Raw genomic sequence first — 65588 nt, 5'->3', positions numbered from 1 at the left:
ATTCCAGACGTAGCGTTTTTCCATCCACCAGATATCATACATAATCATCATCAGCATACCAACAGATCATAAAGCTGAAGGCACAAGAAGGAAACCTATTACCAGACCCTCAATATTACAGGAAGTTAGTGGGAAAACTCAATTTCCTTACCAACACCAGGCTGGATATAGCTTATAGTGTATAATTCCTTAGCCAATTTATGCAGGCACCAAGAGATACTCACTTAACAGCTGCATTTCACCTTCTTAGATACTTAAAGAAGGAACCTACTCTAGGTGTGTTCTTCTCAAACAATCCTGACTGTACAATCAAGGCATTTTGTGATTCAGATTGGGCAGCATGCCCAGATTCCAGGAGATCTGTCACTGGTTACATAGTTTTGGTGGGAGACAGCCCTATTAGCTGGAAGTCCAAGAAGCAAGAAACTGTCTCCTTGTCCTCAGCTGAGGCTGAGTATAGATCCCTCAGAAAGGTAGTTGGTGAATTGGTTTGGTTGAACAGGTTATTTGCTGAACTCACTGTTATCCAGTCATGTCCTATGCAGGTGTTTTGTGATAGTCAGTCGGCTATACACATTGCTCACAATCCAGTGTTTCATGAAAGGACAAAGCACATTGAAGTTGATTGCCATTTTGTTAGGAACAAATTGCAAGAAGGCCTAATTTCTCTACATCATGTACCTACTCACCATCAGTTGGCTGACATTCTCACAAAGGCTCTCACAGGGGTCAAGCACTCAGCTGTCCTCAGCAAGTTAGCAGTGAAGACCTCACTTCCAACTTGAGGGGGGGTATTGAGTATATTATTATTGATTTATGTAATGCAATGCATTCAATAGTTTAGTTAGTTAGTGTATGTATAGTTAGTCATAGTCAATGTATTAGCTTTAGTCATAGTTAATGTATATACATACACACATACGTGTACTGTTCAGCTTAATAGATGAAATAATATTCATTGGAAATATCTCTGCCTCTCCACTCTTTCTTCTCTTCTCTGTTCTCTCAGAACATTCTAGAGAACTCCATGGGAGCTTCATCCATTCAAGCTCTCACATGCAATTTTGATAAATTCATTTTGAGAAAAAGAAGGAAAAAATTCGCATTAAGTTTAACTGCTAAGTGTGAACATAAGAATTGAAAGATAATTACGATCAAAAGTTTTCATATTACTTTATATGAAAGAAACTTGACTCCAAAATACAAAAGTCATTAACTACGAAATCAATTGGCATGTTATCACTAATTTTCTTACCTTTCTTTCTCTCCTTCTTCCGTGTTTTCTCTATTTTTCCTCTTTCTTTTTCTTCTTATTCTTTTCCTTTCTTTCCTTTCTTTTTTTGTTTTTGTGTAAGTTGGCATTCCCTCCTTCTTCTTTTTATGTATTTTTTTTCCTTTTTAATTTTTTTCTTTCTCTCTTCCCCATCAAGACCATTCAATCAACCAGACAAATGTTTATATTTTTTCCTAATTCTCTGTATGAAAGTTATCTTCTTTCTCTATTTATATAAATCTTCTCACCATTGTGAAATGTTATCACCCTTTTTCTATAAATTCAATGAAGAGATCGCAGTGTTTTAAAAAAAAATTCACTGCTGTAACAACATATGCATAAAAACGATTAAAAAAATTTCTAAAGGAAAAACCAAAAACCTATAATAGATGAATAAAATCTTGAATCTCAAATTTTCCAAAACCTGCACCAACTTCCTGGCATCTCCTCCTTTATTTTTAGGTGGAAGATTGAACTCTAACATTAAATCGTTACCCTGATTTCTCTTCCAAATCGAATATTCTGAGTTCAGATAAACTTTTCTTTGTAGGGTGTATATGTGGTCTGTGTATTAATTAAGCAATATAAATTAAGAGTAAAATGGGTGAAAGATTGACAGAGAAGAGGAAGAGTTGTAGCGGTTTACTACTTTAAATGCTTCAATTATATTCACTTTTAATTTGTAACCTTCTATGTGTTGGCATCCTTTCACTTGCAACAGTAATTGTTATTGATTGTTGTGGCAACCGTTTCACAATTTTTGGAAGAACATGGCTTTTGAGAACATAAATAGCAATTAAATGAAAGTATTGTATTAGAACACAAACGAATAGAGAAAGTAGGAAAAAGAAGCCAAAAAAAATAGGAAAAAAGATAAATAGCATTCCTCATCTATGGAATATGCCACATCAGCTTTCCTATTGCCAACTTTATATATATATAGATAGATCTTTCGTATTTAATCTGTTTTAATAAAGAATAACACATTTCATATATTGAAACGCGCACTACAAGAAATTCGCTATTTTTCGACTACCAAAATAGTCGGAAAGTAGTCGAAAAAGTACCTATTCCGACTACTTTCCGACTGATTAGAGTAGTCGGAAAAAGATTGGTCGGAAAATATTTTTCGACTACTGTAGTCGGGAATTTCCGACTACAATAGTCGGAAAATATTTTCCGCCAAAAATTAGAAAATTCAGCTATTTTCCGACTGAAGTAGTCGAAAAATAATGAAAAACTGTTATTTATTTTAAAAAATATTTCTGACTACTGTAGTGGGGACATTATACAAATAATAATTACCTATTAGTTATTTTATTACATTTTCCGAATACAGTAGTCGAAATATGTATTATTCTGGCCTCATTTTCCGACTATTGTAGTCGGAAAATCATTATGCTGGGCACACTTTTCTACTACAGTAGTCGGAAAACTGGGTTGAAATTTGACAGAATACTGCCATTTTATTAGCACATCACCTGTCAAATGCAAAATATTATTAACAACCAATTCAACAAGTCAATTCCAACTAAACAACCAACTCAACAAATCAATTTCAACTACACAACCAATTCCAACTAAACAATCTAATAATCAAACCAACCAATTCCAACATCAACAAACAAACATTCAAATCCCATAATATCAAACCAAAACATTACTTAACGTCTAAATATTTAATATAAAGTCTGAGTAGCTAATACATATCGACACTAATATAATAAAGTCTAAACATATATATACCACATCATTCAAATTTACCATAAAGCCTAAATATAAAATTTAAACATCCAAGAATAGTGATCAACCTTAAATCACTACTACACATCAGAATCAGACTCTTCATCATCATAAAAGTGGGGCATGTGTTTTTTCATGTATTTATCCATTCTAGCAATGTGAGCTTCGGCCGTCTCACATCGTTTCGACAACAACTCAATATTCTTTTGCATTGCTCCCATTTCTTCCTGATTAGGAGCATCCGAAACTAATGGCGATGGACGAAAAGAGGAAGGCCGTTGTACTCCAAGCCCGTAAACTCTTCCTTTGGATACACCACCTACTACATCCGTCCATATTGAAGTCATAACATCGGGTGGCGGTTGGATTGGGGTACCATCATCAGAATCAGGCTGCATCTGACACCATTCATCAAGCTTCTATGAAATCCATCCTGAAGTAAAAGTAATAAGGATTATATAAATAAATCAATATCAAAGTGAAAATAGTGAGTTATTAGCACAAAAATTATCCCTTATCTTTGGGAGTAAATCTAATTTTGTCACTGAAGATTTAAAAGGCGAGAAGAGAAGGCTAAATAAAGAACTGCAAGAACTGAAATCTCTGAAAATGGCAGCACCCTTTCGTGTTCAATTATCGGCTGCCACCCTTAGCATGTGCCCGTCGTGCGAGAGAACCTACGGCGGCGGCGGCGGCGACAACTCAGCCACCAAAATCTCCTTTCTCAAATCCGGAGATCAAAACCCTAACTTTTATGGTTCCTTCGCAAATTCATCTGCAGTTTTGCTAAGCTAAAAGGATCTTAGTTAACATGANTAAAACTTTCTAAGATTAATATCATCCATATCTGGCTCAGCAAATATACCTAGCTGTAACTTTCATTTCTCTACTACCAACCACATGGTAGGAGCCATAAGTCTGGCCTTTTTTTCATCATTGCCAGTGGAAGCAGTAGTTCGGACTTCACATAGTAACAACCTTTCAATTCTAATATTCTACATCACCACATGTACTTGAAAACCAATATGCATCTAATGAAACAGGGAAGAAAAAACATGCAGCTTCAAAATCACAGAGCAACTCTGAATACCACGAACATTTAGGCCGAAAATCTGGTTGAATCAGGGTATAAGCTACTATAGTGAGTAGTGAGTCAAACTCATAAAGCATCTACAAATGACAGAGGAATTCATGGTCTAATTACTATGATAATTCCATTTGAAGGTTAGCAACAAGGGTTTTTATCTTAATTTAATAGGTGTAAGGGACAATTGGGTGACTTGAATAAAACATAAAATATTGCTATTAATGAAGGGATGATAGTGAATACTTAAGGAAGAGCACATAGGGAGCTCCATGGTAATACAAATTGAAAAAGGAACAGACAACTCCGCGAGAAAACCTTTGTTGTTTATTTGGGCGGCAGAAAGTGGACATTTTCCTAAACCCTTTTTAAATCCTTAGGTGTCTTTATTCCACAAAATCTATCCCCTCCTAATCAATTCAACTGATATAAAAACTACGGACCAAGTCAGCCCCAATTTAAAATTTATAGTCGAATCCATTTCCAGCTACACTATAACAAGTATGCTAGAAAAAAGACCCTCCTTTCGAACTATGAGAAAAGGAGAAGAAGCAATAGTTACAATCAGCTCGGACTATTGTCATGACTGTCAAGTAGAAGAAGTATCTACTGCAGACTTTGTGGTTTATGAGATCAAATTGGTTGATTTCAACAAGGTTTATTTTACAAGGAAGTAATCAATCAGATCCTTCTATTTTCAGAGTGATCAATTAATGGTTCTTTTAAAAACCAGTTTCTTGATTCATACAGGAGAAACCATTTTGTAAGATGGATACAAAAGAGAAAATTGAAGCATGTGATAAAACTAAGAACGAAGGAAATGTACTATTCAATGATGGCAAGTTTCAATGTGCCTCAAGGAAGTATGAGGACAAAATTAGATCTACTCCCGAAGATAAGGGACAATTTTGGCTAAAAACTCTGAAAATAGTCTTAAAGTTATGATCTTACATATTGTTCCGATGCACGTGTCTCAACCCATCCTTCCCTTGAACCGTCTTTCTTCTTTTTCTTATGTGTCTCAGCAAAGACCTCAGCATCAGACACTGGTCCCCTTTTAAGTTTTCCTGCAAATAAAATGTAATTTTTCTAGTGATGTCCAAGTAAATGCCACATCAATAACATTGTGTCTCAAGTGAAGAGTGCATAATGCGACAAGAGTCAAGAGAAAGTGTATATTCCATTTGCTCATTTTGTCACTAGTAAAATGCTTCCATGCTTCTCCATCTGACGGGTGACATAGAACACCGGTTGGCCTTCTATGTTCATAGTTCCATCTCATATGAGGAGCGGAGCTCATTAATGCATACAACCTCTTTAACCTTGGTATAAGGGGTAAGTAATGCATCGCCTTCACAGGAACCTTCTTCTTATTAGCATTTGTAACCTCCTTATAACGAGGTTGGTTACAAAACTTACAATTTTCTAATGCTGCATCATCCTTATAAAATAACATGCATCCTTTCTCATAACAGTCAATCCTCTCTGATGAAAGTCCTAACTTGGACACCAATTTCTTTGCAGTATAGAAATCTTTTGGTAAGTCAATTTTATTCGGATTTAGTTAATTCATAAGCCCAATGATAGAATCCATGCCCGCTTGAGAAATAGAACTATCAGATTTGATAGTTAGTAGTCTAACTGCAACAGACAACTTGGAATGCATTGAGCCTTCATAAAATGGACGGCTAGCTTCCTCTAGTTGTTCATAAAAGCGCTTAGCCTCATCATTTGGTTCGGATTGAGCCCCTAGGAACATCTCAAAAGCATCTCTCATCATTTCATTGAATCGAGAATTTTCAAAATTATTCTCTACTCTGGGACTACCCTCACCACCAAAAGAATTAAGAAAATCATGATTCTCTCCATGAACAGTCCACACATAATAATTTTTTATAAATCCATTCTTGTAAAGATGAAGTTCAACTACATCTGGTCTCACTAACTTGACACACTTGCATTTAACACAAGGGCACCTAATTGTACCTTCAATAAGAAAATCATTTAGCGATTTCGCCTTAGCAATAAACCCCGCAACTCCTTCTATAAATTCCTTCCTCAATCCCGCACGATTAGGATGAGTCCTATTATACATCCATCTACGATGTTCAAATTCCATCTACATCAAGAGAAAAAACTATTTAGATATTCTTCTAAAGGTTTCTACTTTCAATAATTGTAATACCTTCAACATTTTAACTATGAATGACTCTACAAATGTAAAATTTCACAACAAAAATTAGATTGATTACATTCAAAAGCATATATACTAGTTTACAGCGGAATAAAAATTCAACACGAGAAGTCTCACATGTCCAATTGACTAGTTAAATTTACAACAACAATAATATCCGGAGAAAGTGCACTTAGTACTATGCTAAATACTTTAATGATTACATAGTATTATTTCATTATCTCATTCAAACTTAAAGTGAAATGAATAACATGTAAATATAAATTAATAGTTAACTCCTAGCATCAAAGTGAAACTAAAATTTCAAATTTACACAAATGAAACCCAACCATTTAGTTATTGGCAAACAAGGTAACATGAAGATGAGGCAAGTCCTATGATTTATATAAAGATATATTTTTCATAAACATATATTCTAAAAAAATATATATAGATATACCTGTCGCAGCAAGGACGAAACTAAAAAACAAAAGTGGAAATGGATGATAAGCCGGTAGTGCCAACCTTCCTTTAGTTATCAACCTTTGTACTCTTTAGTCTTCTACAAAATCAAGATGACTTGTATGAGTGAACATAGAATAACAAGTGACACCAAATAAATATGTAGGTAAAAAATGCAGATAAAGGTGCCAATTGCCAGGTTAAAAACACACAATGCATATACTTTCAATGTAACATTTTAAATGGATATGCTAAAAAGCTTAGACTAAAAAGGAAATGTGAGGACTCATTGTAAATTACTGAAAACCCAGTTAAGAAAGAAAACAGAGATTTTCATAACATATAGCCTTACCTCAGTTATCACAAACTATTTGCGGTGAACATTAACTTTTTCTCTGTTATATGAATATGCTTTTTCTTAGTCTATTTACTCTGTTTCATTGGAATTACTCTCACATGGTACCAGTTTTGTATGGTTAAATGTTCCTTATCTTTATCCTGATATCTCGTTATACAATTTAGTTGTTGTGGTTTTTCATATATGCATCAGCATGCATGTGTGCTTTCCATCCTAAGACCCTCCCATCATTTTCAATTTTTCTACTTTTGGATGAACATAATTTTTTTGGTTTCTGTCTTGCATGAGTGCTACAAGTAATTTTTCCTTTACCAAGGTTTTGAATGTATATTGTTTAACTCACTTTTTAAGCCCTTGCCTAAATTGTAACTGTCTAAAATACACTTCCAACTCAAACAGCGCCTTACAGCTATGTATTAGGAATACTTTATTTATTAAGGAAGAATAAGCTGAATTAGGAACGACAAAACGCTAAGTTTCAGTAATGTTCAGATTGGAAGCTAGAAAAGTAGGTTAAAACCATATCATTTAACAGTCAGAAGTCCACAATACAGAACCAAAAGAATCCTCTTTTGTACAGTAAGAGAAATTCAAACAACAGTTGTTGATGAATTGTGAACCATATTTCCAGAAAGTCATTAAGTTTAATATCAACATGAAGAGACTAAGAAATAACGACAAAGTTTTGACAAAAAACAGAATATTTTATTTTCTTGTTTTGGTTTGTCTTCAAAACTCTCTGGATGCATAATCAAATTCTCTCATAATAATCAAACAAAGTTCTCATAAATCCAACTGTTTCCAGAGTTTCAAGCAGCTGCAATGTGCAAATTTCAGAAATAGCAATTTGTGAAGCCATGTATAAAAAAAGTACTTAATAACACAAATAAATGGTCCTGTTTAAATATCAGTTTTCACTAGAGAATTCTTTTTTAATGTGTTGACATTTTAAGTTCTAAAGAAAATAACTGAGGCACCTCGAATATTTGCACTTATGAACTGCACTTACTAAACAATAAGGTTTCACTACTTATTTGAAGAAATTTGAGCTATCAAGTTAACAATTTAGTTTTGGTTTCTGTCTTGCATGAGTGCTACAAGTAATTTTTCCTTTACCAAGTTTTTGAATGTATGTTGTTTAACTCACTTTTTAAGCCCTTGTCTAAATTGTAACTGTCTAAAATACACTTCCAACTCAAACAGTGCCTTACGCGCTCTTCACCTTCCCTCTAAGTCAATCAAGTTATTCCCCCCTTTATTTTTTTACATTGTTTTTCAAAAAATCTCAACACAACAATGGTGTTGAAGGAGTATACATCCCCTGAATCTGATCAACCTTCAACGAGTCAGTAATAAAAATTCTCTATTCTGGGATAGTCACTTTAAATTTTTAGCTAAAACTAAGGATACTCACACACAACAACAGATATGACATGAACCTTAGGTAGCAGTGTCACACCTCCTTTTTTACACACCTACTCCGAAGGATAATGTATAAGGGAGTTTTTCCATTTAAAGTGACATTATTCGAAATGGGATTATTTATTTATTTTAGAGTCGCCACTTGGGATAGGATTGGCTTCTGGTATCCCAAGTCACCGATTTAACTTGAATCCCAAATCGAGGAAAATTGGACTTCCCAACTGGAGTCTGCGAACCAGAAATTCTGAATAAGGAATTCTGTTGACCCGAGGGAAGGTGTTAGGCACCCCCGGATCCCGTGGTTCTAGCACGGTCGCTTAAATTATTATAAATGGCTAAAACCTGATTTTTATATATGTTCCAACCTATGATGCAATTTTAAGATTATTTACCGCTTTTAGTTAACTTTTAAAAGAAAGTGAATGTCATTTAAAAACGTGTTTTTGGATCACGTCACATGAAATGCACCCGGATCCTCGACACATTCTTATTCAACGTTTTGGGATTTGGATTTGGGTTGCATGAAATGCACACCCGTGTTTAAGAAGGTAAAATTATTAAAAGCGCGCCTAAAGCGACTAACGGGTTATTATCTTTGCGGAGGGCCGTAAAATTCGCTAAACGGCACGCCCCGAATTCTAAGTATTTTTAATTAAGCATTTAGTGAGGGCCCCGCAATTTATGCATTTTGTTCGGCGAGGCTCATCTCACTTTATTATTTAAAGGCCATCCTAGAGCAAACTATAATTTTCTATTGAATTTGTCTCTAAAGAGCCCAAATTAATTAATATTATCAATTGCTATTATTTAAAGTAAACAAGGAATTTGGGCTTCGAGTTCAAGTCCACACTTGAACAAGAGGCGCACCGCTTAATTCAAGCATGCTACTTATGGGAAAACCCAAAAACCTATGTTGCAACATTAACCTCATATTTAATATTCATTCAGGCCCCCAATACCAAATTTTGAACTTGGCCCAGGGGGAAAGAAAACCCATTCAACTTTACGAGAAACTGGCCAGTCTTGGGCCTTCGCCTAGGCCCAAACGATTATTTAATTTCACCCAATACTCCTAAAACTCGAGGAATTAAACATGAAGCAATTAACACCTATGTTGAGGCCTTGAACAACATGCTACTGATTTTTCAATTTCACTTAAGACTCATAAATTTCAAGGACCTACGTCGAGGCCTGGGACTCAGATGCATATCTTCTGCTTTTAAAACTAAATCGTTGACGTTAACATTAAAACATACATACTGATTTGCAAACTCAAGCAAACTAGCATTAGAAATTAAACTATACTACACTAAGGCTACCGATTTCAAGTTTATGTCACTTTTGATTTTAGAGTAAACTAGCATTAGAAATTAAACTATACTACACTAAGGCTATTGACTTTAGATGAATCAACACAAATCCCGAGTTCAACAGTTTAANGCCTGTGACTTAAACTTGAAATGAATTCCCTTGTTCTCCAGGTGGGCGCCTGTGACTTAAACTTGAGGGGAAGGTGTTAGGCATCCCCGGATCCCGTGGTTCTAGCACGGTCGCTTAAATTATTATAAATGGCTAAAACCTGATTTTTATATATGTTCCAACCTATGATGCAATTTTAAGATTATTTACCGCTTTTAGTTAACTTTTAAAAGAAAGTGAACGTCGTTTAAAAACGTGTTTTTGGATCACGTCACATGAAATGCACCCGGATCCTCGACACATTCTTATTCAACGTTTTGGGATTTGGATTTGGGTTGCATGAAATGCACAGCCGTGTTTAAGAAGGTAAAATTATTAAAAGCGCGCCTAAAGCGACTAACAGATTATTATCTTTGCGGAGGGCCGTGAAATTTGCTAAACGGCACGCCCCGAATTCTAAGTATTTTTAATTAAGCATTTAATGAGGGCCCCGCAATTTATGCATTTTGTTCGGCGAGGCTCATCTCACTTTATTATTTAAAGGCCATCCTAGAGCAAACTATAATTTTCTATTGAATTTGTCTCTAAAGAGCTCTAATTAATTAATATTATCAATTGCTATTATTTAAAGTAAATAAGGAATTTGGGCTTCGAGTTCAAGTCCACACTTGAACAAGAGGCGCACCTTTTAATTCAAGCATGTTACTTAACGAGAAAACCCAAAAACCTATGTTGCAACATTAACCTCATATTTAATATTCATTCAGGCCCCCAATACCAAATTTTGAACTTGGCCCAGGGGGAAAGAAAACCCATTCAACTTTACGAGAAACTGGCCAGTCTTGGGCCTTCGCCTAGGCCCAAACGAGTTGTAAGCCGGAACTGGATCTGGGGTTGTGCATCAGTTAATCTGAAGCTCAATTTAATTACAAATAGGTTGTTAAGCCTTAATCCTTCAATCATCTACTGATTATTTAATTTTACTCAATACTCCTAAAACTCGAGGAATTAAACATGAAGCAATCAACACCTATGTTGAGGCCTTGAACAACATGCTACTGATTTTTCGAGTTCACTTAAGACTCATAAATTTCAAGGACCTACGTCGAGGCCTGGGACTCAGACGCATATCTTCTGCTTTTAAAACTAAATCGTTGACGTTAACATTAAAACATACATACTGATTTGCAAACTCAAACAAACTAGCATTAGAAATTAAACTATACTACACTAAGGCTACCGATTTCAAGTTTATGTCACTTTTGATTTTAGAGTAAACTAGCATTAGAAATTAAACTATACTACACTAAGGCTATTGACTTTAGATGAATCAACACAAATCCTGAGTTCAACAGTTTAATGCAGTCCAAAGTTATTTACATTGAGTAATTAACCAAATCAAATAGTCTACTCGAAGTTTAAACAAACAGATCTACAACAAAAATTGCGCGGCAAACTTCATTTCAGGTCTCAAATTGATTTCTACATTGTTCCAAGCTTAAGAAGTGTACCTGAAAGTTACAGCGAAGGAGAAGAAGTCAGTAGCAGCACACAAACAAACAACAACAAGCTCAACAAGGATCTTAGATAAGCTAGGAATTCAACTTTAAAAACTGGATCTCAAAATTGTTGTGAAGAAACTTCAAGGGAACAGTAATATTTGAATTTTTGTACTCTTTTTTTTTGGTTTTTCTGGAAATTTTTGGATCTAGAATGAACTTTCTTTCTTTGAACTCTCAGATTTAATATTTGAATTTGAAATCCGATTTTTTCCAGCTTCCTAAACTTGCAGAAGGTGTTTTGGGGGGGAATTTTAGAGGCTGGAAATTTTTGGGAATTTTTCATATTGTTCAAAAACTTGTAAATCAAGGCACTAGGCCTGCCTTTTATAGGCAAGGAAGGGGCAGGAACGTTCTAGAGGTTTTCACTCATTTTCTCCCCTTTTTATTTTCAGAAATTGTACATTAATCCCTAAATTTGTGGCTTGTTGCCCAAGTTACTGCATTAAGAATGCAGAAACTTACACTAAGACCCCTTCTAGAAGGATCTAGGGTGTTCTAGCTTTGTTTTCCTACCTATGGAATACCTATTCTACCCTCATTTTGGTTCTAAAATTACAGACCCTTAACAAATTGACCCATTTCAGGTGCCTAAACTACCCTTGGTTGCCCCTGAAATTACTAGCCAACCCAAACCCCTTTTGTCCTAGTTAAAGTCTAACTATAGTTAATTAAAGAGTAATTTATTCAGCTATATCCAAAAAATTCCTAAAATTGAATCAATAATCCTGTAACCTATGTTGAACCTGATTTAAATCTAACTAATATGAATTCTAAGGCTAAATTCATCATTGAAAAGCAGTAAACTATCAATTGAAACAATTCAAAACAAAGTAAAATGTCATATGGAAACAGTAATACTCAAACAAACCTACGATTAATCAAATTAAACTAAACCTATTTTTAATCCTAAATTAAACCTCAACAATTCAAATTAATCCACTCAGCAACACTGGTCATGAATTAGCATCAATACGAATCAGAGAAAACAAAAAATCAGAAGCTTAAACTAATCTAAAAATACAAAACCTAGAATACTAGTTACTGCCAACAAAAAATAAAAAATAAAGCATGGAATTAATCAGAAAACTAATTTTAAAATGAATAAAAGAAGGAAGAAAAGAAAACTCGCCTATGTAAGGCTTGAAAAAGGGCTGGACTCCGATTCGAGCCTCAGAATAATGTTAAGCGTTTGTTCTTCACCAAGAACAAACGAAAACCATTATTTCGTGACTCGAATCCAATACTGGACCCAAGAAATTGGGAAGAATTCGAGCCATTTGAACTTCTAAGGTTCTGTCATTCTTAGATTTGAAATTCGAGAAAATCGGGGATGATTTGAAAGAAAATAATTAGGGGTTTGGGAAGAGGGAAGTGAGGAGAGCATGGGATGTGATTCTGGGGAGGTTTGGGGGTGGCGCCGCCGTGTGCGGCGGTGACGGCGTTTAGGGTTTTGGATATTCGAGGGGTTTGGGTGATATTTGAGAGGAACTGGAGGCAAATATGGAAAGGGGAGGAGGAGAGGAACACGGGGTATAAATTTGGGGTCATTTGGAGAATCGCCGCCGGCGGAGGCGATTTCCAGCCGGCGGCGGACGGCAGAGGGCGGCGGTGAACGGTGGTGTTGGGGTGTCCGGTAAGAGATGGGAGAGATGAGAGGGTAGGGGGTCCTGAGGGGGGTAGGATCGTTTGGACATATATATACTTATACACCCCAGCTTCTCAGCCGTTCGATCAAGCAAACCTCGGCGGCTGAGATTCGTTGCAAGCAAAACGGGGTCGTTTAGGTTGTGGGGGTGCTGGACCGGACATGGGTAATTTTGGGCTGGACCATTTGGTGAGATTGGGCTGGGACTGGGTTTCCCAATGGGCTAGTCACATTAATTTGAATAGCAGCCTGTTTTTCTCTTTTTATTATTTTCGTTTTTCAATTAATTCCTTTTCTCTCTTTTTTTTTTAATTTTTTGTTTAATCAATAATAAAGACCTGATTTAATTCTACAACTAAACTAATTAATTTTCAAGAATTAATTCCTAATTTTGAACAAACTAAAACCAATTTGAAAAGTAGGAAAAAAGCAAAAGGAACTATTTTTGTTATTTTCTTCTTATTTTTTCAATGTTAATTAACTAGTAAACCTAAAAATATAGAATTGAGTCCTAAATGCAAATGTGTTATTTTTTTGTATTTTTTATGAATTATGCCAACTAAAAATGCACACAAAAGCAAACAAACACAAAAATCATGCAATTAATTCCCTAAAATCCAAATAATAAAAGAAAAGTCCTAATTCTAAGAATTCTATAGGAATAATTCATGCAAGGCAAAAATCACGTGCTCACAAGCAGTGCAGAACAGAATTGTTAAAACGATGTTTCATACAAGTCAGAAAACAGGAAAAAAAAAACGATGAGTCAATCAGTGTTAAAAGGAAGGAAAGATTTAACCCATAAGCCAAGAGAAAAAAGACTTTAGACTGGTATGAAACCCATCAATCAATGGATAAACTGGACCCATCAAAAACACTTTCAACTTCAACGAGTATTACACAAAATCAGATTTCAGGCCTCATTCCCTCCGCTGATATAAACTGGTATGAAACTAAAAAGGTAAATCATGTCAAGAAACCAGTAGTGCTTAATTAAGACCTCGGCATACTTTGACAAAGAATTGTGAAGAGAATGAAAAGCTCTGATTAAAATCGAAACCCTAGTGATGCCATTGATTTTGCACACAAAAATCGAAACCCTAGTCTTGGCCAAAGATTAGACGGGAAAGAGAAAGAGTACCTGATTAAGTCCTCGTCGCCGATTTTGCCGGCGCCGTTGAGAGAGAGGCGAGGAGATATAGAGAAAGAGACACAGAGTAAGAGAGAGATTATGGGAAAAAAGAATTAGAAAATCAGGGTAAGCGGAAAATAACTTAACGTTTCCGACTACTGTAGTCGGAAACTATATATTATTTAATTTTTTTAATTAAAAAAATTTTGACTACAACTATCGGGACCACTTGGTCAAAAGTGTTTTTGACTTTACTATCTAATGTTTCGACTACGGTAGTCGGAAACTTTTTAGCGCGCAATTTCCCGTAAAATTTTATGATTATTTTAGTCGAACACGTATTCGAAATAATTCTTAAAAATAAATTAAAAAATAAATATGATATTTCTCACTATAGTAGTCGGAAAATTCCGACTGACATTTTGTAGTCGGAATTTGTAGTCGGAAAAAAGGTATTTTCTGGTAGTGGCGGTCAGATGGAGTTGATTAGATTCACAGCCGAAATGGGGCCATTCCCGGAGTCAAAGAGTTATCCCCGCTGTATCAAGTTGGCTAACATACGGTAATGTTCACCGTCAACAGCAGCGTGAAGAACAGTGCAACCATCATTTCTCTTAGCGAAGCAATCACTCCCAAAATCCTCAAGAAGTCTAAAAACTTCATCCTTCCCATATTCAGCTGCTTTGTACAATGGCGTTTCCCTAGCTTCATCCTTCAAATGTGCTAAATCAATGTCTTGCATTAGCATAATTTCTGCCACCTCCTTCTCTCCATATCTGTTCGAAGTTATAATTAAGTAAATAAAAGTGAACGAATTTAGATAAGATAGTCACACACAAAACAGAGTAGGTAGAGAATTATGAGTTTTTTTTTAACGGCAGTCCGTGCACTAAGCTCCCGCTATGTGGGGTCTACAGAAGGGCCGAACCACAAGGGTCTATTGTACGCAACCGTATCCTGCATTTCTGGAAGAGGCTGTTTCCACGTCTTGAACTCATGACCTCCTAGTCACATGGCAGCAAATTTACCAGATACGTCAAGGCTCCCCTTCAGAATTATGAGTTTATATCTTACCTTTAAAAGAATCAGGTTCGTACATGCAATGGCAAAGCCAGAAATTGTTTTGTTAAGGGTATTCAAGATTTAATACACGTGTATAAAACGTAATTTTTTATTTATATATGCAGTACAATTTTTTATATATACATTATAATTTTTTGATGAAGGATATTCAACTGACCACCCTTCATCATATGTGGCTACGCCACTACGTACAAAAAGATCGTGTTAAGAAATAACTGTTGGGTTTTGGATGTATTTAATTAATATATTAAATACTTAAAAGAGGGTGAATGGGAAATGGAGGGAAATAAAATTTTTGAGTGAAATTTTAAGTTACCCCCCCCCCCCCGGCAAATAGGCATTGTCCCATATTGGAAGAGGAAGAGGTTTTTTATGGGTATATAAGCAATTGCTCTTCTTCTAGCTCTTAAAAAGTTGAGAAGAAGGCAAGCCTCGCGCCGTCGTCCTCGTCGCTCGCTCGGCTCGGCTTCGGCTTCGGCTTCGGATTCAGATTCAGATTCGGATTTGATCAAATGATCGATTGATTGATTAACTTTTTGGACCAAATTTATTTGTTAATAGTAAAATATTAACAGAAATGTTATTAAATATTTGTTTTAATAACAGAATATTAATATCAAATATTAATATTAAATTCAATCCATTTTTCTGTTTTGGTAACAGAAAAGTAACTACCCTCTTCAATTTTTCCTCTTTATTTTCCCTCTTTATTGTTGAGTAAATGGCCATTTATGTAATGGCATTTATGCTATGGGCGTTTTGCATAAACAGCCATTCTGGAGAGTTGCACCTCTTCAGATTTCAGCCCAACTTTGGCTATAAATACAACACTATTCTGCTCAGAATTTTACTAAGATTTTCTGAGTTTCTTCTCCTTCTTCTGCATACTTTTAGCATCAAACAAAGCAAAAAGTAAGTGTGATTTGCTACCGAATTTTGTGTTCGCTGAAACGCTGGGGTTTGAAATACCACTACACCAGTGTATAATTTGTTCTATCCTGGGAGGAAATAATCCATAACCTTGGGTACTAGGAGGGGATTAAATTCCTTAAGGAAACACTGTGAATATAGTGGGCTCGAATTGGTTTTCTGACATTTCTGTTTATGTTTATTTCTATTTATATTCATTTATTTCCAGAATTATTTTACAAATACAGTATAACAACAAGCTTAAGGAATTTAATATATTTTCTGTATTTGTACTTACTGTTTCTGGAAGAGTAAAACCTTTGTGGTTTTGTACTCTATTAAAATCTACGTGATTTTAACGTTTGTGTCATTCTTTTACAGAAATGACCAGTGAAAATGAGAACCAAGCTGTTCCAATGGTGACTGCCAATGCCTCAACAAGCCGAACGACACCGGCAGCATTGGCACCGGCAGAAAAACCCGAAAAATTTTCCGGGATTGATTTCAAGCGCTGGCAGCAAAAAAAATGTTCTTCTATTTGACTACTCTAAGTCTCCAGAAGTTCATCAAGGAAGATGTTCCTGTGCTGTTCGATGAAACTCCAGAAACTGAACGCTTTCTCGTGATTGAGGCGTGGAAGCATTCAGATTTTTTGTGCAAGAATTATATTCTAAGCGGGCTGGAGGATGCTTTGTATAACGTCTACAGTGGCGTGGAAACGTCAAAGGAACTGTGGACTGCGCTTGAAAAGAAATACAAAACCGAAGATGCCGGGTTGAAAAAGTTTGTTGCTGCAAAGTTTTTGGACAACAAAATGATAGATAGCAAGTCTGTTATTACCCAAGTCCAGGAATTGCAAGTGATTATTCACGATCTCCTTGCTGAAGGTATAAATCAAATTAATATTGATGTTGAAAGTAATAATCTTAGTATTTTTACTAACAGAAATTTCATTGAAGGTCTTGTCATCAATGAAGCATTTCAAGTAGCAGCAATGATTGAGAAGTTGCCTCCTTTGTGGAAGGACTTCAAAAACTACTTGAAACACAAACGCAAGGAGATGTCCCTTGAAGATCTCATTGTTCGGTTGAGAATCGAAGAGGACAAGAAAGCTGCTGAAAAGAGAGCCCGTGGAAACTCAACAATAATGGGAGCAAATATTGTTGAAGAGAACAAAAAGAGGAAGAAGGCTTCTGGACCGAAATACAACCCAAGCAAGAAGCGGTTCAGTGGAAACTGCTACAATTGTGGAAAAACCGGACACAAATCTACTGAGTGTCGTGCTCCGAAGAAAGACAAGAAGAAGGGTCAAGCAAACATGGTTAAAAAGCATGATGATGTCGATGATTTATCTGCATGCTTTCCGAATGCAACTTGGTGGCAATCCTAAAGAGTGGTGGATTGATTCTGGAGCCACTCGCCATGTTTGTGCTGTTAGAGAAGCTTTTGCTTCTTATGCTCCTGTTGGACCCGATGAGACGATTTCTATGGGAAATGCTTCAAAGGCGAAGATTAAAGGACGTGGGAAGATATTTTTCAAAATGACTTCCGGCAAAGTGGTGACTTTGAACAACGTCCTTCATGTTCCCGAGATTAGAAAGAATTTAGTCTCTGCTGGACTTCTTGTTAAGAATGGTTTTAAATGTGTTTTTGTTTCCGATAAGGTTGTAATAAGTAAGAATGAAATGTTTGTAGGAAAAGGTTACCTCACTGAGGGCCTCTTCAAGCTGAATATAATGGTTGTTGAAAATAATAATAAAATTTCAGCTTCATCTTACTTACTTGAGTCAAATGAATTATGGCATATACGTTTGGGTCATGTCAATTATAAAACCTTACGGAAAATGATTAATTTGGAAGTATTGCCCAAGTTTGAATGTGACAAATTAAAATGTCAAGTATGTGTGGAATCTAAGTATGTTAAACATCCTTATAAGTCGGTTGAAAGGAATTCAAATCCTTTAGACTTAATTCACACAGATATTTGTGACATGAAGTCAATACCATCTCGCGGTGGAAAAAAGTATTTCATAACTTTTATTGACGATAGTACTCGATATTGCTATGTTTACTTACTTAATAGCAAAGATGAAGCAATAGACGCATTCAAGCAATACAAAAATGAAGTTGAAACGCAACTTAATAAGAAAATCAAAATGATAAGAAGTGATAGGGGTGGTGAATATGAATCTCCTTTTGAACAAATATGTTTAGAATATGGAATTATTCATCAAACAACGGCCCCTTACACGCCCCAATCCAATGGGATTGCAGAAAGAAAGAATCGTTCATTAAAGGAGATGATGAACGCATTATTGATAAGTTCTGGTTTGCCACAGAACTTGTGGGGGGGAAGCCGTTCTTACGGCTAGCCGAATACTAAATCGAGTACCCCATAGCAAAACACAATCCATTCCATATGAAAAATGGAAAGGAAGGAAGCCCAACTTGAATTATTTTAAAGTGTGGGGGTGTAAGTGCAAGTTCCTAAACCCAAAAGGGTAAAAATAGGACCTAAAACCGTTGATTGTGTTTTCATAGGATATGCGACTAATCTCGGGAAGAAACAAAAGAAAGTACACTTAACCAGGAGGATCCAAGACGTAGTAAACGTCAAAGAACGTCTACTTCATTTGGACCAGATTTTGGAAATGAATCATATTGAACAACCATACATGGGAATTGGTTGATCTTCCTCCTGGAAATAAACCGTTGGGTTCTAAATGGATATTTAAGAGGAAAATGAAAGATGATGGCACTATTGACAAGTATAAGGCAAGACTTGTGGTCAAAGGGTATAGACAACGAGAAGGTCTTGACTATTTTGATACATACTCTCCAGTTACAAGAATTACATCCATACGAACGTTAGTAGCGTTAGCTGCAGTTTATGGTCTTGAAATTCATCAAATGGATGTTAAGACGGCCTTCTTAAATGGAGAGTTGGAGGAAGAAATCTACATGGAACAACCTGAAGGGTTTGTGGTTCCAGGTAAAGAAAAGAAGGTCTGTGGACTTGTTAAGTCCCTTTACGGATTAAAACAAGCACCCAAACAATGACATGCTAAATTTGACCAAACAATGTTGTCAAATGGATTATAATAATGTGATAAATGTGTGTACATTAAAAAGTTCCCACATAGTCATCGTTTGCTTATATGTGGATCATATGCTCATAATGAGTAATGACATTGCCAACATAAATGCTACTAAGCGTATGCTAACTAGCAAGTTTGATATGAAAGACTTGGGAGTTGCTGATTTAATTCTGGGAATTAAGATCCATAAGACTTCTCAAGGTCTAGCATTGTCACAATCTCATTATATTAAGACAGTACTTGAAAAATTCAAGCACTTGGACTTTAAAGTTGCAAAGACTCCAATTGATGTGAATCTTGCATTAGCAAAGAACAAAGGCCAGAGCATATCACAATTGGATTATGCTCGTGTGTTGGGTTGCTTAATGTACATCATGAATTGTACACGACCAGATATAGCTTGTGCTATAAGTAAATTGAGTCGATATACGAGCAATCCAGCCAATCTCATTGGATGGCCATGAAACGAGTTTTGGGGTATTTAGTACATACCCAGGACTTTGCTTTGCACTACAATAAATATCCTGCGGTCATTGAGGGATACTGTGATGCGAATTGGATCACCGGATCAACTGATTCCAAATCCACAAGTGGATATGTATTCACTATTGATGGAGGAGCGGTATCTTGGAAGTCATCCAAACAAACTTATATTGCCCGCTCTACAATGGAGGCTGAGTTCATAGACTTGGATAAAGCCGGTGAAGAAGCTGAATGGCTCCGGAATTTCTTGAAATATATTCCATTTTGTCCCAAACCGTTGGCACCAATATGCATACATTGTGATAGTCAAGCGGCAATTGGAAGGGCTGGGAGCGTTATGTATAACGATAAGTCTCGCCATATATGACGAAGACATAAAACTGTTAGACAATTACTCTCTAGAGGAATTATCACGATTGACTATGTAAAGTCAAGTGATAATGTGTCGGATCCACTTACGAAAGGCCTAACTAGAGAGGTAGTTGAGAAGTCATCAAGAGGAATGGGACTGTGGCCGAGAACAAGTCATAGTGGAGGTAACTCTACCTAGAAGAGTGGAGATCCCAAGATCTAGGTTCAAAGAGATCAAACAAAGTCATTTATGACGGTTCAACATTGTCAACTAAACTTTTGGTCCATTCTCGTGATGGGACAATGTTCAGTACCAAGGATAAAGCATTAAGGCTTTTTAATGATTTCTAAATTTGATACGGGGTATATCAAATAGTGTATCTACGGGATGACACGTTTAGGAATCACCTACGTAAGTGTGAAGTGTTAGCCGCTTCAAGGAGAACATTGTAAGGCCAGTTCTCTACGCACTTGTGAAACCAGGCGGTGTTCATGGCTGAAACGAACACAACAATGAGAACCAAAGACGGTTAAGGGTTGGTTGTGTGACTTGTGGTTGTCTAGGTATACACTAAAGTTCGACGGTTCAAAGATATCAAATCTACAGATTGATCGAGTATATCCGACAAAAGTTCACTACGGAAAGTTCAAAGAGAAACCTACTTATCCAGATGCGATTAATCCTTACTTGCGAATCACACAATTTTTCATGCATACTTCCGTGATATAGCCATTCCCCATTCATGTGGGGGATTGTTGGGTTTTGGATGTATTTAGGGAAATGGAGGGAAATGAAATTTTTGAGTGAAATTTTAAGTTCCCTCTCCCTTGGCAAATGGGCATTGTCCCATATTGGAAGAGGAAGAGGTTTTTTATGGGTATATAAGCAATTGCTCTTCTTCTAGCTCTTAAAGAGTTGAGAAGAAGGCAAGCCTCGCGCCGTCGTCGTCGTCGTCGTCGCTCGCTCGGCTCGGCTTCGGCTTCGGCTTCGGCTACGGCTACGGCTTCGGCTTCGGATTCGGATTTGGATTTGGATTTGGATTTGGTCAAATGATCGATTGATTGATTAACTTTTTGGACCAAATTTATTATTAAATATTTGTTTTAATAACAGAATATTAATATTAAATATTAATATTAAATCCAATTCGTTTTTCTGTTTTGGTAACAGAAAAGTAACTACCCTCTTCAATTTTCCCTCTTTATTGTTGAGTAAATGGCCATTTATGTAATGGCATTTATGCTGTGGGCGTTTTGCATAAACAGCCATTCTGAAGAGTTGCACCTCTTCAGATTTCAGCCCAACTTTGGCTATAAATACAACACTATTCTGCTCAGAATTTCACTACGATTTTCTGAGTTTCTTCTCCTTCTTCTGCATACTTTTAGCATCAAACAAAGCAAAAAGTAAGTGTGATTTGCTACTGAATTTTGTGTTCGCTGAAACGATGGGGTTTGAAGTACCACTACACCAGTGTGTAATTCGTTCTATCCTGGGAGGAAATAATCCATACCCTTGGGTACTAGGAGGGGATTAAATTCCTTAAGGAAACACTGTGAATACAGTGGACTCGAATTGATTTTCTGACATTTCTATTTATGTTCATTTCTGTTTATATTCATTTATATTTCCAGAATTATTTTACAAATATAGTATAACAACAATATTTGAAGAAGCAAAAGTTTATTATCTTTAACTGTTTAAATTATCAAAACAATTTGATGGTTACACATTTCAATAATACCTCGCTGCTTCGTGCAATGATGTACATCCTTTGACATTCTTCTTTCTAAGTGCTTCTCTACCAAGAAGACCTTCTTCAATAAGTGCTCTAAAAGCAGCCACATTTCCTTCTATGGCCAGAAAATGAAGCATAGTGTCACAACGTTGGTTTAGTGATATGAAACCTTCTTCTCTCACCAATGCAAGAGACTCTTCTATATCATTATCTGATGAAAGTATATAAGCTTTTGAGAAAAATATTTGTTCTGTGCTCATAACTGCCATATTAGGATATATAGTAGTACTTTCCTAATTTTTTATTTCTACTATATAAAAGTAGTTTTTTTCTGTTTCTAGTGGTTTAGCTAGGTTTTCTGTTCTAAAAAAATGTTGGTTTCTTTTAAATATAGTTGTTTGGAGGTACGAATATTCCTAGCTAGGCTCCTTATAACAAGAAAAGAATAAAGTGTCAATTACTACAGTTTTTGTAATAATGATAAAAGCAACGGTTCATCACTTTAAGTTATGTCTCTCCAAATCAGGGGCGGACCTACCTATGAGGCAGAGGGATCACCAGAACTCGTTATATATATTTTGTATATGTCAATGTATTAATTTTTAGATACGTGCGTTGTACGTTTATTCCATATTAATTCGCACAAAAGTTATAAAAATATCAGTGTGGGATGAGTTGCAGAAACTAAAGAGGGAAAATGCAAGCTCAAAATTATTAAATGGTGAGCCTATGTGCTCAATTTTTATTATCAATATTGCAAGCACAATCATATAGAAAAATTAATATTGAATGAATTTGAAAAGTAATGTTCGAACGACTTAAATTATGCCGTTTTTATAATATATCAAGTTTTCAACTTGATAATATTATTTAATTTTTATATGCCAACAATACAGTTAAATGTGAAGCCTTCTTTTTAAGAGCTAGATTGTTGCTCCTCCTTTTTATTCCCGCATACTTATCAAGAAATTGTTATTAAATGAAAATAATATTTGTAGAAACTATATAAAATTCCAGCAACGTATGCCTTCCTTAGGATAACGAGTAAATCATTGTGTACGCCTACACTTAATAATAGGTAGTAGTTATTTGTGATGGACATAATAGTTGCTGAAAGATATTTAATTGATGTATATAAATCGTGTACATATAACCTTTGGTTACGGAAGAATTCAAAACAATAATATAGAATCTTCGAAGAGTTTAAAGAGAGATCACAAATCATAATAAATAACACACACAAAAAAAAAAGATATTCTAATATTATAGGAAAAATAAGAAAATTTCACAGCTTGCAAATGTGACGTTGAAAAGAAAAGAAATGACATCTTTTTTCCAATGTCTCACCATCCATCACTTTATTATACAACACCCAGAATAATGTGAAGAGTGAAACCGAAATTAGGAATGGCAAGCGGTGCGGGTGTTTGACTCAAAAGATATTGGAACCTTTTTGAATAAATTAATTAAAGATAATAAAGGGGTAAATTTTAGCTAAGTATAATAAACTCTAGAACAACAGGTATACAAGATGAACACAATGGGTAATATTTCTTGATCTTCTGAAAGTGAGTGATCGGATGTTAAAAATGCTAATCTTTTCTGTAGAAAAGTATTACAATCAATGTTCTTAGCCAAATCAGCCCTCAAAAGCCCCTTTAACAAGATTTTTCTCCCACTATATATAAGGGACAATCCTCTTCTGAACCCTAAAAGACATATCATAGAGAATATTCGCGAGTATATTCCTAGTGCCCCCGGTTGGGCCTACACTACTGTAAAAGTCATACGTCCTCTGTTCGCTGTCTATCGTCCTCCGTAGGACGTCGAGCTACGAAGATCTCGTCTTCTGTCATATTTTTCACTAGCCGTGGTCGTCCAAATTTGGATCCATACAGTTAGTCCCTCCGCTTGTCGAGGTCGCAACTTGGTGCGTCCTTGATAAGCGGACATCGCCCACTCCTATGGAGAAATTTGGTTTCACGAAGCGTTATGGCTTGGCCAACAATGGGAGGTTAGCGTGCTCAACAAGACCCTGGGTGGTGTATCTTATCGGGAAATGACATCATTCCGCATGCATCATCATTATGTGTGTTTTCGAGACAGGGGCTGACGGCTCGTCGCTTCGATTTCGGTGCCATTCTGCAACCTTCCGCTTCGGTTCTGGCGCTACCCAATCCTATAGATAGGTGGAGGGTTTGTTTTTTCAAAAACTCTTGGCCATTTCGTCTCTGGTTATTCTTTCTCATCTCCCCCGTGTTTGCTCCAACGATTTCTCTGCTTCCTCTTCTCCCATTCTTCACTCTTAGCTTTCTCTGTTATTCCAACACATTTTTCGCCGAAGAGATGCCTAGAACACATCGATCTCGTGAGGGGGTTTCTGACGCCACTCCGTTGTCCGTGGCGCTCCCTTCTGGCGATGAGGGCATAACGGTGGAGGAGGGGGACAACTTTCCCACCAGGAGGAGTTGCTGCCGAGACACCCTATGTCTCGAAGCGACTTCCTTAAGGATCCTCCTCTTACTCCTATGCCTGTGTTCTCTAAAACTGAGCAAGTTCATATCGATGCTCTTCGTGCAAAATATAACATTCCCGCTCATGTTGATATGGTTCCAGCGCAAAGGGACTTCGTGGAAGTTCATAGGCCTGTCTTTTTGTTTTAAATTTTTCTTGTTGTGCCAGACCCTTATCATGGAGATTGAGCGCGAGCGCCGGGAAAGGAAGAGGACGGCCATCTACGGGAAGATGTCTTCTAAATATCAAGAATATCGCACCAAGCATCGTGAGATGGCCGACATATACAATCAGGACCCTGACTTCCAACTGTTCCGCGAAGGGCTCAAACAGGGGAGGATCAATTGGCGCGCAAGGTCGAGGAGTTAAGGGAGCGAGACGAAGACCTTATGAAGGTCGTCGCTCGCAACAGTGAACTCGAGGCGTCCCTTAAGGCGAAGGAAGATGAGCTCGAGTTAAGTAGAGGGGTGATGGACGAGAACGCCGACCTACAAGCAAAGATGGCCAGTTTGACTGCCGAATTGGGCATGAAGACGGTGGAGATCAATGAGCTCAAGGGTGAGTTGAGTGTGAGTGCCGACAGACTGGCGACTGTTATTTTTGAAGCAGCGGTTTTGGAAGATGCCCTCTGTGTCTGTAGGTCGGAGCGGACCAAGGAAAAGGAGGCATCCGAGCTTAAGGTAGCGGGGCTTGAGGGGCGTGTTGAGGAGTTGGAGGCGGAGCTATCTGCGTTGGCCGGACAAGTGGCATCACTGAGAACGGAGGACACGCGTCGACACTCGCAACCTTCTACGTCTCGTGCTTCGGCCGATCCTGTCGTGCCTCGTTGTTTATATGAGTTGTGGGTCCATGCTGAGGCTCAACTTGATGTGTACAAGGCTCTTCATGCTGACGGGAGGGAATCTGAAGTAGAACTTCAGGATATGCGTGCCAAAGCTTGCGCAGCTCGTGAGGCATGTGGATACGACCCTCTCACGCCTGACGGGGATGATATCAACTCTGACGATGCGAACCGTCTTGCCTCTGACTCTTGATACGAAGATGTGTATGCTACCGGGGATGATGTGTGATTTTTGGTTTGTACTTACTTTTGCTTCAGGATTTTTGTAACGGCGTCTTTGAGCCCATTGTAAAGATAGGTGCTAGTGATATTTTGTTGTAATGAAAAAATTGTTTTGTCGATTCGGTGGTAATCTTTGTAATACTTACGATATCCCGGGTGTTTATCGGATTGTTAAGCTGATTTTGCTTTAAGTGAGGTGGTACCCTCTTCTTTGGCGATGGCCTTAGCCTTTGGGATGTTACATTCGAGCTGGTGTCGAAGTAGTATCCCGTCGTGGTTCGAGTGATGTCGAATTCATATCTTTGATGATGGATTTAGCCATTGGGATGTTACTTTCGAGCTAGCGTCGAAGTAGTATCCCGTCATAGTTCGAGCGAAGTCGAATTCATATCTTTGATGATGGTCTTAGCCATTAGGATGTTACTTTCGAGCTGGCGTCGAAGTAGTATCCCGTCGTAGTTCGAGCGAAGTAGAACTCGTATCTTTGTCGATGGCCTTAGCCATTGGGATTTTACTTTCGAGCTGGCGTCGAAGTAGTATCCCGTCGTAGTTCGAGTGAAGTCGAACTCGTATCTTTGTCGATGGCCTTAGCCATTGGGATGTTACTTTCGAGCTGGCGTCGAAGTAGTATCCCGTCGTAGTTTGAGTGAAGTCGAACTTGTCTCTTTGATGATGGCCTTAGCCATTGAGATGTTACTTTCGAGCTAGCGTCGAAGTAGTATCCCGTTGTAGTTCAAGTGAAGTCGAACTCGTATCTTTGTCGATGGCCTTAGCCATTGGGATGTTACTTTCGAGCTGGCGTCGAAGTAGTATCCCGTCGTAGTTCGAGTGAAGTCGAACTCGTATCTTTGTCGATGGCCTTAGCCATTGGGATGTTACTTTCGAGGTGGCGTAGAAGTAGTATCCCATCGTGAGGATGGCGCTCTATTTTATTTGTTGGAGTATCGTGGATGCTAGTTTCATTCATACATTGGAGATTTGATTATATTCCCGTAGGAAATACGTGTTGACTTTGTACATACAATTGGAGATTTGACTATATTCCTATAGGAAATACGTGTTGACTCTGTACATACAATTGGAGATTTGGCTATCTATACCCAGTCCCTTCATTACTCGGCCTGGAGATTACATCAACGGGCGGGGTAATGAACGACACTACGGACCTCTAGACGTCTCCCTTGCCACCTCATTAAAAACCTCACCGAGAAAACCCGATTGGGACAAAACCCGGGTGAGGGAAAAAGAGTACGACTTAGGCGGCGTCTCTTTTCAGAAGTGAAAGTATTTGAGATGGGCGACATTCCAATTGTTTTGGAGTAGTTTCCCTTCCATTGTCTCTAACTGGAATGCTCCTTTGTTTGCTGCCGCCGTGATTTTGTACGACCCGTCCCAGTTTGTTCCCAGTTTTCCCTCATTAGGGTCTTTTGCTGCTTGTGTTTTGGCTTTGAGAACATAGTCTCCGACCTTGAGTGGTCGTACTTTGGCCTTCTTGTTATAGTACCTCTCTGCTTGTTGCTTTTGGGCTATCATTCTTACGTGAGCCATATCCCTTCGCTCTTCAACTTCATCCAGGTCTTGTAACCTACTTTCGTCATTACTTGGTCCGCTCTCGTTGGAGTATCTCAGGCTAGGTTCTCCGACTTCGACGGGTATAACTGCGTCAGTCCCGTAGACTAATGAATATGGCGTCTCGCCTGTGCTAGTTTTGGCGTGGTGCTGTATGCCCATAGTACTTCTGGCAGCAGTTCAGGCCATAGCCCCTTGGCGTCATCGAGCTTCTTTTTCAATATATTAAATATCGTTTTATTGGAGGATTCGGCTTGGCCGTTGCCGGTGGGATGGCATGGTGTGGAGAGTATCCGCTTGATGTGCCATTTTTCAAAAAACTCGGTTGTTTTCTTTTCGACGAACTGAGGTTCGTTGTCACAGCTGATTTCTTTGGGAATGCCGAAGCGGCATATTATATTTTTCCATATGAACGCAATCACTTCTTGCTCACGTATTTGAGTGTATGCACCTGCTTCCACCCATTTAGAAAAATAGTCAGTTAAAACCAAAAGGAAGCGTACCTTACCTCGCCCTGCTGGGAGGGGTCCGACAATATCCATCTCCCACTTTATTAATGGCCATGGCGAAGTGACGGAATGCAGGAGTTCTCCTGCTTGGTGTACATAGGATTTCCCGTATGATCGCCGCAGTGCCCCTCGTGTACTTCTTCTAGCACCCGCCTTGTTTGATTTGGCCCAAGACATTTGGCCAGGGGGTCGCCGAACGTCCTTTTGTAAAGATTATAGTTTATGAGGCTGTATCTGGCCGCCTGTATTCGGAGCTTTTTGGCTTCTTTCTTATCTTATGGGAGCGTTCTTTCCTGCAAATATGTTACGATACGGTTGCGCCGGTCCCAAGTTAGGTTTATAGAGTGTACCTCGACCTGGTCTATCGAGGAATATCTGGTCAGCAGTTTTTTTTGTAGTCTCTGTTCTTTGATTTGGAAAGTCCCAGTGACTTGATTCACCACGAGTTGGGAGTCGCAATGGAGATTTCCTCGGCCTCATTGTTAGTCATTTCGGAGCACCGTATGGATTGGCAAATCACTTCGCCCGTAGGGACTTCGAGGACGAGTCCCAGTCCCGATCCCGATGCATTCGATGCGCCATTAGTGTAGAGGACGCTCTACTTCAGGCAGTATTTCTGCGCTAAAGTCGGCGACGAAATCGGTGAGCACTTGCGACTTTATAGCAGTTTGCGGTTGATATGTTATATCGTGCTCGCTTAATTCTATGGCCCACTTGGCCAACCTAATAGTTCGGGTTTGTGTAGGATGCCCCTGAGGGGGAAGGTCGTCACCACCTTTATGGGGTGACATTGAAAATATGGTCTTGATATAATAAATTGGAGACTACGTACCTTTGTTTTTGCGGACCAACACTGCACTTACCGCGACTTTGGCGACTGCTAGGTACACCAGGAGGCATTCGCCAAGTAGTGGCGGCGAGGATTCTTAAGGGGCATTCTGAATTCCACTGTAGTCTGTGATCCTTTCTCAGTATACATTGAAAAATCTATGGCACCTGTCTGATGATCGTGAGATGAACCTCGATAGGGCGGCTATTCGTCCTGTCAATTTCTGTACCTGCTTTTTGCTGGTTAATGTCTCCGGTATTTCTTCGATGGCCTTGATCTGATCCGGGTTGACCTCGATACCCCTTTGCGACACCAAAAAACCGAGGAACTTACCTGAGGTTACGCCAAAAGTGCATTTATCGGGATTGAGTTTCATTCCGTATCGCCTATATATTTCGAAGGCTTCCTTCAGATGACCAATGTGATCCTCCTTCCTTTTCAATTTCACTAGCATGTCGTCGATGTAGACCTCCATAGTCTTTCCGAGTTGTTCTTTGAACATTTGGTGACTAATCTTTGGTACGTTGCCCCTGCGTTCTTGAGTCCGAACGGCATGACTCTGTAGCAGTATGTTCCCTGGTGAGTGATAAAAGTGGTCTTTTCTTAGTCTTCTTCTGCTATTAGAATTTGGTTGTAACCAGAATAGGCATCTAAGAAGCTTAATAGTTCGTGCCCCGCCGTTGCATCGATGAGCTGGTTGATGTGTGGTAACGGGAAGGAATCTTTTGGGCATGCTTTGTTCAGGTCGGTGAAGTCAACACACATCCGCCACTTCCCGTTTTTCTTTGTTACCATGACCACATTGGCGACCCACTGAGGATACTTTTATTCTCGGACGGAACCATTGGCGAGCAGCTTATCAACTTCTTCACTGACTGCGTTGTTGATTGCGGCATTGAGCTTTCTCCTTACTTGCCGCACAGGCGGGTAAAGAGGGTCGACATTCAGCCTGTGTGTGGCGATGTCCCTTGGGATTCCCGGCACATCTAAATGGGAAAAGGCAAACAAATCGGCATTGTTAGTTAATAACTCATGGAACTTACCTGGTTCTGAGAGGTTGTGCCCGATATAAGCTTTTGCTGTCGGTGTTGTCTAATTGAACGGGGTCGAGGTCTTCTACGGTTGCCTTGCAGGCTTCTACGACATCTTGGTCTTTGATGGTCTCTATTTGTATGTCGGGTTTAGTTCCCGATATGGCTGATTGCTATGCTTCCGCACTTGCCCCCTTTATTTGTTGGGTGTGTGTGCAATCTTGAGCGATTCGGTAGCATTCTTGGGCGGTGCGTTGCTCGCCCCGGATGCTGAATATTCCCCATAGGGTAGGAAATTTGATCACTTGATAGAAACTTGACGGGACGGCTTGCATGGCGTGTATCCATGGACGCCCTATGATAGCGTTGTAGGCTGTTTCCTGGTTCATGACTTGAAACGTCGTTTCCAGAGTGACTCATTCGGCCAGAACGGGTAGCACTATATCTCCTGAGGTTGGTTCCAGTGCATTATTAAAACCTGTTAGTGTTATGCAGCGCACTACTATCTTATCCTCGATTCTCATCTGTGTGAGGACTCGTGGGTGAATAATACACGCGCCGCTTCCGTCATCCACCATTATTCTTTTTACATTGGTATCCGCGATACGTAAAGTTATAACCAAAGCATCATAGTAAGGGAAAGGCAAACCGTTGGTATCTGACTTATCGAAGATGATACTATCTTCGAGGTCATCGTACCATTCGTGAGCGACCGTCCGCTTGAGTTTGTTTTTAGTAGTGAATTTCACATGGTTGATTACCGTATCATCGCCGCCGCCAATGATCATTTGTATGATACGAGCTGGTGAAGTGGTTTTGGGGGTCTTGGAGGTTGATCGCGCCCACGAGCGAAGTTAACCCGTCCCCGATCGCTCAGCAGTTCTTTCAGGTGTCCCTGGTTTAGCATTCTTACCACTTCCTGCCACAGACCTATGCAGTCTTCGGTCTTATGCCCTCTTTCCTGATGGAATTCACACAGAACGTTCGATCTCCGGGTGCTTGGATCTGACTTCATATTTTGCGGCCACTGCACCTTTGTGCCGAGCTTTTCTAGTGCATACACTATTTCTGAAGGAGAAACGCAAAAGTTATGAGCAGATAACAGTAGGGGCATACCTCTTTCGTTTCGGCGTGGCGTGGTGTGTCGAGGCGTGATGTCTGCGTGTCGTGGAGGAGGTGGGATGGATGTTCGGATGTAGGGCTGGTGCCTTTCTCGACTGAAACGGGATAGTTGGTCCCTTCGATCATCGTTGTGGCGATCTCTCCTTGTTTTGATTTGGACCGATGTTAGCCGTTGGATCGGACCGTTTAAGTCGTCCTCATCTGCCCTTACTTCAGCGCAATAGGCATTATGGATTTCTTCCCACGTGGTGGGAGGGTATTTCATGAGCCTACTTAGCAGTTTTTTGGTTGCTTTCGACCCGTTTCTATTTAACCCGTTTTGGAAGGCTGCTACCGCCATCCCCTATGATACGTTCGATAGGCTCATTCTTACCCTGTTGAATCGGGTTAGGAAATCCCGAAGTCCTTCGCCTGTCGTCTGCCTAACGGCGAAGATGTCATTTACCCTGGCTTCTGCCTTTTTCGCTCCTGCATGAGCGGTAATGAATTTATCTGCCATTTCTTCGAACATTGATATTGACCGTGCCAGTAGTTGGGAGTACCATGTTAGCGCTCCCCCTTTCAGGGTACCGAACTTTTTCAACAGCACCGATGGCACCTGTTCTTTCGACAGATCGTTGCCTTTTACTGCCGTGACGTAGTGGATTATGTGATCTTCCGGGTCCGTGGTGCCATCATATATTTTCAAGTATGGCGGTATTTTGAAGGTTTTTGGAATAGAGTGGGGGGCTGCCCCTTCACTATATGGTTGCTCGATGAATCGGCCGACGTCTCGTTTTGGTAGCAACTTCGGAGCGCCTGGTATTTTATGGACCCTTTCTTGATACTCCTTCATCTGATCACGGAGCGTTTTGTTCTCATTTTCCATTTCTTCCATTTTCTTTAAGATGGCTGCAAGTGCATCGTTACCTGCATCAATGACAGTATGAGTGTTACATGTGCGTGGAGTTTCTGGCTCATCGGCGACAGTTGCGGTGTCTACGTGTATGGTGCCTCCGATATCTCTTTGAACGGGTTTGTCGAGTATGTTGCTCAAGGTGTTTGTCAATCACTCTCCTAATAGCCTTTTCACAGCCGATGGTGCTTCTCCTGCTGCGGATGTTGAGGTTCCCCTCTCGCGCGAGACAATCACGCTTTCGTGGGGGGGGGGGGGTGAGATATCTCCCTCAGGTGTAGCGCTTGGCGTTGTGTTTTCGTTGTCTTCCCTACCGGCTTCGTTGATGGAATCCAGAAGGTTGTTCGTGAAACCTACTATTGCCTTTAATCTTGCTTCCCCCTTTCCTGCCATTGTTGGACTTTGCGAGGCTAAGAAGAGGTGATTATCCCTTTCAAGGATCTAGACGAAACTAAAATCTCAGCTAAAGAAATCCCCACAGACGGCGCCAAATTGTTTGACTCAAAAGATATTGGAACCTTTATGAATAAATCAATTAAAGATAATGAAGGGGTAAATCTTAGCTAAGTATAATAAACTCTAGAGCAAAAGGTATACAAGATGAACACAATGGGTAATATTTCTTGATCTTCTGAAAGTGAGCGATCGAATGTTAAAAATGCTAATCTTTTCTGTAGAAAAGTATTACAATCAATGTTCTTAGCCAAATCAGCCCTCAGAAGCCCCTTTAACAAGGTTTTTCTCCCACTATATATAAGGGACAATCCCCTTCTGAACCCTAAAAGACATATCATAGGGAATATTCGCAAGTATATTCCTAGTGCCCCCTGTTGGGCCTACACTACTGTAAAAGTCATACGTCCTCTGTTTGCTGTTTGTCGTCCTCCGCAGGACGTCGAGCTATGAAGATCTCGTCTTCTGTCGTATTTGTCACTAGCCGTGGTCGTCCAAATTTGGACACATACAGCGGGGGCGGTGCGAGTTCTATCTGAACCCGCGCAATTTAAACGCGCCGCGCCCCGGCCCGCGTAGGATTTAAATCCACATTCACCTGCCCCGCACTCCACTCGAGTTCACCCGCCCCGCCCCTCCCTGCAAATTTTTTTAATAAAAATTCTTTTTTTTTTCCAGAAAGCTAGACTTAAATCTGATTTTTTTAACAAAACAATTAATTATATCCAAGTTGTTCTCTCTCTCTTTCATATACTTAGTTTTTTTGAAGTAGCCTTTTTGCTTGTCACTGCTTTTCAGTGCACAAGAAAGGGATTACATCTCATTTATATATAATCTTATTTTCTTTATGTAGATTTCCAGAATAATACCAATGCCTCAGCTGTCAATTAACCAATGTTTAACAGTAACATATGTTTTAATTCGTGAAAAACAGATCACCAACCTGATCATTAGGACAATGCGGTAGCAATCAGTACACATAATTCTTAAACCCTTGAAAACTACAGAATTCAAGAAACTAAAATCTTGAAATTTAAGAGCCCCAAAGCATTCTAAGGACCTTATAAATGCACTAGAGTCAGATGTAGCTTTTGTGCAGAACTAATTGATTGAACTTAATATTTTAAACAAATATTAAATCTTAAATCTAACAATTTACAAAAAATACATTGAAAAAAAACCTAAAAGTTTGAACCTTAAATCCTAACTTTGGCTGAATATAGTTAGCAGTGGAAACGACACAAAGGGCAAGAAGCATTCTTGAACCCGCGTTATTTTTTAAATCCCCACCCGCAACCCATCCGCCCCGTGTTATTTTTTTTACATTTAAAAATTGCACCTGCCCGCAACTGCAAACTCTCAAACCCGCCCCGCCCCGCTAACGTTCAAATCCGCACCGCACCCGCACCGCCCCATTGCCATCCCTAAGTCCGAAACGTAAAATGTGGAGCCACGAATTGAAGTCACAAAAGAGATGTGATCTATTGCATGGTGGAACAGGGAAACAATAAAAATAAAAAATAAACCAAAAAATAAACACATAATCTATTGCAGAGTGAAGTGTGTATGTGAAGTGGAAAAACCACTGGCTCTTTTGGGAAAAACAGATTTTTTTTACAGAAATAAGAGAAATGTGGTACAGTATGCTTAGACAATTGACATGCACTTTTATAGAATGAAATAGAAATTGTTACTGCAAGATATTTTTACTATCGTGTAGAAGATGAAGAGCCAAAACTGAAATGTACTTATGAGTAATAATTAAGAAAATTTATAGCTTACATCTTGCTTTACTACCGTGGATGATGAAAAAAACTTAACTGAAATATGAAAATGAAACTGAACAATAATTAAGAAAATGTACGGCTGAGACGCAATATGAATGCCTACAGCTAGGGGTGTACATGGACCGGGTTGGTTCGGTTTTTATCAAAACCAAACCAAACCAACTATATCGGTTTGGATTGGTTCGGTTTTGTCGGGTTTTTCGGGTTTTCGGGTTTTTTTGTTACATGAATATTATTTCATCTTACTTTGTTAAAATTATAGATAAAGCTTTGATAAGTGAGTATATGTTTAGTAAATATTGAAATTGACAAACATATGACCTATTAAAATATTCTAATGGGAGAATTTTTTTAGTAACACATGATAGTTATTTTCTTAGTCGTCTAACAATAGTTGTTCGTTAATGTACGCTTTCAAGGTTAAAACATGAGAGGATCCCAAATATTTCTACATTTTCTAAAGAAAATTCAATATAAGATCTTAAAAATATAAATAAAATTTATATATTTATATGTCGGTTTGGTTCGGTTTTTTTTACTCAATACCAAACCAAGTCAAACCAAACCTAGTCGGGTTTTTTAATCGGTTTGATTTGATTTTTCGATTTGGTGCGGTTTTCCGGTTCGGTTTGAACACCCCTACCTACCGCCTAATTAGATTCATTGAATTGATTGTCTGGAGCATTAAAATACTACTTGATTCATTCAGTTAACTTCTAAAATAATTAAAAAATAATAATTAATTGAAGGTTCATTATATTTTTTTTCAAGGACATAATGGTAATTCGGATTTTAAAGGGTATTATTGTAAATTAACTTTAAAGATAGGAGCTTCCTATTCTTAATATAATATGATACATAGAGGGCGCCTTTTAATAATTTATATATGGCTAAACTTTCTCTATCCACTTGGGGACTTGGGGATCAAAACTTGGCAGCTGCATTTATTAATGTGTTTGCTTCACTTTATTGATTCTTACCATAATTTATACTTTTTACGCCCCTTAAAACATAATATATATATATATATATATATATATATATATATATATATATATATATATATATATATATGTATATATATATATATTTTACCACACAACACCTAATAATGATAGCCTTTCAAAAAGCATTGGGAATTAAGTTTGAAAATAAGTAATTAATGATAAGGGTAAAACAAGAAAAAAAGATTGTCTTTCTCTTGATTTAGTATAATGGACAAGTAAAAGTGAAAATGTATTTTTAGTATAGTGGATAAGTAAAAGTGAACAGAGGAATTACTTAATAGTCAACTGGTTTACTTTTTTTATTATGAATTTATCTTTTTTGAATTCAATTATAATTTATTACTTAATAGTCAATTTAATTAATTTTATTCTTTTCCAGGTCCCTCCCTTAAAATAGAAAGCCCCAAAGTGTAGCTTCTCTCTCGACAAGTAGAGAAATACAAACTCTCTTCCTCCCTTTAACAATCACTTTCGACGAAGCAGCAACATATGTCGATTTTGACAACGGCGACTAAGAGTTTGTACTAATTTGATGATAGCTATCATAATTGCTAAGTTTACAAAGAGTTGCACGCCCGAATTTTGTCGCTACTAATTGACATATGTAAAGACATTAGTGTTCCATCACGCTCAAATTCTGGATCCGCCTCTATTTCGAATCAAACAAGAACAAGTCTTGTCGCTACTAATTGTATGAGATTCTTGAAGTGGAAAGCAGCAAAATTAAAGGAGCAGACAAGTGTTTCTTACGACTAATTTCACTTGCATTGGTGAGTACATATTCCATATCTGTGGCTTTTTCTGCTTTTTATAATTACTAGACTTGTCCCTATATATCTTTCCTTCTATTTTTGGTATAACTTGAAGAAATAAACAAGAATTGGAATCCTTTATCAAAAGGAGAAAAAAAAAAGAAGAATATAAGGTGTTTAGTTAAAGATGATAACATTACTTGTTTGGAATAACTTTAGCTGGTCATGAATCACGATGGAGAAAATAAGTGATTTACTCCAATAGGAACTAGTCTTTCTATCAGAGGCGGATCTACCGTGCAACATGCACGGGATCGCGTTACACATTTTCACTTTCATTGCTGATATTCAGATGTACACAAATAGGTCGGTACGACCAACCGAGGGCATCGAGACGTTGATTTAGGTACTATCAAGAACATGAGATATAGACAACTACTTCCCTGAAGTTCAATTTCATCTTCTTTTACATGATTCTGTCAAGAACCAAACACAGTCATTAGTCATGTTTAACTTTCATAACATGAACTGAAGAGGAATTACACTTCAAAATGCTGTTAAGACAAAGTGAAGATCCTGAAAACTGTGTTTTGTACATAAGACTCCACAAAGAGAAAATGCTTACAGAAGACACAAATACCTCACACAAGACTAAATTACACAAACAAGAACAATCACGAGTCCTCCATAAATTACAGAACTCCATCATTACATTATGGCACAACCCTTCCTTTCCTCTTGTGGCTGTGCGGCAGTTTGCGGATATCTGTTTGAGTCCGATGGGTTGTAAGTGAATTCCGATGTATCGAGCCCATACTGCATTACAGTCGTTCAAGAACCAGGTCAGAAACATAATAGCCAATACTATCAAAAGGAAAAGAGGTTTCACCAGATACCCAAACTAGCAGTCGTACCCACACGATGCACGGTCAATATTAAAAAGTATTAATTTTTAAAAAGAAGAAACAAAATTAAAAAAAACAAAGAAATTATGAATTGACATTTTTTTATTTTTTGTAATTTTAGTTTATTGTTTTAAAATAATTTAAAAACTCCAACCTGAAACTACTCTCCAATTTGAATAGATAGTTTTTGTTTTCTATTATAAAATATTTTATGTTATTATTTTATAGATATTTAAAATTCAAAACAATAACCAATAACTAATTATTAACTACTTATGCCATGTGGCTTTTTTATAGGCTGTCACTTGGCTTAATGAGGGGGTTTTTTCCTTTCCTTTTAATAATATATATATAGATATTTTAAGTGAACTAGCAGGCACATAAACGACATAAAAACCATACGAATCTACTGCCACAAACCAACTGAAACCATATTCCCATATGCTGTCACAGGGAAGCTTTTACGAAAACTAAGAAAGAAATTCAAAGTAAAAATCCTCCCATTATCTAAAAAAGTCCTGGCTGATGCGGAAAAAAAAAAGGTCTTGCTGTATCGGATATTTTTTAAAAAGAAAAGAAAATGCATCTCCGCAAAGTTCCAGAAATGTCAAATAATAGAGCACCACAAACAAGCACCAATTATAAAAATCATCATGAGTGCAAAGTAACTAATAAGAGATTGTGTAGTTGGTAACAAGCATTGAGCAGTCAACCAAGACAGTTGAACATTATGATCCACATCAACATGCAAGAAAAGTGTTTCACGGAGAGCAAACCTTTTCCCTCATACGTGTACTCCATGCATCATTTCTACTTGGACGATTATCAAGGGTACCAGCAACAGGGACACCAGTTGCAGGATTTGGTGGCCTATTGTTGATCAGTGGCTGTCGGATTTGCTGTCTGGGACCACCTATGTACTCATCATCACTATCATAGTCTGCTGGTCTGTTCGCTGCCCTTACTACGAGGGCCAATAAGAATATAAGAGCCTGCAACTCATGTCAACAACCACAATTGAGAAATACTGGGAAAAAAAGACAAATTATTGAGATTCACATAGCTAATCCCAACTAGTTTGGGATTGACACTTAGTTATTATCCTGGGAGGAAAGGACAAAACAAACATTCAAGTTAAATATTCTCAGCTATATCTGCAAATCTTATACTGAATATGGTCAAGCCAGCAGTAAGCAATGACTTTCACTAGGTCCATGCCAACAACTCTAATGCACACTAAAAGGCCACAGCAGATATAACTGGTAGGGGACATATATTGCACCGACATAGATTACATTTAATGCATTTTGCAGACAAATTCAGTGAATGCATGAGCATATTTAGCAACATAACCACTCAAGCTATGGAGATAGGCATCTGAATAGGGTCAATAGCTAGTAAGAAATTCAAAGGATCATGGATAGACAACATAACGGAATTGAATGTGAAAGAACATGGTGCAGAGCGCAAACAACATTGATAACAGTTTCACATAAACTCCTGTATTTCACTCATAATCCAACACGGTATGATCCAACAGAGAGTTCTGTTCTTTTTTCCCCTTTTTTTTTCTTGGAAACAACAAACTATATATATTGTCCTTAACCTCACCTCCAAAATAACAGCCCCAAGGGCAACCCACTTGATAATCTTCCAGTGGTCCTCCAGAAATTCATAGATTGTATCAAAGTTGCCCGTTTTGTCACTTGGAATTTCCTGACAAAGACTTTCATCACTTTTATGACAACAAATGTATAGTGTGAAAGTGAACTCATGAACTAGAAAAACTCTTACCTCTCTCCAGCTTTTGTCAAAGAACATAAAACCAGCAGCACCAAGCTCTACCAAGATCAACAAGAAAAGCAGCACAGAGTACTGTCATAGTTAAGGTGCCAAACATGCTTCATAGAAGCCTGAGAAGAGAAATCAGATGAACACTCTAGTAACTCCGATATCCTAAAAATCAACAATGCCTGTCGGACATGAGGGTTGGGGGAGTACTGCAACACGGGCAAGAGGATAACGATAAACTGAAAAAGCAATTAATAGACATGTCGTCTAATCCATCTCCTCTGACATGTGACGAAGTTAGGATTAAGCCTAAAATGATCCAGAACTCATCCAAGTAAGTTCAAAATAAAAAGCTATAAAATCTGACTGAAAATGCTCCTATTGATCAAAATCATAAGTCTGCCCAACAACATAACTTCTAGCATTTCTAAATATTTGATGAAAGAATATATTTCATCAAAAAAGAATTAGGTCACATATAAGTGATCATGAAGACTAAACAAATGATAAGGATACACAACTCAGGCAGCATCCATTCCTTGTTGCCGCTCCAATGCAACCACAGCAAGATACAACAACAAGAACTGCTCCAATACCAATGAATAAGTATATGAACCTACAACATAACAAATAGATCAATTAGTTTTCCAGAGAACATGTACAAAGTTCAATCAACTGAACATTAGTGCATGAAATTCAACTTGGAAAAGCAGCAGAATACTAAATATGACTCATCCGTAACAAAACTTTATGAGAAGGAAAATTTTATTTTGAGAAGGCATCCGTAACAAAACTTTATCTCAAAGAAAGGTCATTGATTAGCAATAAAGGAACAATAGTCTTGTCATTTTATATTTTTTATAAATCATGTAGTCAAGTTCGAAGAATTCAAACCTACTCAAAGCTAAAGAGATAGAATGACAAAAAGGCTCTCATCTCTGTTTATACCATAATATGGACGCAAAGAAACAAGTGAGATAAAAGTTTTTTTTTTTAAATAAAGGTGGTGTTCGAGCCAACTAGCATGCACCTCGACTATTCCAGGTATTTGCTATCCCCACCACTAAGGTATCCACCAAGGTTTAGGCAAATGGGAAGATCTACTAGCATTTTTTTGTCTCTCCGGGAATTTAAAACCCTAGTGCCCAAGGTTTTCACCCACTTCATCAACCACATGGCCACACCCTTGGATGCCATATATAGTTTGTTTTCTTCACTTATATTTCCACATTTCTTTCCCTTCTATTCCCAGGAAACGCCCAGAATAATTCAACCTCTGTTCACCAGATATCAGTCAAATCCCCAACAAAACTATATCCCAAAAGAATAAGTCATTGATTAGCAATAAAAGGAAGAATGTCCTTTTCATTTTATATTTTCTAAAGATCAATGTAGATAAGTTCTGAGAATTCAAACCCACTTAAAACTAAAGACCATATTATGACGAAAAGGCTAGTCTATGTTTATAATTAAATAATGACGTAAACAAACAGGTGAAGAACATATATGGTTCGTTTCCTTCATTTATATTTCCACACTTCTTTCCTCCTACTCCTAGGGAACACTCAAATTAATTCAACCTTTGCATATACTTTCTTCAAGAAAAACAATGCAAGTTACAGTATAGCAAAAAGCTAAAATAAAAATTATTGCCTTTCAGTTCCAGAGGCAACCACCATTTGCTGCCAATGCAGCAAAGATGCAATACAAAAGGATTACAGCACAGCAGAATAATTCATAGCCCTTGATGACAGAAACATTTCTGGCCATCAATGATCCTCAAAGGGTCATGACCTGTTTTACATAAAAAAGTCCATACCCAAAACTCATAGAAGTATTGAATAAAATTATAACTAAAAATTGTTTCATTTGCTTTCTAGAAGTTTTAAATTACGACTTGTGAAGTTGGAGAAAATTTCCTCATTGCTACTAATCATACTCCCTCCGGTCCAAAATAAGTGATTTTTTGGATGTTTTCACATAGATTAAGAAATCCACCTTTTAGCATTAATTAGCAATAGAATTGACCATATTAACCTTTACTATCTCCCATAAACACTCCTAACACATATTCCAACACTATTTACTCCAAGGACAATGTAGGAAAAAAATAATTAATTCATTCTTGAAATCTGAAAAAATCACTTATTTTGGACCACAAGAAAAAGGCCAAAAAATCACTTATTTTGGACCGGAGGGAGTAAATTTTAGTAGAATAAGCTTCAAAATCTCCAAAAAGAAAATTACAGTACACAGAATTGGGAATTCAATGCATGACTTCTTGAATGTAGTTTGGTTTTATTGAATGTAGTACAATAGGGGCATCCTACTTCCTGGGGAAAAAGTGTCTCAATCACTTCCACAGAATGTACTTTACATTCTCTCCATAGATAAAGCATTAAAATTTCAGCCCACTCCCCGGCTAACAGCACCCCTGAAAATTGAAAGATGGAAAAAGGAGGATGAAACTAAAAATGAAGTCATACATTCTGGATGACGGTTATTCCTAACATGAAGAGTAGAGTTTGAAGTTTATCAAGGGATGGATATAAAGCCTTCCAACACAGTCAAAACTAACAATGGAGATACATGAAGTTTGCAGTTAATCCATGTCCTCGTGTGAATACCCCAAATCAATTATATGTTAGAGATGTTGAACGCGAGATGTTAACCACGTGAACATGAGAAGCACAGAAGCAGAGGAAATCTGTTTACACTTTACATCAGGTAGAAAAAGGGCTATCATCAAATTGGGGTGAAGAGAGTGCGGGAGGGTTTGGTGAGATTCAGACCATGATTTAAGTAATGGTTAGGAGTGACATGAAAAGAGATGGTGAAATACACAATCCCTGGTAAGGGAAATGCAGGAGGGACCATTATTCTTTGGGATGAAAGAAAGATGGAAATGGTTGGATGATAAGGAGTTTACTCCATTGCATCATGATCCAAGAGCATAGGAAGCAACATGGAGTGAGGTTAGGGAAGACATACAGGCCAGTGGGTGAGGGATCAAAGAGACAGTTGTAGGATTAACTCCGTGCTTTTATCAGGTAGGGGACTACTTTGAGTGATTTGAAGAGATTTTAACTCAATAAGGTTCCAAGGGTGAAGATTGGGCGTGCTCCTTTCTCTGGAGAAATGGAGGAGACTTTGGAGCTTTTTATTGATAACCATCAATCCCTAGCATCTACCGCATATGAGAAAATGACATTGGACATAAATCAAAAGCCTTAGCCTAAACTTGCTTCAGATCATTTGCCTATTCTTTTAGACACCACAGCAACAACAACGACGACGACGACGACCCAGTGAAATCCCACTAGTGGATCTGGGGAGGGTAGTGTGTACGCAGACCTTACCCCTACCCCGAGGGGTAGAGAGGTTGTTTCCAATAGACCCTCGGCTCAAGAAGACAAAAAGAGACAATATAGCAATACCATCAATAAAAACCATAGAAAGAAGTAACAGCATCACAAGAACATAGATGAAAAGCAAAACAATAACCAATAGATAAAGCCCTGCACTAAGAGAATGTGATTGAAAGCAAAAAGTCTTGGCCAAGGCAGAGATAAAGGTGGAATTGCCAAGTTCAAGGGAATCTGTAATTCAGCCTTGTAAAGAAACTAAGAAATTTGAAAGGGGTCCTTAGCCAATAGAATATAGAAGTATTTGGAAGGATAGAAAAGTCGAGATGTCAGATCTGATGAACAAGTTGGGGAATAGAAAGAGAACGGAGGGGGAGTTGGAACTAGATGATGGCTAAAAATGAGGAAATATGAAATGGATAAGAGCTACGTATAATTGAGGAAAGAGTGAAGGGATCTCCTATCTCCCATACTATTTATTTTGGTCATGGAAGCATAAAGAAATAAGCAAGATGATGGATGGAGCTGTCATGACCACAAAAAGGGAGTTAGTAACACGAGTACCTGTTGTTGGTTGAAGTGCAAACTTTGTGAAAGGCACTTTTGCTGTACTTTTGACGAAGAAAGACAAAAAGGAAGTACTAAGCACTTCAACTCCAACGTGGAGAACAAATCCCTTTGATGTACAAAGAGTGGGAAGAAGTAAACCCAGTGTTGAGAACTTGAGATCAACTAGTTTGTTACTTCTCATGAAACTAAGTGAAAAAGACAGAGAGATCATTAGACGCAAGTAAATCCTTAGAAAATCGAGTAATGTTTCCCAAACCCAGTTCACGTTTATTCTGTGTAAATGAACAATGTCTCCCATGTGGAAGAGACTATCTTCTCAATTTCCCTAATGAGAGAAGCAGCAGACTATACCTTTTAACTCTCTAAAACTTTTTGCCCTTATCTTTTTTCAAGTGTGACATCCCTCTAAAAACCAATGAAAAACTGGCATATGCGACATTACTAACTAGCAAATACAGCTTCCAGTAGAAGTAATCACACCATTGCAATCATCTTGAATTCAGCTTCAAGGCTTAGCACGAAACAATCAAAATAAGAATTATGGGGAAAAGGGTATTCATACCAAGCTTTTGGAAGTTTATCAAAGATGTTGTCAGCCAACGATACAGCCATCAGCATTGGACGACCGAACTCTATCACTTCAGCACTACTTGTAGGTGCAACCGGGTAATCATCCCCAGAGGACGAATGATTTTTGTACTCAACAAAGAGGTAAATACCATACCCCACCATTGCCAAACCAACAAGGGTCAACAAGAAGTTCAAGAGCTTCAACAAGCACTCCCAGAACCCTTTACACGCCATTCTCTACACTTCCTTCACAAACCCTTTAAATATAACAACAGCTCCTTTTAAATTTTCAGCTAATTCATCAAATTCCCTAAAAATACCAACATACACAAAACCCACTCATCAATACTTCAGAATTATCCAAAACACACAAAAATCCGAACTTTTTCACACACACAAATAAAAAAAAGATTGTCTAACACCAATACATATGTACATAATCATATCCAATAAATACCCATTTGATTAAAAAGAATAAAGCAGCTTTATATAGATGCATCAAAGCAAAAGGGATATGATAAACATGAAATTCTGCTTATGGATGGATCTGTTATGGGAAAACAATTAAAGGGGTGAAAATTCATAAGAAATTTAAAGTCTTGGAGCAAGAATCTTGAGATATAATTACAAATTAACAAGATTTGGGATTATCAATTGAGCTTATACAAAATTAGAAATTGGGATAAATGGGTTGGAAAAATACTTACAAGAAAAGCAGAATAGCGGCAAGATTTGAGATGGGAAGACTGGAAGGTTGTAAGAGAAAGAGAGGGTTGAAGAGAAAAAGGAAAAAAAATGGCCAAAAGGTTAGCTGGCTGTCTGGTACCTTTTCCGTTATCGCTAAAGTGGTTTATGATATGTGCACTCTTATTTTTGCTAAGTACAAACTCATTCAATTTCTATTTATGTGATGTGATAGAATTTCCTTATTAAAAGAATAATGTCGTTCTATATTTAAAAATAATTTATATTCAAATTTTATATATTATATATTTCTAACGAGGTATATATAGACACATGAGTATTATAACTTATCTTGTATTATAAATTTTAAAATATTTTTAAAATTTTAAATATAATTAAAGTGCATCACATAAAACGAGTCATTGAAATAATATTTTGGTTTTTGATTTGCTCTTTTCTTTTTTTTTTTCTTTTCTTTTTTGTGGTTGGAGATGGGTTTCTTATGGACATTAAAATTCATATGTAATATCTTCATTCTTTTTGGTATTCTACGTTATTAACAATCAAATGTATACAAAAGTTCTTTTTTATTTTTAAACTATTAAAATTAGGTTATTAATGATATTTCCTTTTCTTCTAATTTATATGATTTACGTAAAACTTATTATTGTTCAAAGCTTGTTATTTTCTTGTAAGGTTATGAGTGTGTTATATAAACAACGTTACAAGAAAGTAAATATGATAAGAAAGGCAATACTAACATATATTAGTCAATAGTCATGTTAAATTTTTATTTTATTTTTTCAAAACTTAGCATGAAAAAACATATAACTGTGGCAGAAAATCAAGACAGAAATCAACAATTAAAGTGTGTTCTTTAACCCTAACAAATGTCACTAATTGATCTATCCACTTACGTTAAACAGTGTCAGTGCGTAACTAATCCCGAGTAAAGCCTTTTGTTTTTCTTGGAATAATCCCAAGTAAAACCGAACTCAGTGGTCAGTATACTTTGACATGAATATTTTTAGATAAAAATATCCAATTTCTATCTAAAAATTTGCTATTTTTTATTAATGTTTGATTCTATATAAAATTCTGCATAGCTAATATTCGTATATATTTGATTTTTGTATAAACCAACGATATATTACTACTTTGAATATAATTAATACTAGAATATATATACTAATTATTTCAGAGATAGAATATGAGATAAGAGTGTAATGCAAGTACGTGGACAAAGATACGCAAAAAGATGCTCTTAAATTCGATAATCCTGCCTTAGATTTACAATAAAATTTTCTTTGTATGACCTATAAAGTTATAATTTCAAGTCGTAAAATTACTAATATTTATATTAGGATAGACTGTCTATATTTTACCCGTAAAGTACGGTTCTTTTTTGGACTCAACCTGAATACGTAATATTTTATACATCGGGTTGTCCTATTATTCACGACATATATATCTTTTTAAGTTTCCCATTCGGTGTCCGGTACCCGCATTGAAATCTGACTATATCCGGATTCACGCCGCGTAGGGCCCCATTCTGCGGGAAGCGTTCCCTATCAAAGATTTTTTCATATCTAGGGTTCCAACCGAGATTTCTGGTGAAGGAAGAGGACTCATATATGAAAATTGAAGGGTAGGTGTAGTGAAGGAATTTAGAACTTTAAGCTATCAAAGAGAAGTACAGAATGTTAGAGAGGGAAGTGGGAGAGGGGTCATAAATATGCTAACAAGGACGGCAGTGAGTCCTACCCCATGGCTGTGCTGTCACTCCCTCTTTATTTGGAGTCCGGAACCAAAATGTTGTTATTTTGGACTCAAAAGACACAAATAAGTGTAAAAAAAAAAAGGTAACCATAATAAATATAACGCCAAAAAACCTGGCGCTATATAATAACGGTAACTGCACCGTTATTGTATAGCGCCAGGTTTTCTGGCGTTATACACTGTCACAGTGATATAGCGCCAGGTTTTCTGGCGTTATACACTGATACAGTGATATAGCGCCAGAAAACCTGGCGTTATATCCTTTTTTTCCTGAGCCATATAGTGCCAACTTATTTGGCGCTATATATGTAAAAAAAAAACTTCCCGGCTCTCCATTTTCTATATAAAGAGATTAGAATCGCATAGAAATGCTTAACTCTTGTTGAAACGTCTGTTGTTGTTAAATTCTCCAGCATTTTTTTATTATGTCTGAAGAGCGTAGGATAAGAGTTTCATTATATTGGGGTGGTAGTCTTAAGTGTCATGTTAAATTGCCACTGACAATGGAGTACGATACATTGATATCGTTGTTATGCAAAAAGATGAGTGTGAGGAAACGTTCTTTGAGGACTCTGGACGAATGTCGGGATTTTCTTGTAATCACAATGTTGGAGATGTACGTGAAGGTCGAAGACGTTCCAAAAAATCAGGTTATGCGTAGTAGAGATAACCCCCGGGGTTATTCTGGAACAGTCTTTGCCGGACAAGTTCCGGATGAAAGAGTTATCTTTGATTTAAACTTATCACTGCCGGTGAATGAGCAGCGAGAAAATAATTTATACCCTTCTTTCCATAACTCACAAGACGAGTGGTAAATTTTAATTTTCATTGTGTTGAAAATGATGTATTACATCGGGACCTGGCAGATGAGAGTGAGGAACAGAACAATGATTACGATAACAATGCGGATGAATCCGGGGATGAGACACCCTTTGCTCGTGAGGATGGTGTATCAAGTGTTATAGCCGTGGCAGTAGATGCTAATGGACAGATATTTCCTCTAGCTTTTGCTATTTGTGCCATATCAGGCAAGAAGACGAGGCAGCCTATCGTTGGTTAATGCGACATGACCCTGAAAAGTGGACTTTGCATGCGGATAGTGGCAGACGATGGGGAACTCTGCACTGGATTTATGCCAGTGCCGATGACGAGATTTTGAGAAAATACAGACGACGAGCACATTGGCATTCATTTTTGCAGTATGATAATGAAAGAAATGTTTCTGAAGTTCGCACCGCTATCCATCAAAATCGGGGTAATAATGTGCATACTGTAAATGAATCTGCAAGGTTATGCTCTTGTGAAAAATGGTCCATCTACCACATGCCTTGCTCACATGCCATCAAGTGCTTTCAACAAGTTGGTTTAGGTGCAACCAACTATGTTGATCGACAATATAGTGTTTCCAAGTATCTAAACACATATAGTGGTCAGTTGCAGCCACTGGGTGCTGAGCATTATTGGCCTCCTGAACCATTTAAAATGGTGTGTAACAAGTCCTATTTGCGTAAAATACAGGTGCAGAAGAGAACGCGTATACGGAACCAAATGGATGTTAGTGATACAGTTTATGCGCGAAAATGTGGTATATGCTCGCAAACAGGACACGACCGTAGAAAATGTCCTTTGGGTGGCAACAGTAATCAAGCTCGGGGTGGGTGTTCTTCTAGTGTACCTAACTACCCATGAGTTGATGTTGTAATAATTAGTTAATATGTGTATGTTGCCTGATTTATGAAATAAAATTATGTGTGTGTTCTCTCGCCTATAAATAACGGGCTCATTGTAGTCATTTTGTGTGCTCAAAATTTATTAAACGCAAATATTTCATTAAAAGAGTTTTTTTTACTAAAAGGAAATATTTCACAAATGGCTCAACCTCTTCGTCCACCAATGTGCTACTGTTGAAAAGAATGCGTGATGAACAGTTGTTGGGAAGGTCGTGATGTTGGACGCCGCTACTGGCACTATATGAACCAGTTGTACAAGGTTCCCGGCGAACCTATGTGTGAGTTTGATGAATGGGTTGATGAACCATGTTATCAGGAATGCTACAGAGAACAACTGCAATCTCTTCATAATATGTGGTTATGCCAACCGGGAGTACAAAGAGAAAGCGATAGAATTATTACAGAAATGAGGGAGAAACTGAAGGAGGTATGAGATGAAAAATGGAGAGCAGAATGGAATTGTGAAGCATAGAAGGAACGTAAAAAAAAATATAAACGGGGACTTGCGGAGGTGAAGGCGAGAGTGAAAGAGTTAGAAGAAGAAAAAGAACAAATGGAACAACGATTTAAGTGGTTGGAGCGGAGAATAAATGGCAGCCGGGACTAAACAATGGCCTGTATGTGTTTAGTGTATTTTTCATATTTTATGTATTTTTATTATGTTGGCATGTTATGTTTGTGTTTGTGTTGTACTAATGTTTTCCTTGTTTGTTGTACTAAAATTTATTTTAATTGAAGTGGCATTTAAGTTTAAATGCTTGTGTTGTTATACGAAACAATAAAACACATGGAGAACTAAAAAAAGTAATGGACATATTCGATTAAATATTGTTGTTAATATATACAAAAATATTATTTACACCAAATAAAAAAAAAGGAAGGCCGACTCAATGTGTCCCGCATCCGGTGTGTCTCAATGTAGCCGTCGGCCTGAGGCGTATCCCCTCCCGCCCGGGTACGCTATCAGGATCATCATCATCAAGTTTTCTCCTTATAGCCGGATGCGGCGCAGGATGACATGTATCGATGGTGCTGTCAGGTCCAGTAGAATGCTACATAATAATATAAAACTTAGTTTAGAAAACTACATAATAATTCATAACAATTTATATTATCTTACCATAATCGTGTCTGGATCCTGAATGTAGTCATCTGTCGCAGCATCACATGAAGCCTGAAAAAGGAAATTAATATAGTGTAACAAAATAAATAAGTTATAGTTAAAACAAATTCAAATTCAATACTAATAAACTCATACCTGCGCATGTGAAGAGCTGCCATAACTCAGTCGGCGCCCACTAAATAAATCTCGGGTCGGTCGACCCTCATCAGTGGTAGACGGGCCAGGGAAATATCTACCCCAATCCGCTCCTTGAAAATCCGAGCCCGTGATCAATAGTTGACCCGATGGGGTCATCTGTGATGGCACTGGAGTGTCAAAAATTCCCAAGCTGTAAGACGACATGTCAGTCTCATGCATGCCACCTGCCATATCAGCAGCAACATCATCATCAGGAGCATCATGGCCCCCCTGCTGAACACCACCTCCTCGGGCAGCACGAGGTCGTCGGGCACCACCACCTCGTGGGATACCACGACCTCGCTGGTACGTGGCTGGGTCAATATAATCAGCCTCGTGTGCCAAACGCTGATCCGATCGGGCTCGCTGCAGTGTCTGGGCAGCCAAATCCATGAATCGACGACTGTAGTCCTGCATGACCACAGGATCGTGGACATAACTCTGCATCTGCTGCCCCATACGATAGACGGTATGCAATCCAATCGCCTGCACAAAAGTAAAGAATTTAAACTACGTATTTGGCACGAAATTACAGGTATATAATTAATTATAACAGAAAACATACCAACCTCATGTCTCCCGGCGTATGAGACGTACCGACCTTCTGCCTGATGAACTGGGTTCCCGATAAAAAGTCGGGAAATAGTGCGGTACCATGCCATATAACCTTCAATAGGAAAGTGCTGCGGAGGTGGGTTTAAGTCACCTCGCCTGTCCCAAATAGCCAGCTGGGCGTTAAGCCAGTCAATAAATGTGTCGTCCACCCTGGACCGATCATCCCTCTCATAATGTAAAGGATGCCATGCAGGCGGAGTCGGTATAGGCTGCGGCAGGCCAAACTGACGAAAAACCCGCTCTGAGGCATGTGTGAGAGGGACAGAAGCCCTCCAAATATGTCGGCCGAACGTACAATACGCTGGCAGGGTACCTATCACCTCCTCGTTTTACGGCGTCCAGATGAACTATCAAATAACAACACAAACCGTTAGTATGCGCAACACTAAATTAAACAATAACTGGTACGTTTAGTTAGATATTCACCTGTGCGTCCTCCAGCAAATCCAACACATCCCTGATGCGGGGGAGATTATGATGGGCATATACTCTCGTGCAAGTCTACGACGCATAACCCACCTACAAGCTAGAGGAGATTCGGAATGTCTACATTAGCCGGTAGTTGTGGTAGAGGTGGCCGTAGCTGCAGAAATCGCTCCCAGACCCAAACCTAACATAGAAAGTTGATGTATAGTGTCAGATAAACTATAACTAGGTAGAATTGTAACTAACGGACATATTCGTTGAATATGTTGTCACCTGTAGAAGCAGCAGGAAGCCATAAACGTCTCTCTGTGTGCCCATGGAAGCCCGACACATCTGCCTGTACAAAAATGAGAGGACAGCACCACCCCAGCTGTAGCTGGCTGTATCCTCGAACCGGGTGATATGATGCAGAAAACGGAGACTCACTAGGTTCCCCGAAGTGTTCGGGAACAAGACCCCCCCAAATAGAAGGAGCAGCAACAGCCTCGTGTATCGCCGCACATCCACCTCCGCTGACTCGTCGGTGATAGTATCGTGGAGCTGCACCAGGTGGTCTCTAATGGGGACTAACTGTATGCGACTGACCCCAGACGCTACCTCCTGGTCCTCCGGCATGAAACCAGTGAGCATGTGCAGCATATCCCAATATGCCTCCCGCGGATACGGGGTCAATCACGTGATTAGATGCCATTCGTTTGGATACGGGGCCCACTTTTGTCAAATGTTACAAGAAATATAGGAAAAGAAAGAGTATATACATATAGCGCCACTTTTTATGGCACTATACCAGCTGTGTCAGATTTTTTTGTATAACGTCAGAAAATCTGGCGCTATACATTAACGGTGCAGTTACCGTTAATGTATAGCGCCAGGTTTTCTGGCGTTATATATAGTATGGTAACTTTTTTTTTTTACACATATAAAGAACCACATTTTGGTTCCAGACTCCTTTATTTGTAGACCACAGCTTGTCACTTTTTGCTACTTGAAACGGTTGATGCTGTCACTTTTCACACAGTGGACAAATATAAAAAGTGGAATATTTGAAATTGAAATGAGCTTTTTTACTATATTAAATTGTTAAGTTTTCTCTTGAGAAATTTTGTGCTATTAAATTCTCTAAAAACCATTAATAATGGGGCATTATATACAGATAAAAAGGGTAATAACGCAAGTCCTACAGTCGTTTTATTAAGGAGAAGTAGATGAACAACCGGATGACTTGTGCGGACGAGCTTATTGCTTTTACTTTTTTATAATTGTAATTGTTTACCCGTTAAACAGTACAGATGAATATATAACGTGGTTTATAGACAAGCGAATCGATTTGATCCCAAAATGATAAATAAATTAAATAAAAGGCAAGACTTAGCGTTGAAATCGAGATAAGGCAGTAGATAGTTTGGTTCCGGAAGCAGAGCTTCGTAAGGCAGTAATACAAATATTAATAGACAATAAAAATAAAGTATTATTGAGCTCTTGAATAGTATATAACATAAGTTTGTCAGAAAATTCGTGCTCTTACAATGGTTGTTGAAATCATTATTTATAGTTGCACACAGGGAACAAGGTCCTAAGATCAAGCCCCTCTTAAATGACAATTATGGGGGCTATTGAAGAATGTGTAACGGCATGCCATGAATGCCCAAAAGTCTCTATAACGAACTGTGTATTTAATACTGCAGAACATTATTCGGTGAATGCTATCAGGTGGCAGGTATTTGTCTGTCTTCATTAGTAATATTTTCTTCGGGGGTTTTCCGGTGCCAACCGAAGCTGCTGCCCCCGGCCTTGGTTTCCACTTGTCTCACTTTCTGTCTATCTCTGGTTCCACGTGTCGCTCTGTTATACGATTATTTAATACGAACAAATTTTACCCTATACGGATAGTCCCCCTGCTTTCCTATGGCACATCTTTGAGTCATCAGGAAGTTGGTGAAGATACCTTTCTTGGCGGAAAATTTTCTGACCTCCTCTGAAGATTTTCCGACGCTTGATTAGATGCACGTCTCTCTGCATTTAATGCACCGAACACGCGTCACTCCACGATTTAGCAATACTTTCATCAGTTCTCGAGGTTATCATGGCCACGATTTTAGCCGCATGTTCCTTTACTTATACGCCTCATTCTTCTTCTTTTATATTTCATAATTTTTCGAACTCTCTCAAATTTTATTACTCAACTCCCTCTTTTTTTTCATTCTTCTTTAACCTTCTTCTTTAAAAAAATCTTACTTTCTTCTGCTAACCATGGCCTCTTCCTCCAAGAACTTCAGCTCTTCAAAAAACAAAGAAAGCACCGATGATGCTGCCCCTCCTATGTGAGCACCATTATTCCCAGAAGGCTCAGTACAGCCAATGATTTTGAAGAGAATTTTCCTTCTGCTAACTCCCGCACATGGGTTGTTGGTATGTACCATTCTTCCATCCGTCCTTCTAACATTCCTACATGAAGGAGGACCGTGGCTGCCATGATTTGAACGTCATGGCTCCCGATCTAGCGGAGCGAGTAACCTTCCCTAAGAAGGATTTTACGTATGTTTACACGTATCCCTACACTTTGGGCCCATTCTCATTGAGCGGGAGAGTTGACCCCGTAATCTTGGAGTTTTGCTACCGATATCAAGTTTTCTTGGCACAGTAAGCCCCTCTGTATGGCGGATGGTAGCATTTTTACGGCGGCTATGCTAGGAGATGGGGGAAGACCTCTCCTTCGCCCGCATGATGAATCGTTACTCTCCTAGCTAAGATCTTTCGTGGGGGAGTAATAAACTTCAACAAACGTGGCGCTTTGATTGCCATCATGGATGACGACAACGATCGTGAATGGATGGGGCGGTTCGTTGTAGTTGCCACCAGGGACATCATCCTGGCCACAACTCCATCTTTCCCCGAGTTATGGACTCGTACACTTAAGTTCAATGTCTGTCTTTTCCTGATTGAAGGTTATTTCAAGCTGTTACCGATCCTTCTCTTTTCACTATTTCAGCAACTCGGTGGACACCACCAAGGGTATTACCACGCCTGAGACCCGCTGGTGGAATGAACTAGCCCTCAAATACAGGTGCAAGGCCAAAAATCATGGTAAGTTAATTCTCGAACTAACCTTGTTTTCACCTCACATATAAGAAAATTGGCTAACATTTCTTTCCATTGGATTCAGGTCTTCCGCTGGGCTCTGTTACCGTTCCCGAGGAGGACGCCTTAACTGATCTCACAAATGTAGCGAGGTTGTTACAGGAGGCTTTCATCCGAATGGGCGCCATCAGACATGCTTCTGATGCATGTGCTTTCTCTCGAAGTCCCCGGTCGGAGAACAAGCAACAAAAAATGTGACGTTCCTCTACAGCTGAGGGTAAAAGTAAAAGGGTGAAGAACGCCGCGCCCGAGCCAGCTGCAACAACTGTGGAAGAGAAGTATAAGAGGTTCATGGAGCACAATAAAGTTTATAACTCCACTAGTAGTGACCTTGATCTCAACCTTCATGTCACAATATCCAAGTGAAATAACCTTTCAACCGAGGTTGATCAGCTTAAGTCAGAGCTTCAGCGCCGTGCGGGTTCTCTTATTGTTGAAAAACTATATTCTATGCATAGCATGAGGAGAAAAACCTTGGAAGAGGCCAAACCAAGCGTAATTGATTTTGATGCCGAGATCGCCAAGGCCCGTGAGCTGGAGTCAACTGCCCGAAGGGGTCTCCCGATTCAACCTGATGCAACTGACTCTTCTGGTTCCAGTTCTGCACTCTCGGGAAGTAAGGAGGAACTTGAAGGGGATGACGATGAAGGTCCAGGTCCTGAGCCAGCGACAGATCCACCTTCTTTTCCTAGGGGTGCAGACGCTTCTCTTCCCCTAAGTTCTAGGGACACAGCAATTTAGTTTTTCTCTTTCTTAACCCTTTGTTTTTCTTTTCATACTTTTCTACTTGTGCTGCTTGGCACATTTGTTATATAAATGTACTTTTTCATTAAACATTGCGCAAATTTTACTTTTTGGCGTCGAGTTATGCAAGGCTTCTGGTGTATTTTTACCCAATGACATTTGAATTTCGGACATCAATTCTTCCGGAACCAATACTTTACTGTAAGGGTTTCATAAGAGAAGGACCTCTTATGTTTACGGTGCTCTTGAAGAGGACGTCTCTCCATTCCGACACTAGCATTTGAAATACTTGATTAACTTTCAATTGATAAAATTAATTCATCATTTGGAAGAAACAAAATAAAAATAAAAGGAATTTACTTTATTCCTTCCATTTTCAAAAGTACATAAGCATTCGTTGTGCTGAAATGAAACTGCCATTACATGTGGCTAATTTGTACAACTTGTTTCTAAAGGCTTGGCCGCGCAGTCTTCGATCTCGATGATACATCTTTGTTCCCGAATTTCGTAGTCCTGGTTTATGTGGCAGTTATGGTGCCATATTCTCATATCATTCTCCTAGTGTTGGAATGCGAAGAATGCGAATTTGAACACTGGAAGTCATGTTCTTTGAAGATCCCACTAGTGAATGGTTGGATAATCATTGGTCTGATAGCAAGCTTCATTTCCCATTAGGAACTTTGCTATAGAGACAAAGACTATCTAACCACCCTCAGTGGCTTTCACTCGTGAACGAACGGGTAACCTTTGGTCCAATAGTAAGCTTTATTTCCCGTTAGAAACATTGCTATCGAGCAAAAGATTATCTAACCGTCCTATAGTGGTTCATTGTTTCCATGCCTTGCCATTTAAAGGTCTTCTGCTGATGGTGCTTCCTTCGTAGTATGCTTTCTATTATTGCGTCATTAAAAACTTGCTAGAAAAATCCAATTGGGACAAAAACTTGACAAAGGGATAAAGAGTGCAGCACATACTTTCGGTATAGGTTGTGCTTATCAGCAATAGTACCTTTTGAGGTGTGCCACATTTTAGTTGCTTGGCAATTTTATTCCGTCTTGATTTTTTAGTTTATATGATCTTTTCCCGGTGACAGCTGAAACCTTCCCATGTCGGACCCACCTTTCCTGCATTGAGCTCTCGAGTGTTTTGAGTTACTTTCCTTAAAACCAAGTCTCCTACTTTGAAATAACAGAGATTGGCTCTTCGATTATAGTATCTTTCCATTCTTTGTTTCTAGGCTACTATCCTTATATGTGCCATGTCACATGCGTTCATCGAGCTGCTCCAACCTGACCAATAATGCTTCATTATTTGCTTCTTCGTCTGTCTCATGGTAGGTTCTCCCACTTCCACAAGGACCAGGGCTTCTGCTCCATATACGAGAGAGAAATATGTCTCTGCCATGCTTGACTTTGTCGTCGTTCGGTATGCCCATAGCACTCCCGATAACTCTTTGAGCCATTTGCGTTTAGCTGCTTCCAATCTCTTTTTGAGATTTTGAATAATCACTTTGTTTGTCGATTTCGCCTGGCCGTTTGCGCTCAGATGGTATGGTGAAGATTTGAAATCTTCTGATTTTCAAGTCTTCAAGGAATTTTGTGACCTTTGTGCCTATAAATTGTGGCCCTTTGTCACAGGCTATCTCCTTTGGTATCCTGAACCTGTAAATTTTGTTCTCCCACAGGAAATCCACCACTTCGCACTCGCCGATTTTCTAGTAAGGTTCTGCTTCGACCCACTTAAGAAAGTAGTCAATTAAAATCAAAAGAAATCTTACCTTATCGAGAGCCGAGAATAGCGGGCCGACTATGTCCATCTCACATTTCATGAATAGCCAGGGAGACAACACTAAATGCAATAGTTCCGCTGGTTGATGCACCAACGGCACATGGCGTTGACACTTGTCGCATTTCTGAATGAATGTCTTAGCGTCTTGTTCCTTCCGGGGCCAGTAGTATCCTGCCCTAATTAGCTTTAATACCAATGTGTTTGCACCCGAATGATTTCCACATATTCCTTCGTGAACTTCTCTCATGACGTAATTAGCCTCGGAGGCTCCTAGACATCGGGCCAACGAGCTTTGGAAAGGCCTTCTATATAGTTGGCCCCCCTGAAACAGTAACTGGCTGCTTTAGTATGTAGCACCCGGGATGCCTTGGGATCTTCGGATAGTTTATCGTGCTCAAGATAGTCAATGATCTCATTTCTCCTTTCCCAGACCAAATTAGCCGCGCTTACTTCACATTAATTGTCCACGTCAATACCGAATGCATGAGCTGTACAACGGTACCGCAGTCAGATCCCTTTATTTTCGTGGATGAGCCCATGTTGGCCAGCACATCAGCTTCTACGTTTCCCTCCCTCAGGATGTGGGTGATTGACCATTCCCTGAATCGTGTGAGCAGAGTCTAGACTTTCACTACATATGCTGCCCCTCTTTGCTCGGAAACATGAAGAGTTTTCAGGCAAAGATAAAGTGAGCGAATACGAGCGATTTTTGCCCGTTCGGATACTCCATGGGAAGCATTTTTGAAAAGTCTGACCGAACCTTGCTTCCAAGGTTGCCTACATATCCTTGGCTATAAAGGAATCAGGTCAGTGTAGTTCTGGAAGTTTTGGTAGCTAGGACTACCGAGAAGCTGTAATTTCACTGCTGCTGCTGCTACTGCTTGCTGAACTCCTTATTACACTGAAACAAAAATGAAAAGAAGCTAGGCTAATCTATGATCTATGAGTTACAAGATTCCTATCTATATGTCTTCAAACTTGATCTTAAAACTTCTGTAGTTCTGCCGTGCATCTTGACCTCTTGACTCGCATTCTTGAGGCGAGCTTTTGCTATTTCTAACTTGAATTGGCCTCATTCTTTAGGTGGGTTCCTGCTGTTGTCTTGAGCTTACTTCTGAAATGTATTCCCTCATTCTCCAGGAGGGTGCCTGATGCTGAAACTAAAAATAAACTCCCTTGTTATCCAGGTGGGCGCCTGATGCTGAAACTAAAAATGAATTCCCTTGTTATCCAGGTGGGCGCCTGATGCTGAAACTTAAAATAAATTCCCTTGTTCTCCAGGTGGGCGCCTGCAACTCAACTGGAAATGAATTCCCTTGTTCTCCAGGTGGGCGCCTGTAACTTAGACTTGGAATGAATTTCCTTGTTTTCCAGGTGGGCGCCTGATACTTAAACTTGAAATTAATTCCCTTGTTCTCCAGGTGGGCACCTGTGACTTAAACTTGAAATGAATTCCCTTGTTCTCCAGGTGGGCGCCTGATACTTAAACTTGAAATGAATTCCCTTGTTATCCGGGTGGGCGCCTGATGCTGAAACTTGAAATGAATTCCCTTGTTCTCCAGGTGGGCGCCTGATGCTTGAACTTGAAATGAATTCCCTTTTTCTCCAGGTGGGCGCCTGATGCTTGAACTTGAAATGAATTCCCTTTTTCTCCGGGTGGGCGCCTGATGCTTGAACTTGAAATGAATTCCCCTGTTCTCCAGGTAGGCGCCTCAATCTTAAACTTGAAATGAATTCCCTTGTTCTCCAGGTGGGCGCCTGATGCCGAAACTTGAAATGAATTCCCTTGTTCTCCAAGTGGGCACCTAATGCTTAAACTTGAAATGAATACCCTTGTTCTCCAGGTGGGCGCCTGATGCTGAAACTTGAAATGAATTCCCTTGTTCTCCAGGTGGGCGCCTGATGCCAAAACTTGAACTGTATTCCCTTGTTTTTCAGGTGGGCGCCTGATGCCAAAACTTGAAGTGTATTCCCCTGTTTTCCAAGTGGGCGCCTGATGCCAAAACTTGAAGTGTATTCCCTTGTTCTCTAGGTGGGTGCCTGATGCCAAAACTTGAAATGTATTCCCTTGTTTTCCATGTGGAAGCCTGATGCCACAACTTGAAATTTATTCCCTTGTTTTCCAGGTGGGCGCCTGATGCTAAAACTTGAAATGTATTCCCTTGTTTTTCCAGGTGGGCGACTGATGCCAAAACTTGAAATGAATTCCCTTATTTTCCAGGTCGGCGCCTGATGCCAAAACTTGAAATGAATTCCCTTGTTTTCCAGGTGGGCGCCTGATGCCAAAATTTGAAGTGAATTCCGTTGTTTTCTAGGTGGGCGCGTGCCATTACAACAAAACAGACAAAACAAAAGAAACTTTCCTGCCCCAGTTTGGTACCGGGAACATCTGTGAGTGTTAATCAAATCCTGTTATCCAAAAGAGCTCTAAGAATTTAAAAGCTAAATCCCATTATCCAGGAGGGCCCTTGAAATTAAAATTAAATCTCATCTTTAAAGTGAAAACTTCAAAGCTAAATTGTACTTCCTAAATGTAAACTTACGCTAAATTTCATTATCTAATGGAGGTCTTAAAACGTTAAAATTAAATCCCATTATCCAGGAGGGTCCTGACGGTCTTGAACTAAATCCCATTATCCAGGAGGGCCTTGAGAACTTGGAATTAAATCCCATCTCAAGAGTGAAAACTTGAAAGCTAAATTTTATTTCCTAAAGGTAAAACTTACGCCAAGTCTTGTTATCTATGAGGGTCTTAAAAACTTAAAACTAAATCACATTATCCAGGAGGGTCCTAAAAACTTAAAACTAAATCACATTATCCAGGAGGGTCCTAAAAACTTTAAAATTAAATCCCATTATCCAGGAGGGTCCTGAAAACTTGAAATTAAATCCCATTATCCAGGTGGGTCCTGAAAATGTACGGATGAACCTCTCTGGCACATGCTTTCCCCATGGAGGGTTCCTCCAGAACACGGAATTTCCTGCCCCTGTTTCAATCAAAGAAAATCTTTTCAGTTTGAAAACGTGGTGGTTAGTTTGCGGCATTCTTGCTGAAGGTGGCCTTTCCACTGCCATGCTTTGTTTCGATTAGCTGCCTTGGGCTAGCAAAGAATTGTCTGACTTTCTGACCAGACCTCAACCACAGAACCCTGAATGACCCGAGTAACTTACACTCACCCTGTTATTTAACAACTCTATCTTGCCAATTTTGAAACATTGTACTTCTCAAAATTCATGAGCCATTTGACCACTTGAATTCCCAAGAAAACCTTATCGCTTATTCAGAATCATGCCATTTGTGATGTGCTCCGGCCGGACTTTTGCTTTGTGCAATTGAAAGTTGGTAATAGGCTTTGAAATCCTTTCTTGTTTGTTTAACAAGTCTACCGTTGAGAAGGACTTAGAGAAGTAGACCCAAAAGAAAAGGAAATGAAGTGACTTCGAGAATTAGGAATAAAGAAGAAAATTAAAACCAAGATGACTATTTGAGGAAGAATGGAAAAGAGACTTATTTGAGTGAAGCAGCTGGCACCAATGATCATGACATGCATTTCGGATTAATCAGCCCATTCCATTCAACCAATCACATTTTAGTTCGTGCCCCGTCTTCATACTTCATGGCTGGGATTACCATAATCCAATCTCTTTGCAAAGTCACTAACCTCATTCGGCTTGTGGTGCCCTGAAGGGTTTTCACTATCAAACCTCTCTCATTTATTCATCTCCCAAATCATCGTCGCCTTACGGTGCCCGTGAGGGTTTTCTCCAATAAGACTCTCATTTTAATTTCTCTCAGCTTTCCATCGCCCTACGGTGCCCGTGAGGGTTTTCACCAATAAGACTCTCTCATTTATTCATTTTTCCTTGTGCCCATGAACAAAAGTGTTACCCATGATGTGAATCATACCTCTAACTCACTTGACATGGCATTTCTCGAAAATTGGTCGGAAGGTCTTTCTTTGGACCGTAATGTAGGCTTTTGGACAGGGTTAGAAAGAAAAGGCGGCATGTAGGCCCAAAATAGTTTAGAAAAGGGTTCAAAATTACAACTTTTGGAATCGGATCTTTCGCGACACCACAACTTTGTCCCAGTTTCTTTGAATCTGGGGAATTTTGGACCGAACCGTGCTGCCTACGTATCCTTAAAAGGGATCAAGCCGAACGTAGTTCAAGACATAAAGTTGCTTCGCTTTTGTTACTTTTCTTTTGCTTTTCTTTTCTTCTCTTTTTTCTTTTTCTTTTTTTTTTCTTTTTTTTCTCCTTTTCTTTTCTTTTTTTTTCTTTTCTCTTTTTCTTTTTCCTTCTTTTCTTCCGTTTCTCTATGTTTAAACCCTACTGCCGATTCCTAAAGAGGGGTATGAAAGAAAATAAATAAGGCTCAAAAGGGGTAACAAAGGATAAAGTGTTTGCATAGCAGAATAAAATGTCTTCGTCATTCCAATCTTTGAGAAATGCCAAATACAAACAACGCAATCGACGACAAACCAAAGAAATCATACATAATATCTCTTGACTGCATCAGAATTAACAGCCATATCTACACATTTGCCTTCTACATCTGTTAAATATAAAGCACCATTGGGCAACACTCTCGTTACAATGAACGACCCCTGCTAGTTTGGGCTAAACTTGCCTTTAGCTTCAGCTTGATGTGGCAGGATGCGTTTTAATACCTGCTGACCCACTTCAAATTTCCGGGGACGCACCTTCTTGTTGTATGCTCTTGCCATTCTCTTTTGATACAATTGACCGTGACATACTGCCGCCAATCCTTTCTCATCAACCAGACTTAACTGCTCCAATCGGGTTTTGACCCACTCATCATTATCGATTTCAGCTTCAGCGACAATCCGAAGGGATGGGATCTCAACTTCCGCGAGTATAATTGCTTCAGTCCCATATACCAGCAAATAAGGCGTTGCACCTACTGAAGTGCGAACAGCAGTGCGATAACTCAGCAAAGCAAAATGCAACTTCTCATGCCACTGGCTAGAGCCATGCACCATCTTTCGAAGTATCTTCTTTATGTTCTTGTTGGCCGCCTCAACAGCTCCATTTGCCTTGGGGCGATATGTGGTGGAATTTCAATGCATTATCTTGAACTGTTGGCATACCTCTTTCATCAGATAGCTGTTGAGATTCGCAGCATTATCTGTAATGATTACCTTGGGGATTCCGAACCGGCAAATTAGATTTGAATGAACAAAATTCACCACTGCTTTCTTGGTCATCGATTTGAAAGTTACAGCTTCGACCCACTTTGTGAAATATTCAATGGCCACCAGGATAAACCTATGCCCGTTCGACGCTGCCGGCTCAATTGGTCCAATGACATCCATGCGCCAAGCAACAAAGGGCCATGGTGCGGACATTGCATGCAACTCCGATGGCGGAGAATGAATCAGATCATCGTGTACCTGGCATTGATGACATTTGCGCACGAAGCTGATGCAATACCGTTCCACGGTGAGCCAGTAATAACCTGCTCGAAGAATTTTCTTTTCCAAAACATATCTACTCATATGCGGCCCGCAAACTCCGGAATGCACCTCGGTCATGATGGTCGTGGCTTATTTAGCATCTATACACCTCAGCAATCCAAGATCTGGAGTTCTTTTGTACAAAACTCCTCCACTTAAGAAGAATCCATTAGCCAGGCGTCGAATCGTTCTCTTCTGATCACCTATGGCCTGTACCGGGTATACCTCCGACCTGATGTACTCCATGATATCGTGGAACCAAGGTTCACCATCAAGTTCCTCTTCCACCACGTTATAATAAGCATGCTGATCACGAACTTGAATATGGAAAGGGTCAATATAGGCATTATCTGGATGGTGTAACATTCACGCAGACTAGCCAAGGCGTCGACAACCTTATTATAGATCCTAGGAATATGCCTAAACTCTACTGATCTGAATCGTTGACAAAGGTCATGAAGACATTGTCGATATGGTATGAGCTTCAAATCTCGAGTCTCCCATTCTCCCTGAATCTGGTGCACCAACAGATCTGAATCTCCCAGAACCAATACTTCCTAAACGCCTATGTCTACAGCTAACCTCAAACCCAAAATGCACGCCTCGTACTCAGCCATGTTGTTGGTACAATAGAAATGAAGTTGGGCTGTGACAGGGTAATGATGCCTTGTTTCAAAAATGAGCACAGCTCCTATTCCAAGGTCTTTCATGTTAGTGGCCCTATCAAAGAAAAGTTTCTAACCTAGTTTTTCATCCTGCTCAGCCTCGTCAATATGCATCACCTCTTCATCAGGAAAGTAGGTCCTCAATGGCTCATACTCTTCATCCACCGGGTTCTCGGCCAAATGATCAGCCAAGGCTTGGGCTTCCATCGTAGTCCGAGTCACATAGACGATGTCAAACACTGTGAGTAAAATCTGCCACTTTGCAAGTCTTCTCGTGGGAATAGGCTTCTGAAAGATATACTTTAGAGGATCTATGCGAGAAATGAGATAAGTAGTGTAGGACAACAGATAATGCTTCAACTTTTGTGCCACCCAAGTCAAGGCACAACACGTCCTTTCAAGGAGAGTATACTTGACCTTATAAGAAGTGAATTTCTTGCTGAGATAATAAATGGCCTGCTCCTTCTTGCCAGTGATATCATGTTGGCCCAACACAGAACCAAACGAATTTTCCAGGACTGTCAAATAAAGAATTAAAGGCCTCACGGGCTCCGGCGGGACTAGCAGAGGTGGGTTTGACAAGTACCTCTTGATCTTGTCGAATGCTTTCTGTCACACCTCCTTTTTACACATCTACCCTGAAGGATAATGTATAAGGGAGTTTTTCCATTTAAAGTGATATTATTCGAAATGGGATTATTTATTTGTTTTTAGAGTCGCCACTTGGGATAGGATCGGCTTTTGGTGTCCCAAGTCACCGGTTTGACTTGAATCCCAAATCGAGGAAAATTTCGACTTCCCAATTGGAGTCTGCGAACCAGAAATTCTGAATAAGGAATTCTGTTGACCCGAGGGAAGGTGTTAGGCACCCCCGGATCCCGTGGTTCTAGCACGGTCGCTTAAATTATTATAATTGGCTAACAATCTGATTTTAATACATGTCATCTTATAGTGCAATTTTAAGATTATTCACCGCTTTTAGTTAAATTTTAAGAAAGTGAACGCCGTTTAAGAACGTATTTTGGATCACGTCACATGAAATGCACCAGGATCCTCGACATATTCTTATTCAATATTTTGGGATTTGGATTTGGGTTGCATGAAATGCACACCCGAATTTAAGAAGGTAAAATTATTAAAACGCGCCTAAAGCGACTAACGAGTTATTATCTTTGCGGGAGGCCATGAAAATTCGCTAATGGCACGTCGCGAGTCTAAATATTTTAATTAAGCATTCAATGAGGGCCCCGCAATTTATGTGTTTTGTTTGGCGAGGCTCATCTCACTTTATTATTTAAAAGCCAAACTAGAGCGACCTAGGATTTTCTGTTTATTATTATTTTTGTGTCTCTAAAGGGCCTAATTAATTTGCATTTATAAATTCAGGCCTCGAATTCAAGTCCGAATTCAAACAAAAGGATGAACCCTCTTAATTTGAACCCGCTACCTAATTCGAAAACCTAAATTTATATTGCGAATTAATTTCCCATATTCCTAATGAATTTGTTACTGTATTAAAGTCAACCAGAAGGAAAAATGGCGCTCATGCTACGTCAAGGAATGGCCAATCACAAAATTGGGCCCAGGCCCGCACACACATAGGCATCCGAACTGAACCTGGGCCACTCGTTAAAGCACTGAGGCTTGCGCTTTTGGTAATGGGTTGTTGAGCCCAAACTGTTAAACCAGACCAAACTTCAATTCAATTTAAGCAAGTATTTACTGAAATAATTGCACATTATGCTACTCAAATCTAAATGTTATTGACTGCTTTGGCTCTAATTTTATAGTCAGGCTCATATAGGACTGAACCTATTATTCCAGTGTTCAAGGTGTATTGACCAAACTAAAATATCACCGGCTAAATTAAACCAACAAACTTAATGAACTAACTTGACAGATGTGAACATTTGTTATCTGATTCTACCCAAGCTCTTATGCTTACTCGAAAATACTAATTCAATTTCATGCATCAGCTGGATTTTTGAGCAATTATTCATATGAGGCTATTTAAACTAGGAAGTAACACAAACAGTCATAGAATGCCGTGATTATCTAAGGTGGCTAGTGACTATATCATGAAATCAGTTCCAGTATCCGAAATTGTCCTCTAGGTCGAAAGTTAACAGCAATTAATCATTACGAGCAACATTTCCACACAAGCCTATTACACTACACACTGTGCTAACAAATCACACAGTCTAGTATAGTCCATGGAGGTTCAGTTAATACATTCAAAAGGTTGTTTACACAATTCAATTAACAACATTCAACTAACAAAGGGGAAATGAACCGAATTAGACTACGACTAAATACAGAAGATAAAAAGGTTCAGCAGGTGAAGAACAACGAGAATCCATTCCAACTTCTGAAAATTACATCACCATGGTTCAAGACATGTACCTGGAATTGGAGCACAAAATGAAGAAGTAGAAGAGGTCAGCAACAATCACTAGCAGAGATCAAACGCAGCTTAGAAATGTTCAGCAGCCCAGAGATGTATCAAAACCCAACAGAATCAATAGATCTACCCCAGTCAACACTGATAATGCCCAGAAAACAACTTGAAAATGAACATAGCACTTCTATAACTTTCAGCAAACAAAACTCAACCAAAACTGGCTTACTCAGGTTCAAAATTACTCGAAATCAGATTAATAGACCTTTGAAAATCCAATAGCCAAACATTGAACTGGAGGATATGATTTAACAACTAGAGATTGAAATTATCCTAAAGTTTCAATGGAACAGTGCTTTTTTCTGATTTTTTTTTACTATATTTCTGTTTGTTTTTGGATTTTTGAGTAGGAATTCAGATCTAAAAGAAAGTAAAAAAATATATGATTGCAGATTTTTTTTTGAACTTCTAAAATTTGAAATTCAAACTTTGATTCAGATTTTCAGGAAAGGTTTTGGGGGGGGGGGGTTCCAAACTTGTCAAACAAGGCAATACGCATGCCTTTTTATAGGCAAAACTTAGGGCATCCTTCAGATTTTCATTTACACCTAAGTCCCTCTTTTATTTTCAGATTTTAACTCTTTCAACCCCTCATTTTATGCCTTGTTGGTCAAGTTATACTACCAGCGAGCTGTCACACCTCCTTTTTACACATCTACCCTGAAGGATAATGTATAAGGGAGTTTTTCCATTTAAAGTGATATTATTCGAAATGGGATTATTTATTTGTTTTTAGAGTCGCCACTTGGGATAGGATCGGCTTTTGGTGTCCCAAGTCGCCGGCGGAGGCGATTTCCGGCCGGCGGCGGACGGTGGGAGACGGCGGAGGAGCGGTGGCGTTACGCCGGCGTTATAGGGATAGAATGGGAGACGATTGAGGGGGTAGGGGGGCTTATCCGACCATTTTATACTAAGCCTACCCTAGTTCCTGACCGTAGGATCAAAAATCCTCGACGGCCAGGATTAATTGCCATTAAAACGACGCCGTTTTGGGCATCTGCTGGACCGGACTGGGTTGAGGGTTTGGGCCTAATATGGAACGGATCATGGGAATTTTGGCTTTGGGCTAGCGAATTTAATTAAGTTAAGCCCAAAGCAGACCTTTTTTTTTCTCTTTTATTTCTTTTCAATTAACTTCCCTTTTTATTTAAAGTCAACTCAATTTCATTTCATTTCTCTTTATTTTTTGTGTTTTTGTTAAAAGAAAAGAAAATTAAAATTAAAGATAACAAAGACTTGAATTAAACTAATNAAACTAATTTAATTTTACCTAAAACTAACTAAACTACCAAAGTTTAAAAGAAAGACTTAAAAAAATGTAAATGATTATTTTTGTTATTTTCCTCTTATTTTAGTAATGTTAATTGATTAACAATATAAAATCAAATTCTAAATGCAAACACATTATTTTTGTATTTTTATGAATTATATCAAATTAAGAATGCACACAAAAATGCAAACAAACACAAGAATTATGTAATTAATCCTAAAAATTCAAATATTAAAAGAAAAATTCTAATTCTAAGGAATTTTATAGGAGAGATTCAAGCGTGGCAAAAATCACGTGCTCACACTTTCTGACACTCGTCAGTCCACTTGACCGCGACATCCTTCTTTAGCAGCTTAAAGATGGGCTCACAAGTTGTCGTGAGTTGAGCGATAAACCTGTTAATGTCGTTTAACCGCCCGAGCAAACTCATCACCTCAGTCTTGTTCTTTGGCGGTGGCAATTCCTGGATGGCCTTAATCTTCGACGGATCCAACTCAATACCTCGCTGACTGACTATGAATCCCAACAGTTTCCCATATGGGACACCAAATGCACACTTTGCAGGGTTGAGCTTAAGATTGTACCTGCGGAGCCTCTGGAAAAACTTTCTCAAGTCTCCGACATAGTCTGACTGCTTCCTGGATTTTATGATCATATCATCTACGTATACCTCAATCTCCTTGTGTATCATGTCATGAAATATGGTAGTCATTGCCCTCATGTGAGTTGCCCCAGCTTTTTTCAAACCAAATGGCATTACCCGGTAGCAATATGTTCCCTATGGCGTGATGAACGATGTCTTTTCTGCATCTTCCTTAGCCATTAAGATCTGGTGATATCCCG

The 65588-nt window shown here is 38.8% G+C and overlaps 2 protein-coding genes across 3 annotated transcripts; both read right to left on the bottom strand.

The window, feature by feature from the left end:
• LOC109231873 (E3 ubiquitin-protein ligase MIB2-like) lies at nt 14667–22290 on the bottom strand. The gene is made up of 2 exons (XM_019397492.1): nt 21943–22290; nt 14667–15049 (listed from the first exon to the last, which is right to left on the bottom strand). Exons 1-2 carry the CDS (start codon nt 22203–22205, stop codon nt 14803–14805), a joined length of 510 nt encoding a protein of 169 aa, XP_019253037.1. The 5' UTR covers nt 22206–22290; the 3' UTR covers nt 14667–14802.
• LOC109231359 (tobamovirus multiplication protein 2A) lies at nt 35896–43538 on the bottom strand. Of its 2 annotated transcripts, none has more exons than XM_019397000.1 (7): nt 43376–43538; nt 42661–42925; nt 38680–38779; nt 38167–38247; nt 37984–38088; nt 37149–37364; nt 35896–36283 (listed from the first exon to the last, which is right to left on the bottom strand). In XM_019397000.1, exons 2-7 carry the CDS (start codon nt 42900–42902, stop codon nt 36176–36178), a joined length of 852 nt encoding a protein of 283 aa, XP_019252545.1. In that variant the 5' UTR covers nt 42903–42925; nt 43376–43538; the 3' UTR covers nt 35896–36175. The 2 variants fall into 2 exon arrangements, with proteins under 2 accessions (XP_019252545.1, XP_019252544.1); XM_019396999.1 differs by having other exon boundaries at nt 42661–42978; nt 43376–43537.

Source organism: Nicotiana attenuata, chromosome 8 (genome assembly GCF_001879085.1).
Source record: "Nicotiana attenuata strain UT chromosome 8, NIATTr2, whole genome shotgun sequence".
Lineage (NCBI taxonomy): Eukaryota > Viridiplantae > Streptophyta > Magnoliopsida > Solanales > Solanaceae > Nicotiana > Nicotiana attenuata.
The sequence above is the reverse complement of the archived record's forward strand: the minus strand, read 5'-3'. Positions and strand labels throughout refer to the sequence as shown.

Coding starts and splice junctions, on each gene's coding strand:
- LOC109231359 (XM_019397000.1), bottom strand. CDS start 42,902: ATGGCGTGTAAAGGGTTCTGGGAGTGCTTGTTGAAGCTCTTGAACTTC. Junction 38,780..42,660: donor GATAAACTTCCAAAAGCTTG/GTATGAATACCC, acceptor GTTATGTTGTAG/GTTCATATACTTATTCATTG. Junction 38,089..38,166: donor TTGACAAAAGCTGGAGAGAG/GTAAGAGTTTTT, acceptor AGTCTTTGTCAG/GAAATTCCAAGTGACAAAAC.
- LOC109231873 (XM_019397492.1), bottom strand. CDS start 22,205: ATGGCAGTTATGAGCACAGAACAAATATTTTTCTCAAAAGCTTATATA. Junction 15,050..21,942: donor TCATTGCACGAAGCAGCGAG/GTATTATTGAAA, acceptor AACTTCGAACAG/ATATGGAGAGAAGGAGGTGG.